Genomic DNA, 64731 nt, shown 5'->3' on the forward strand with positions numbered 1-64731 from the left:
CAGCCTCTCCTCATAAGGGAGATGTTCCACTCCCTTAATCATCTTCGTGGCTCTGCGCTGGACTCTCTCTAGCAGTTCCCTGTCCTTCTTGAACTGAGGGGCCCAGAACTGGACACAATACTCCAGATGCGGCCTCACCAGGGCAGAGTAGAGGGGGAGGAGAACCTCTCTCGACCTGCTGACCACACCCCTTCTAATACAGCCCAGGATGCCATTGGCCTTCTTGGCCACAAGGGCACACTGCTGGCTCATGGTCATCCTGTTGTCCACTAGGACCCCCAGGTCCCTTTCCCCTACGCTGGTCTCCAACAGCTCTGTCCCCAACTTGTACTGGTACATGGGGTTGTTCTTGCCCAGATGCAGGACTCTACACTTGCCCTTGTTATATTTCATTAAATTTCTCCCCGCCCAACTCTCCAGCCTGTCCAGGTCTCTCTGAATGGCTGCGCAGCCTTCCGGCATCTCAGCCACTCCTCCCAGTTTTGTGTCATCAGCAACTTGCTGACAGCGCACTCTAATCCCTCATCCAAGTCATTAATGAATATATTGAATAGAACTGGTCCCAGAACCGACCCTTGCGGAACTCCGCTAGACACAGACCTCCAACTGGACTCTGTCCCACTGACCACTACTCTCTGGCTTCTTTCCTTCAGCCAGTTCACAATCCACCTCACTACCCGATCATCCAGACCACACTTCCCCAGTTTAGCTGCGAGGATGCTGTGGGAGACCGTGTCAAACGCTTTACTGAAATCGAGATAGACCACATCCACAGCTTTACCATCATCTATCCACCGGGTAACATCCTCATAAAAGGCTATCAAGTTGGTTGAGCAAGACTTCCCGTTGGTGAAGCCATGCTGAGTGCCCTAATGATCCCCCTATCCTTGATGTGCCTAGAGACAGCACCAAGAACAAGTTGCTCCATCACCTTTCCAGGGATGGAGGTGAGGCTGACTGGTCTATAGTTACCCGGGTCCTCCTTCCTGCCCTTTTTGAAGACTGGAGTGACATTCGCTTTCCTCCAGTCCTCAGGCACCTCTCCCGTTGCCCACGACTTAGCAAAGATGATGGAGAGTGGCCTAGCAATGACTTCCGCCAGCTCCCTCAGCACCCGCGGGTGCATCCCATCAGGGCCCATGGATTTATGGACATCCAGGTTGCTTAATTGGTCCCTGACCCAGCCCTCATCAACCAAGACAGATTCCTCCTCTATCCTGACTTCTTCTGAGGCCTCAGGGGTCCAGGGCGCCTCAGGACAGCCTCCAACAGTATAGACAGAGGCAAAGAAGGCATTCAGTAACTCCGCCTTCTTTTTATCCTCTGTCTCCAGGACCCCCACCTCATTCATCAGTGGGCCTACATTGCCTCTAGTGTTGGCTTTACCTGCAATGTATTTGAAGAAGCCCTTTCTGTTGTCCTTGACCTCTCTTGCAAGGTTTAATTCCAAGGAGGCCTTAGCTTTCCTAGTTGCCTCCCTACATCCTCTGACAACAGGAGTACTGGAAATCTTCCAGTAACTTCTGCCAGTACCCATCCAGTAAAATCATAGAATCACAGAATGGTTTGGGTTGGAAGGGACCTTAAAGACCATCTAGTTCCAACCCCCCCTGCCACGGGCCAGGTTCCACTAGACCAGGTTGCTCCAAGCCCCATCCCACCTGGCCTTGAACACTGCCAGGGAGGGGGCAGCCACAGCTTCTCTGGGCAACCTGGGCCAGGGTCTCACCACCCTCACAGCAAAGAATTTCTTCCTAAGATCCTAAGAAGGATTGCTGCAACAAGGATGTTAGCAGTACCCCAGCAAACTCCAGCACTAACACGGCACCGTGACATTTTGAATTGAGTCACTGCACTGTCACACTGCTGTCACCCTCTCATTCTCATCCACTCCTTTTATCTGTGGACCAAAACAGGTCTATAACAAATTAGAGTGCAGGCTCCAGGGATCCGATCCTTTTGCTTCAAGACTTACCCAGCCTTATTTATAGCATGCTAAAGCTTATTTTGAATGCTATTGAACATGCAATAGGAAAGCACGATACAGAATCACAGAATCACAGAATCAATCAGGTTGGAAGAGACCTCTGGGATCATCGAGTCCAACCATTGCCCTGACACCACCATCTCAACTAGACCATGGCACTAAGTGCCAGGTCCAGTCTTTTCTTAAACACATCCAGAGATGGTGACTCCACCACCTCCCTGGGCAACCCGTTCCAGTGTCTAATGATCCTTTCTGAGAAGAAATGCTTCCTAATGTCCAACCTGAACCTCCCCTGGCCAAGCTTGAGGCTGTGTCCTCTTGTCCTAGCGCTAGTTGCCTGGGAGAAGAGGCCGACTCTCACTCCACTACAACCTCCCTTCAGGTAGTTATAGGCTGCAATAAGGTCACCTCTGAGCTTCCTCTTCTCCAGGCTAAACAACCCCAGCTCCCTCAGCCGTTCCTCGGAGGTCAGACCCTCTAGACCCTTCACCAGCTTGGTCGCCCTCCTCTGGACTCTCTCCAACACCTCAACATCTTCCTTGAAGTGCGGGGCCCAGAACTGGACACAGTATTCAAGGTGCGGCCTCACCAGTGCCGAGTACACAGGGACGATCACTTCCCCAGACCGGCTGGCTACACTATTCCTAATAGAGGCCAGGATGCCATTGGCCTTCTTGGCCACCTGGGCACACTGCTGGCTCATGTTTAGCCGGCTGTCGATCAGCACCCCCAGGTCTCTTTCCACCGGGCCGCTTTCTAACCACTCTTCCCCCAGCCTGTAGAGCTGCATGGGGTTGTTGTGGCCCAAGTGTAAGATCCGGCCCTTGTTCCTGTTGAACCTCATGCCGTTGGTCTCGGCCCATCTATCTAACCTGTCCAGATCCCTCTGTAGGGCCTTCCTACCCTCCAGCAGATCGACACTCCCACCCAGCTTGGTGTCATCTGCAAATTTACCGAGGGTGCACTCAATCCCTACGTCTAGATCATCTATAAAGATATTGAACAGCACCGGCCCCAGAACTGAGCCCTGGGGAACACCGCTAGTGACCGGCCGCCAGTTGGACTTTGCCCCATTCACCACCACTCTCTGGGCTCGGCCATCCAGCCAGTTTTTAACCCATTTAAGAGTCCACCCATCCAAGCCCCGGGCAGCCAGTTTGTCTAGGAGGATGCTGTGGGAGACAGTGTCGAATGCCTCACTGAAGTCTAGACAGACGACATCCACAGCCCTGCCCTCATCTACTAAGCGGGTCACTTTGTCATAGAAGGAGACCAGGTTGGTCTGACATCAAACAATGGATTCACCCCGTAGATGTGTCACAGAAAATATCCCAGAGAAAGCTTATTTCAAAAGGTGCAGCCAGCAGGTAAACATTTACTTTCAGCCAGATGAAAGCAAATGGAAATACTCTCATCATCGCCAGTCAGCGACAGCCCATAATAAACAAGAGATCAAGTATATATATAGTCCCTGAGGACTTTTGAAAACGATAAGAGGGAAAGCAGGCATTCTTCAGCATTGTCACTGGCGGGCAAGCGTTTCCATTCCCACAACAGCTCATTGAGAGAGAAAACAAGTAATAAAAAGCCCCCTGAAAGCCCAGACGTTGCGTGAACGCAGGTAACAGAACTGTTAGATTCTAAGAAAAATTACTGCAAGGTTATGTTTTCAGAATTCATGGTTTTATGAAGATGAAAATATGTCCACGCAAATGACACTATGCTTCAGAAGTTTACAGCTTCCAGCACTAAACATTTATTTCTCAACGAAATGGAAATCATGAAGTCACTGTGCCAGGTTACACTGTCTTGTGTCAGATCATTCCATGTGTAATATAGCTGAGAAAATAAAGGAGAAATGTAACTCCAAACCCCTATGTATATTTTTCTCCTGAAAGAAAGATTCTCAGGGGTCTGGGAATAAAAGGAAAACTTCTTGTGTGCCATTCTTTAAAAAAAAAAATTAATTCCAGTATTATTTTGATTTAACTGATGTGATTGTGCATAATTAAATGCCAGGTGACATGAGAGAAGGTGCTTCCCTTCCTTTCTAGTGCTGCCTGAAATCTTCCTTCTGCTGTTGTGCCCCGCCTCAAAGATGACAATACCTGTAACGCAGCTGCTGGGGCTTGAGGGATCTCTTATCATCTGTCTTGTCCACACCCGCCTGCTAAACCTTTGTATATAGGCATCTTTTGCCATTTTGGGGTATATACCTCTGGGGTAACAACCTGCCTGCAATCCCAGGAGGATGCTGAGCGCCTGGGGCATATCGACAGATGCTCAACAAGGGGTGGGTTATGCAGAAATCTACCCCAGGAGCTACCCAGCCTTGGATGCTGCTTTTTCCCCTTATAATTTGGTTGCAACTGGCAGATGGAATCCAGTGAATCTCACTATGGGGTTACTGGTTTTGCATCTCTCTCCAGGGCATCCAGTTTAGCTTCTTTTCCTTTAGGCTCTGCAACCCAGAGCAAAGAGGAGCAGCTGAGGGAACTGGGGGGGTTTAGTCTGGAGAAAAGGAGGCTGAGGGAAGACCTTCTCGCTCTCTACAACTGCCTGAAAGGAGGGTGTAGCGAGGTGGGGGTCGGTCTCTTCTCCCAGGTAACGAGTGATGGGATGAGAGGAAATGGCCTCAAGTTGTGCCAGGGGAGGTTTAGATTGGAGATCAGGAACAATTTATTCACTGAAAGGGTTGTCAAGCACTGGGACAGGCTGCCCAGGGCAGTGGTGGAGTCCCCATCCCTGGAGGGATTTAAAAGCCGTGTAGATGCGGTGCTGAGGGACATGGGTTAGTGGTGGGCTTGGTGATCTTAAAGGTCCTTTCCAACCAAAATGATTCTATGATTCTATGAAAGATCATTTCTGAACATCTTGACCTCTGTTGGAGATGGATCCTTGCAGAAAGAAATCCCTGCAAAAGTGCTTTTCTAGCTGCTCTTGAGGCACAAATGTTGCCTGTGTTTCCCTGTCTTTTTTTTTTTTAGAGGCTCCAGGCTTTCATGATTCAATGCACACCGCACATGTAAAACACAGAGGCAGCAAAAGACTCCTGGTAGCCCCTGGCAAAGGCCATGCATCAGTCCTGACCTCTGCCCACCTACCCAGGCGATGCAAGCTGCCTTCCCCCAGCTGTTCCCGCAGTCCAGGGCACTGTGTCAACCCCAACCACTCGCCCCTACAACCTACTCTGGGTCTACACCACCATCAGCAACTCACAGCCTTTCAGAGACTCTTAGAAATGTTCCAGATTTTTGGAAGCTCACCCTGCAAGGCAGGCAGACAGGGCAATATTTCAGGGAAAAAGGGGAGAAAAGAATTGATTCTTCCTCTGAAGTTTTCTGTACAGCTTTTAAAATGACCCCTGGAAACCTGCCGTGCTGGCCATCGAAGAAAGCGAGGTACTAGATTACACATGCCTTGAGTCTAATCCAGCCTGACAGTCCCTCATAATCCTCATTCTCCCATTTATCCACAGATTAGGTACAACATAGACAACTGCTCTGTTACTTTTCCCACCCTGCCCCATGAACACCAGCCAGGAGCACCACTTGCTGGAGAGAGAAGGCAATTCAGTCCAGACACATAACACAGGCAATGAATGCAGTACCAAACAGGACTGGTAACTCCTGATCCTGCTGGATCCCTACTAGTGCTTTGATTTTAAGGAGTTTTTAAATTTATTTTTAAATAAAGATACTCTGTCTTCTCCTGCTCTCCCCCAAGTTCCTCCAGCAATCTATCTGCATTAGCTCCAGGGAGATGCAAGTAGCCTTGCTGCTCTCAAGAGTTATCTGTGAGCTCCACGCAGTTCGAGTAGAAAAACAACTATTCCACGTCGCTGATGCAGCTTGCTTAGCTCTTGGTCAGCTGTCAGCAAGTAGCTGTGCAGATGGAGCAGTGTTATTTCAAAGCCAGATAAGGAGAATGCACACAGAATCACAGAATCCCAGAATCAATCAGGTTGGAAGAGACCTCTGGGATCATCCAGTCCAACCATTGCCCTGACACCACCATGGCAACTAGACCAGGGCACTAAGGGCCATGTCCAGGCTTTTCTTAAACACCTCCAGACATGGTGACTCCACCACCTCCCTGGGCAGCCCCTTCCAATGGCTAATGACCCTTGCTGAGAAGAAATGCTTCCTAATGTCCAACCTGAACCTCCCCTGGCCAAGCTTGAGGCTGTGTCCTCTTGTCCTATCGCTAGTTGCCTGGGAGAAGAGGTCGACTCCCACTTCACTGCAACCTCCCTTGAGGTAGTTATAGACTGCAATAAGGTCACCTCTGAGCCTCCTCTTCTCCAGGCACGCTGCATTCAAGCTGATCTCTCCTTGTACATGCAATTCCTTCCGTTTTTTTCATGGTCATTTGCAGAATTGCATAAAAATTTAGGCTGGGAGGTACCTTGTGCAGCTGAGTGTTGAATACCTCCAAGGAAAGCAATGCCCCCACCCCTCTGGGCTTGTGGTCCAGCGTTTCACCATCCTCACAGTGAAAACATTGTTCCTTGTGTCTCACTGGAATTTCTCTTGCTGCAGCTTCCACCCATTGCCTCTCGTCCTTTCATCGCACATGCCTGAGCACAGTCATGCTCTCCCTTCTCTACAACCTTAATTACGTAGCTGAAAAGAGCAATTAGATCTTGCTCAGCCTTCCCTCATCCAGGCTACACCAAGCCAGCTCCCTCAGCCTCTCCTCTTACGAGATGTGCTCCAGCCTCCCGAACACGTTCATCAGGACATTCATGTGACTCGTAAGACCTCATCTGGCCAAGTCGTTCATATTCAACACAGACAGACAGATGAAGAAGTGTGGAGAAGTCTGGCATCACTAGGGCAGGGAGCAAGAGGACCTGGGCTGCTTCAGCCTCACTGAAGTCTGAAAGGGAGATGAACTCAGGCAGATACAGTCCGCTCTTGGTTACACCACTATTTTATAATGCTGTTGTTCCACAGACATGTCTTTTGGTGATAAAAAGTTATCAGAAGCCAGGATCGGTTCCCTGGCCCATTCCAGCACGTGCTCATGAGCACAGAGGGAAGGCACAGGCGAAGGGATGCTGAGGATTGCAGGAAGAAGCCTTTAGAGGAGGGGAGGCTTTGCCCCAGGGACAAAGTCTGGGAGAACCACAGTTTAGCCTGCAGCCAAGACAAAGTAAAAATGCTTTCCTCTGTGTTGTGTCCAGAAAGAGACATGCAGGCCATGACTCAACCTGCTCATGCTGAAACCAAGATGTTAAATGGTGAGCAACATCCCCACTAAGTGGAGTTTGCAGTCCAGCTAAGCACGCTTGATTTGAGTAACTTGGCTGGAAACATGGACTTCCGCAGCTAAAGCCTTACCTCAAGCACAGATTACAGCTGCAAATCCCCATCAGTCCCTGGGGACAACCTAAGAGAGGTATCGCTGGGTTACAGCAGCTGCACCCGTTTTCTCTACATGCCCATGTGCAGCACAGAATCACAGAATCAATCAGGTTGGAAGAGACCTCAGGGATCATCGAGTCCAACCGTTGCCCTGACACCACCATGGCAACTAGATCATGGCACTAAATGCCATGTCCAGTCTTTTCTTAAACTCCTCCTGAGATGGTGACTCCACCACCTCCCTGGGCAGCCCCTTCCAATGGCTAATGACCCTTTCTGTGAAGAAATGCTTCCTAATGTCCAACCTGAACTTCCCCTGGCAAAGAAACCAAACTGCATTTCAACCTCTCTGGTTTTCTTTTCCCTTCATGCTGGTGGATACATGGACAGAGAAGAACAGTTCTTCGTTACTTTGTGCTGGAAAGAATGATCATCCAGGACTTGGTCACTACTCGTTTGTTGTCACCTGAGTCATGGACTTTGCAGGAGGTTTATTTCAAATGGAGATGACTGCCCCAAGAACCAGATAGCCTTTTTAATTAAATGGGTTTTAATGGAAACATGAAGGGACAGGTGAAATTAAACTGGGGCTGCGGTGATAGCCTTCTTACTAATGACTTCTAAATTGGTTACCATTTCTATTTTGAAAAGATACAGGAAACTCATTAAGGCTTTAGACAAACAGCTCAGCTCAGCAGGCCAGAGCTGCTGGAGCAGCACAGTATGAAAAAGATATCCAGAATGATAGCAACCACTGAACACGAACACCACCACTATTTATATCATGGCTGTCCTCCCCAGAACCAATATTTTTCTGATTTTCAGCTACAAAATGCCAGGCACAGAATAGTAACCTGCCTGGTGCTGGGACTAAGCTCAGGTGATCTGTGCAGAGTTAGTCAAGGACGATTTCCAGCAGAAAACGCAGGTCTGGAAAAACAGGTCTTTTCTGGGAACGTGTCCATTCCCAAGAAACGTTGGTTAGGAGCCATCTGGTATAATTTATAGCCAAAAGAGATGAAGAAAACAGTGCAGATGAATCATTGGAAAGCCATCCACACACACCAATGCAGTCACAGCCACCTGGTCTAAAGCAGGGGGTCAGGGCATTGCCTCTGCTTGAAATCAGGGACATCCAAACCCACACACCCTGCACAGCTTCACCATTCACCACAGACCCTTTGAAAGGTTTCGGTTTTGCTCCAGTGCACACCAGGACATTTTTGAGAACCACTTCTCACCCACGCTGCTCTGGCAGCTGAAGCCCTGTCTGCCGGGCTGAGTCACACCGAGAAGGTAAATCCCCACCTCTGTGGCCGTGCGGGAGGAGAGCATCTGAAGTTCAGTCTCAGGGATTTCACTTCACTGCTATTTTTTTCTTTAATCCCCCATTAGCCCAGCAGTCTTGATCTCCAAATATTTCTGAAGACCTGCTGAAGGAAATCCTTAGCCTCACTGGGTTTCTTTTCAATTTATATTTTTACTGGCATTAATTGGTTCAAATCTTCCCCCAGCTTTTAAGGACAAAGAGCCTTTATCTGATCATCAAGTCTCACTTGCTGCATCACTCAGCCAGTAACACCTGCCTAGATCTGACCTAGATCAGACACTCAAATTTCAGAGCAGAAACAAACCGCCACGAAACACAACGCAGTGGGACCAACCTCGCAATGGCTTCAAACCATAGAGCACCTTCTGATGTGTCGTGGACTCTAAAGCAGGAAGACAAAAACAAATGGCAACTGCCACACAGTGAGAACCGAGTTCATGGCACCTCATTTGCAAATGACAGTAGAGCTGATGACTGTGATGACCCAAACTCTGTAGAGAGAAGGAAAATAAGGGGAGAGAACCATGAGATCCCACCTAGGGGGGTCTTTCTCATACAATCTCCAACTAAGCTCTGTTAGCATTCTCCCAGCCTAACCAAGGCAGGACCACAAAGCTTCACTTGCATTCAGCAGCAGCCTGGGAACACACAGGAGACAAAAATCCAGGGCTGAGGTTCTGCTCTGGAGGCAGAGCCTGGACAAATTGTCCCCTTTGCTTAAAAATTTCAGTAACTCCAGAACAAGAGACCAACATAAGCAGAACTTAATCTTCCTCTGTCTTGTTATCATCTTGTTTTTGTGCAGGTCTTAATTTTGCAGTTTTGTTTTCAAGAACTAAGACTCTATTTTGATTACTTTATTTTAAATTTCTCAGTTTAAGGTTGTCTCCATTTAGCCCACACCCAGGGCTAAACAATAGCCAGTTGTTCTATCACCCAACATCCCTTCCCCAACCAAGAAAAGGAATGGGAAAAAGGAGGGAGACTCATGGGTTAAAATTTATACAGATTTAATAAATAAGGAAAACACTAACAATGCTAATGCAAAAGATACAAAATTATACTTAGCCCACAGAGTGGCTACAAGTTCACCCAGGAATCACAACTATGAAGAAGAGAACAGAGCAAATAGTCCCTTTGCTCCAAGCTTTCCCCTTTATAGTGAAGGTGAGGTTAATGTTATAGAACACACCTGTGGGCCAGCCTGGGGCAGCTGCCCTGGGTTTAACTGCTAATGGCCTTGATCACCATCCCACAGCTGGCCACAGACTGAAACAACATGGAACAGAAAAGTGATTTTATAAATTTTATCCCTGCAAAACCAGGACAAAGGTAAACTTAAAAGTTATCTCAAGTTACAACAAGCCATGATATTTCTCTTAAAACAAGCAATCCAAGTGGGGCAGTGAGAACAAAGCATCAGGGTCTCAGCAGACCAAGACAGGTCTCACAAGCTTCTTTAGAGGCTTTGGGGAGGTGCTGAGCTACCACACGGTGCATCCAGGTCGTGGGTGGAGTTCATCCCACAAGTAGGGTTACCAGTTCTTTGCCCTGCAACTATAAAATACACCTGCAGCTCTTTAACTCTGGCCCACTGATTCAGCCACCTCCCAGAGTCCAATCCTCCAGTCCACCAGGTGCTTTCTGGAAGGTGCTGAACACCTTTTGTGCCCACTGGTACAAAGGAGTGGATCCAGAAACGTTTTCATTCATTAATACATTTATAGGTGAGTATTTGGAAGAATACCAGAGGTCCATATCCAAGCGGGAGGCAGCAAGCAGGCAGCACTTGCGTTATTTCTCCCTGTAAATATATTCTGTTACACAAAGGTTCCATCCACGCTGTAAATTCAGGCATGCCCAGGCACTGGAAAGTAATCACCCACGTGAGAAAATTGTTCGGAAGTTCCCCAGCATAAATTTGGGTGCCAATTTGCATTTTCCTAGATAATTCCCAGGCACGGTTCAATGCACAGACCAGCCCAAGAACAACTCCCAGCAGGCAGTTTGCATCCAGCCACCCTCCCCTGGAAGGCACAAGTGTGGAAGAGGGCATTTTGTGCCAGTTGGCCGCAGGGCCCAGGATACATTTAGTTCCTGGATGCACTTAGTTTATTAGCAGGGACAAAGGCGAATTGCCTCTACTTAGAGTCTCATTACCGGACATCAATACATGATGCCACCGTCCACTTAATGAATCAAACCGTCTGGGCCTGCACTGCCAGCTGGGTTAATTCTCGTTGTTATTACAAAGAAGTGACGATCACTCACGTAAGTGTATATAATTCCTAAATACAATGAGGCATTTGAGGGAGGAATGTGCTATTTGACCTCGTGTCAAAATGAAGAATAATTCTTTGAAAAGCCACATATTTTCCCCCAAAACTGCCTGCATCAGGATCAGGCGCTGCTCCTGTGCTGGCTGAGGAAACTCTGGATTACTGTGATCCCACTGCAGTGTGATATTTGCAAGATGGAGTGGGACATGCTCCAGCGGGTGGTCCTTTAACTCGATTAACCCCCACCGCTCAGCACAGCCTTCACATTTATTTCCCTCGTGCCTTGGTCGGAAGTCAACCTCAACATCCTTTGAAAGCTACGTGGTTATTAAAGAAACTGGAGGGACATTTCCAGATCTAAACTAGGAAAAATATAAAAGGGCATCTAAGAAATATAGCTCAAGGGATGTAAAACATTCCTGAAGAAGACCCCAGTGTCATAACCAGACTGAACTGAGCATCCCACATGCTGTCGTTCATCTGTAGAGTTTAAGCTCTGTTTCTACGTGGCATCATGGTGACACCTACAGGAAAACCCTCCTCTGCTACCTCTGCAGCCCAGAGAGGAGCGGATGACATCACATCAACATTACCTCCTTCTTAAGGACTGTAGGGACCGTGCAAGCAAATAAAATCCCTATCACTCACACAAGTCAGTGCTGGCTGCAGGGCAAGGACATTAGATGGATGATCACGCAGAATCACACAGAATCAACCAGGTTGGAAGAGACCTCTGGGATCATTGAGTCCAACCGTTGCCCTGACACCACCCTGTCAACTAGACCATGGCACTAAGTGCCATGTCCAGTCTTTTCTTAAACCCCTCCAGAGATGGTGACTCCACCACATTCAAACGTCAGAGCACATAATACGTCTTAGGAAGTTTACTATGTTCTCTAATCAGAACGGATTTTAAGAAAGTGAAATATCCTGCAGATAAAATAGCTAAAAACTTTAGTTTTAACTCTCACTAAAGAGAGTTCAAATTTGCAGGCAAAGACATGGAAGAAAAACCCAAACATTTCTCATTCAGTTTTTATTTTTACAAGCAATCGTGACCATTACACATGATAGAAAACAACCAGCCTGAAGCATACCCTGAAGATAACCACCAGGAAAGCTTCAGTTCATAATTTATCTAATTGTGTATAGGTGCAATTCCCTTGGGCCTCAAAAGTTACCAGAGGACACGTCCTTGCTGACCACACAGTGAATATTAGACTCACCTGGTAAGACAGAAACAGACCACGGACACAGTTTGAGCAGAACATGAACAAAGGGGGATTGTCATTGATTTCCAAAATGAGATTTGAAAGATGTTTATTATAATAAAACTTTGTAATAAAACATCCAGTCTGTAGCTCAGTTCCTTTTTGAGAACTTCCCGCTGCGTCACTGGTTCAACATTGTTAAGACTTAGAAAGAAAAGACTAAATCAGTCAGAACTTCATAACCACAAAGCAAGTCAGAACAAGTCAAGACTAGAACACTTTCCTCCTCACTCAGAGGACTGGGGCAGAGCCCAACAAACCATTTCAGATTTAAAGGTGGGCGACCACCCAAAGCGGGAGAAGTTTGTTCTCCACCCCCAGCTGCAAGTTCCTGCAGCATCTTTTTGTGCTGATATGTTGTTCTGATCTGGCTAAGAACCAAATCCATTTAAAAAAAAAGAAAAACAATAAATTAGTTCCCTGCTCTGGCCCGTTGCACAGTCACGAAGCATCGCTACCAGTAAAAGGGAAGCGACAGGAGGCAGCTCCTCCATTTGGCCGGACACCAGCATTAGATCAGCCGCAAGCAATTACCAATCTACAGCCAAATCGCACCCACCTTGCACTGGCTCTGCACAGATCAATGCAAACCTGATTTTTAAACAAATCTACTTCCTCTGGGCAGCTTGGCTTCCTACATTTTTACCAACTTAAGCCAGCTTACTACGTGAGGCAGCTAGTTTTGGGCCAGTTCAGGGTCAGTCTCTCCGATGTTGTCAGGGGCAAACTTGCTTTGGTTCAGGCCATGTCTGAACATCATCTCATGAGGAGCGGCTGAGGGAACTGGGGTTCTTTAGCCTGGAGAGAAAGAGGCTGAGGGGAGACCTTATCGCTCTCTACAACTACCTGAAAGGAGGTTGTAGTGAGGCGGGTGTTGGTCTCTTCTCCCTAGTAACAAGTGATAGGACAAGAGGAAACAGCCTCAAGTTGTGCCAGGGGAGGTTTAGATTGGAGATCAGGAAAAATTTTTTCACCAAAATGGTTGTCAAGCATTGGAACAGGCTGTCCAGGGCAGTGGTGGAGTCACCACCCCTGGAAGTATTTAAAAGATGAGCAGATGTGGTGCTTAGGGACATGGGTTAGTGGTGGCCTTGGCAGTGCTGGGTTAACGCTTGGACTTGATAATCTTAAAGGTCCTTCCCAACCCAAACGATTCTATGATTCTATGATCATTTCTTCAGCTGCCTGATGTGCTGCCGAGCCAGGTAGCTTCAGCTTGACGATGCTTCAGCTTGATTCCATGCCTACATACCACTCACTTAAAGGCAGAAGGTATAGGTAACTCATAGGTGTAACTTAAGCTTCGTTGCCCTGACAGCCGGCATGCACAGCATGGCCTGCCTGGCGTGGACCTGGTGCATGTACTGAGGTGCAGAGTGAAGATATTGCAATGTGTGGGCCAACGTGCTGCACACACAGATGCTCACCCCGCCATGCTGCTGAGGGAAATGCCTCAGTGGCAGCCCCCAGCAGCCACACCTGACAGGCAGGCCCAGGCATCGTGCTCACAGGCAGTTTTGCCTCACAGATTTTAGAATCGTAGAATCACAGACTGGTTTGGGTTGGAAGGGACCTTAAAGACCATCTAGTCCAACCCCCTGCCACGGGCAGGGACACCTTCCACTAGACCAGGTTGCTCCCAGCCCCATCCAACCTGGCCTTGAACACTGCCAGGGAGGGGGCAGCCACAGCTTCTCTGGGCAACCTGGGCCAGTGTCTCACCACCCTCACAGCAAAGAATTTCTTCCTAAAATCTAATCTCAATCTCCCCTCTGTCAGTTTAAAACCATTCCCCCTCGTCCTGTCACTCCATGCCCTTGTAAAAAGCCCCTCTCCAGCTTTCCTGTAGCCCCTTCAGGTACTGGAAGGCTGCTCCAAGGTCTCCCCGGAGCCTTCTCTTCTCCAGGCTGAACAGCCCCAACTCTCTCAGCCTGTCTCCACAGCAGAGGTGCTCCAGCCCTCTGAGCATCTAATTCCCCCTCTCAAGGCCCTTCCCGGAGCCCGGCCCGGCCCCGCCGCCCTCAGGCCGCTGCTCCCTCACGGCCGCGCCTCGCCGCCAGGCCCCTTCCGCGCGCGCGGGCTGCCCTCCTCCGCGCCGGCCCAGCCCCGCCGCGCCCTCCTCAGCGCCTCCCCGTTGCAGGCATGAGTCGGGCAGCCCGCGCTCGGGGGGCCTTGCGGAGAGGACGGGTGGGACGTACCAAGTGCCGCCCGCCCCCCTCGCGGCCGGTGTGGGCGGGGCAGGGGCGGAGGATGGACGCGGCGCTGTTGGCTGCCGCCGCCGTGCTGCTCGCCGTCCTCCTCTTCTTCGCTACCCGCCTCCGTGGCCAGGCGAGGGCAGGTGGGTTACGGCCCGATTGGGCCTCGCCCCCCCGTACCCGGGGCTGCTCCCCCCCCGCCCCCGTTCCGGTGGGACGCGCTCAGCCGGGCCTGCCCCTGCTCTCAGCGGGCGCGCGGGGCAGGGGCCTCCTGGGGGGGGGGGGCGCCGCGCCTCAGGCCCTCCCTGAGGGGGAGCCGCCATGGCGGGGGTGCCCGGCGGTTCCCCCGGGATCCCCGCTGTCCTGCCGGGGTTCGCCCCTCCGGCCCCGGGTTGGTAGCCCAGGCGGCGGCGAGGCCTGCTGCAGGCCGGCGCCCGGTTCCCGGCCCGAGGCGGTCCCAGGGTGAGGGACGCCGGGTTCGCCGTGGGGTTGGCGGTCTGGCTGGGTTGCCGCTGTGGGGCTGGGCGGGCGGAGGGAAGGTGGCCCTAAGGCTCCTCCTGCAAACGGGGGAGTGAAATCAGCTGCGTGAGGTGACAGCCCAGCCCGGCTGACAGGCGGGGCGGCACCCCTGGTCCTCCCTGGCTGGTCCTGGGCAGCGGCCGGTTCACGTTCCTGTCAGAGGTGGGACGCGACAGGCAGGCCGGCCGCGCTCTGCCAGCCTGCTTTTCCTGCATTTCACAGAAATTACCCACTTCTGCACCTTTTCCACCTCGCCGCCCGCTGCGAGGGCTCACAAGCCACGCCAGTGTTGCACAGTCCCGTTCTGGGAGCGGGTAGATGATACAGCACTTCCAGCCCTCCCTCAAACGGCAAGTGTTTTATTGCTGACCAGCAGCTAGAATCGTTTAGGTTGGAAAAGACCTTTAAGATCATCGAGTCCAACCTTTAGCTAACGCTGCCAAGTCCGCTGCGGCAGCGTGAAGCCGTGATGGAAGCGACCTTGTGTGGGTGCGAGCTGAATGTTATGGGAAGAAGTCAGATGCGGCTGTGAGCTTATCAGCCTTGTTGTGTTTTTGAAGTGGAAGAAGGGAGGTTGTTTAGCTGCGAGGTCTCAAATTCAGACATTAGCCAGGGCAAACACTGAAGCTTTGTCAATGTAACACCACCCGTTCAAGTATTTGAGGTGTGTTGGGGTTCGTTTTTTTTTTGTGTTGTTTTTCTTTGGGGGTGGGGGCTAGCTTTGATAATTTTTTTCAGCCAAAAAAAAACCCCACTTCTAGTATAAACACAGGCATGCCAGTGGAAGAGTGTGTGCTGGTAAGGATTCTGTCTTAAAAGCAGGTTTTGATGATAATAATTACATTTTCTAGCACACTTCTCTCACACCTTTTCTTGTATAGACCTGGTCTGAATCTTTCTTTCTCAACAGCTTGGAAACGGATGAAATTGTTTCATCAGATTCCTAGTGACTTAGAGCCGAGCTTTTGGTACCAGTGAGTGAAGCATGTCCTAGAGAAACAAGACTGCTGGAAATAAATCATTTCCTGAACTTGACTTGTGCCATCACTTAGGTAATTCAGGGGCTGTGAGGCTTGGGAGGATTTCTTTTTCTTTTCTTTTCAAGCATACAAAGTTCTAACTAACTTGAAGCCCAAACATTTAGTTTAGATGGTCCGAATTCTCAAAAAGCTTTAATACTTGGTTAAAGTTAGGTTATGTTCAGGATAATTTGATCATTTTGAAGCCTCTTTTTCAGTGGCATCTTTTTGACACTTCCGCATTGGTCTTGCTTTTTTTTTATTGTGGTTTTAAGATAATTTCTACCTGAATATACTGATTTCTGCCGTTATAAAATCCTTTGCAGAGTTTCAGATTGTGGGGATGACGTTGTTCTCCTTACACAACAGATATTATTTTTCAAAACCGTTGGGGCTGGGGTGTATTTAATATCTGCAAAATTTGGTCTTAAACAGGAATTTGCTTTCCTGTTTGTCTTTCTTATGTGGAAAATAGAAGCTGCTACAATTCTGCTAGTAAATCTGTGTTGTCTCATGGGAAGGATTTGAAACCACAGACTCTTGACCTAGAGAACTTGTTGGTAGCTCTCACCTTTTTAATGTCTGGGGATAGAGACAGCAGGTTCTCTTTATGCTCTCTCTGGGGTGGTTGCCCTTGTTCAAGAGTTGCCTGCTTAGATAATGAAGGGATCACAAGAGGTAAATCCTGTAACTTTGTATTTCCTTTGAAAGGTCATTTGGAGCAGCGCTGTGTTTCCTGGCAAGATCCTGCCTGGACTTGTTGGGCTGAGAATAGAAAAAAAAACCATAGCATTACTGGTTTTTATTTATGGTTGGCATATCTAGTTGTGAACAAGCCCTAATGGGATAAGCTCTACTAAGCAAAAGCACCTCCCCAGGGAAGCCGAGCGTGCTTCCACCTGTTGATTCCACTTTGAATCACTTGTTGAATTTCACAGGTTAGCTTAGCACGAAGGTAGAAGATGCTGGATGCTGCAAGCGTGGTGGGAAGTACCACAAACGTGTGAGGGTGCAGCAGGTGGAGCTGTCTCCACGTCGGTGGAGAACAAGGGAGCTCACAAACTGGTAGCTGTGTCTTGCTGGACTGCCTCGAAACTTGCCAGCCCAGGTGTTACCCTGATGGACTTGCTTATCTGATATAACTGAAGATAATGTACTGCGATAGGCGAAGGTTTGCTTCCCAGGAGAAAATGTCTTTGCTCTGAGCGAGTGGAAGTTTGCAAAGCTTTGTAGAGGAGCAGCTTTCTGCCTGGTGGGTGTAAAATGAGATCCTAAGAAGTCTGGGGTCTGAAAGATTTCATAGTATTCTTTGTAATGATATAACAGTGGTGCTTCACATCCAGTTTAGGAAAGAGTTCTGCTTTTAAAGCAGAGTTCTGCTCTCTTTCCCTTTGGGAAGGAGCTCTGATAGTACAACCAGGGTCTCACAGTTGCTGCTGTGCGTTGGCTGACAAGTCAGGTGAAATAATCTTCGTTGCTGCCTCTGCACCGTGCTGGTGTTTCTGAAAAGGCAGAAGCAGAGCTGCTATCTCAGCACAGCAGTAAACCTGCTGTCCCCAGAAGAGAGGTATTGCCTGGTTTTTGAAAGGCTGAGTCAGAAACTGGAGAACATAAAGCTTAAAATACAAACTACCTGTGTCCATCTTCTGGACATCTGTTTAATTGTTTATATTGCCTGTTAACTTGAGAGCTTTATCTAATTAATTTCTTCTGGCCTGCCATTCTGCAAACCATTGAGCAACTCGTGGATTGCCTGTCTCACCTATATAATGTTGGTCATTAAGTTTCACTCAGATGGCTCTATATCAAGTCTAATTAGTCCTTGTGTGACTAATCTCTGCATGAACTGGCTAGCCTGGGGTGCCGCTTGTGTCTGAGACCTCTGCAGCTACAGGAAAATGAAGAGATGGATTCAGATAAGTGCTGTGGCCAAACCACGCCCTGTGCTGCAGGAGGAGGTGGAAAGAAAAAAAACACAGGGCCAAACCCCAGAGAAAATTATTCTCGACCTCAAATCTGACAGTCAATCCAGTTCCAAGAATAAGAGCAAGAGCGTTTTTAAGTGTATCCTCTGTATTCTTTGAAACCACCAGTCACACCCTCCGTGTGTGGTTCTAGTCAATCTGTGATCCTTCCAGTTCAGAGGGAGAGAGCAGATCTGACTTTCTGGATACTGGAATAAATGATGTATCCTGAGCCACGCAGACAAATGGTTGACCCCTGAAGAACCAGCCAGAAGTACGTGTGTTACAGGCAGAGTAAATGATTCTTTTCTCCTCCCTCTCATGAAGGATGGGAAGAAATGCAAGGACTTACATTCACGTTTTTAAATGTCCAGCTGAATGCCTTGCAAAGAGAGGCTATAGGGAAGGGGAGGGAGAAAAAAAGCTGCATTAAAGCATATCTTTTCCTACTAAATGATAATCCGTAGTGTTTAGGTGTCTTCTGTTTGTCTGAATGTTTTGGAGATCTGACAAGTATTGTCCAACAGCTGCCTTATGTGTTTGACCATGGGTTTGATGGGGTTTTTACTGCTTTCTGAGCCGTGTTAACACTGGTCAACTTTGAGGAGTTATAGTGTCTCCTGTAGAGAATTAAATTGAGAAAACAGGATAGCTTGGTTCACTGTCTCTGCGAGGGTTAAGCACCTCAGCTTGAAATGAATACGTGGCTTATAAATAGATTCCTCTTTCACAAAATGCAAAACAGTCTCTGTTTCACAGGACAACGGGAACCAAAACCAAGCCCCAGAATGAATGAGCGCTAGAAGTGCACAGCTGATAGCTGTGCAGGACACCTTTGGAAGCTGCTGAGAAAGGCACACTGAAGCTTTCAGGTGGAAGGATGCTAAGGGTTGAATTGCAGTGTATCTCAAGAACTTATTAATAGAAACACTGCATTTGTATAAAAAGTTTTTGCAGACTAAGTACTTCTGGCATTTAATAGTGTCCCAGTAAGTGATCTGCTGCTCTGCCTTTACGGTAGGTTCAACAAGAACAAGTGCCGGGTCTTGCACTTGGGCCACAACAACCCCACGCAGCTCTACAGGCTGGGGGAAGAGTGGTTAGAAAGCGGCCCGGTGGAAAGAGACCTGGGGGTGCTGATCAACAGCCGGCTGAACATGAGCCAGCAGTGTGCCCAGGTGGCCAAGAAGGCCAATGGCATCCTGGCCTCTGTTAGGAATAGTGTAGCCAGCCGGTCTAGGGAAGTGATTGTCCCTCTGTACTCGGCACTGGTGAGGCCGCACCTTGAATCCTGTGTCCAGTTCTGGGCCCCGCACTGCAAGAAAGATGTTGAGGTGTTGGAGCGAGTCCAGAGGAGGGCGACCAAGCTGGGGAAGGGTCTGGAGGGTCTGACCTACGAGGAACGGCTGAGGGAGCTGGGGTTGTTTAGCCTGGAGAAGAGGAGGCTCAGAGGTGACCTTAGTGCAGTCTATAACTACCTGAAGGGAGGTTGTAGTGAAGTGGGAGTTGGCCTCTTCTCCCAGGCAACCGGCGATAGGACAAGAGGACACAGCCTCAAGCTTCACCAGGGGAGGTTCAGGTTGGACATTAGGAAGCATTTCTTCTCAGCAAGGGTCATTAGCCATTGGAAGGGGCTGCCCAGGGAGGTGGTGGAGTCACCATCTCTGGATGTGTTTAAGAAAAGCCTGGACATGGCACTTAGTGCCCTGGTCTAGTTGCCATGGTGGTGTCAGGGCAATGGTTGGACTCGATGATCCCAGAGGGCTCTTCCAACCTGGTTGATTCTGTGATTCTGTATCGTGCTTTCCTATTGCATGTTCAAGAGCATTCAAAATAAGTGTTATCATGCTATAAATAAGGCTGGGCAAGTCTTGAAGCAAAATGGTCGGATCCCTGGAGCCTGTACTCTGTAATTTGTTATAGACCTGCTTTGGTCCACAGATAAAAGGAGTGGATGAGAACGAGAGGGTGACAGCAGTGTGACAGTGCAGTGACTCAATTCGAAATGTCACGGTGCCGTGTTAGTGCTGGGGACTGCTAACATCCTTGTTGCAGCAATCCTGAACTGCTAATGGCTTTGCTGGCCAAATACTGCCCCAGGTTACTCTGCTTTGCAGCCTGTGCTGAGCTCAGTGCTGCTGCAGCTATGTTGTTATCAGCACCCAAGTCAGCCGCTTTGAAGGTAGTTGAGATATACTGAGATGAGCTGCAAGCACACCTTTGATCGTCACGTAGATGTAGTCATAATGAATCTTATTTTCTGATCATAGATATGCTAATAGTAGGGGTTTTTTTAGGAAGGCATTGTTTGGATCAGGGCATGATGGAGACTTGGCAGAGTGTGGAAAGCATTTTATGCTCCTGCTGGGACACAATATAATGTGGCAAAGCACAAAAAAATGTGTCCTGAGTTGAAGTAAATGAGGAGTTCTGCAGCTTTCCACGAGACCATTGGAATATTTACCTGAATTAAGGCATAGTCCTTAATATGTTGCAGGATTGTGCAAGTAACAACATACACAAATATCAGTTACGCTTATCAACGGAATATGCAAAGCGGGTATCAAGGATGATGATATTTTACCATTATCTAATTGTTTCGGCATGACTACCATAGTTGATAGCAACAGGATCACGGAGGTCTCAGAGAAAAACCTGGGGGAGGGTTTTCTATGGAGAACTTCTGAAATGAGCCCACTGGTCTGTTGCTTGCTCCCATGCTGTCTCCCAGCTGCTCCTCTTACAATATTCCTCATTTGTCAGATCTTAATTAGTAACTGCTGCATATGCAGAGAGGATGGTGGAGAGAGCTGCAGTGACCTTTGGTGTTCTGTCTTCTCCTACACATGTTTGCTGGGAGACCTGCAGCTTAAATCAGCATGGTAGAGTGGAGTTACCCTGTATGTATTACGGCTGTAATTTGTAGTCCTTATTTGCTAGTCAAGTTGTGTTTCAGGTATAATGATTTACATATTCCACTCTGAAACATGCATGCTCCAAGGTTTGAATTCAGGTGAATCTAATTCTAAGTTAAACAAGTGCAAAATAAAAAATGAAAAAGAATCAGAATCCTTTAGAAGTCAGAAAAAGTAATTCTGGGTCCTTGCCGTATGGTAACTCAGAAATTATTAGACTGCTCATCCTGTCAGATAAAGGGGATTGTTTTCTGGCAGAATGGAAAAACGGATTATCAGTTTAGATTAAATAGGAACATTTTCTGAGCACTTGGCAGGGGGCCTTTGTTTTGTGGTGTGGTGATTTTGGGGGTTTTTATGAAGGGTGTGGGCTCTGTCAGATCAAATAACATTATCAGCACATAGCTACAGCTTTTCCTTTACGATGATCTATACACTATTGCAAAAGTGACTGCTGGTAGGATAAATTTTCTGTTGCACAGAGCACTGTGCACAAATAAGAAGTTTCCAGTGCATGATCCCACTTAATCATGGGAAAGCAACTTGCACCTATCTGCTTCCATGCAGGGAAAAAAACACATGAGAGTGGGGAGGCATCCTCTCATTTGGGAGACAGCACTGGCATTGCACTTCTGATTGCAAAAGGACGGCTGCAGCAAGCAGAGATGGCAGACCTCTCATCAGTTCTATTTCCCTTTTGCAGCTGATGAGGAGCACCAGCAAAATGTGGCGGCAGCAGCAGTGGCCAGGCCTCGGCCCCATGCTGAAGAGCGGGGAGATGGGATGCCAAGGCGCCGGAGGAACATGGGAAACCGGCTGATGGCCCAGAGGAGAGCGCAGCAGGCGGAAGACTGGGTGGAAGGTAACATTTCGTTCAGTTCATAGAATATAGAATAGTTTGGGTTGGAAGGGACCTTAAAGAACCTCTAATCCAACCCCCCTGCCATGGGCAGGAACACCTTCCACTAGACCAGGGTGCTCCAAGCCCCATCCAACCTGGCCTTGAACACTGCCAGGGAGGGGGCAGCCACAGCTTCTCTGGGCAACCTGGGCCAGTGTCTCACCACCCTCACAGAAAAGAATTTCTTCAGAAGATCTAATCTAAATCTCCCCTCTTTCAGTTTAAAACCGTTCCCCTCTTGTCCTGTCACTCCATGTCCTTGTAAAAAACTGCTCTTCTGCTTTCCTGTAGCCCCTTCAGGTACTGGAAGGCTGCTCTAAGGTCTCCCCGGAGCCTTCTCTTCTCCAGGCTGAACAGCCCCAACTCTCTCAGCCTGTCTCCAGAGCAGAGGTGCTCCAGCCCTCTGATCGTCTTCGTGTCCTCTGGACTCTCTCCACCAGCTCCATGTCCTCCTTATGTTGGGGGCATGGACCTATTGGAGTGAGTCCAGAGGACTCCAACAGTTCATCTTGCAAACACTGAAACGGACCTTAACAGCAGACGTTAAGGTTGGTGAAGGGCTGCGGTTGGCTCCTGAAGAAAAGTTTTCAGTTTTGCTGACTGAATCATTTACAGCTTGGCTGTGACCTGCCTCACTGTCCAACTTCTTTGCATACTTCATCACTTCTCTAGATACCACTTACCTTTAACCGAAGTGTATACCTCCTTCTGTGGTGAATTGTGCCAGTTTGTTGTGCCAACAGTGCCTCACAACATATTCTTCGCTCACTTCCTAGAAACTGCCTTTTGTATTTCCTGCTTGCCACGTGGGTTAAATTTGGGTAAACAGAATCTGCACCTTGCACTAGAATAACGAGCTGTAGTAAAGTATTGGTTTCTTGCACATCGGTGGGAAGCATTCATTCCCCAGTGAAATCTATGCAAAATCTGGAGTTTTCTGTCTGAGAAGCCATCCAGGTGGTGAACAGAATCAAGCCAATGAGCTGGAGATCACCACAGACTGCAGCATTTTGTCTTACTGCCAGCAGGCTGTTGACAACGAATCCTCTGTTCCTGTGCTGGATCTACAGTTAATAGCTTATACTCCTGTGGTGTGGTTGTAGACAAGAATATGGTCATAAATAACATCTTTCTACACCCTGCAAGCCTCGCTCCCTTCGCTGGTGAAACTTCGCACTTTGTTTTTGTTATCTTTATTACTAAAGAGATTATATCACCATGATTCACCTAACTGGATTCCTTCTACTTTCAGACTGTGGGCTAGTGTTCAGGGTTTCTGCTGAAGTATTGATAAAAGTGGGCTTTGCTTCACTTGAGTTTGCAGTGGAGATCAGGGTGTCTTTTTGGTCTGCAGTAGGTGAGAAACAGTGAGCACACGTCTGTGTGATGCCTTGATTAGGGGCTAGTTGCACTTTCTTGGGCTTGCCTTGCAGTTTGTAGAATGCACCTTGCACTCACGTTGGCAGGTAAACGTGCTGTTCGAGCTAATTGTGTTCAACGGTTTCACAAATGGAAAACTGACAGCTCTGAACTTTTCAACTTTAGTTATTGCTTTTCATGTGATAACATCCTGGAAAGAAAATGCAATCTAAAAATCTTCCGCCTTAAACTCCAGACATCAAAAGTTTGAATGCCGAAGGCCGACAGTGAAGCTGTCAAAGCAAACGACTTATCTTACTTTGTCATTTAGCCATAGAAGAATCTGTGTCATTGGGCTTTATAAATAATTCTTTTGCAGCTTACTGTACATCAGATGCAAGTGCCGAGGCTCTTGCATGAAGTTTTCTTTGAAATGACATCTCTGCTTTATTGGGGTTTTTTAATTTCTCTTTCAAATTAAAACAACTTATTGCCCTCTTCTTCTGTTTTGTTCTTCTCTGTGTGTTTTTATTCATGTTCTGGGACAGTCTTTCTGAGTGCCTAAGCACCGCTGCACAACAGTAATGCCAAAGCCCTTGGAGACTGAGTGTAGACTCCAGCCATATAGCTGTGGAGAGAAGCATCAGTCCCTGGTTCCCCTGTGTTGCAGCTGCTAATCTGCAAAGACAGAATCAATCAGGTTGGAAGAGACCTCAGGGATCATCGAGTCCAACCATTGCCCTGACACCACCCTGGCAACTAGACCATGGCACTAAGGGCCATGTCCAGGCTTTTCTTAAACCCCTCCAGAGATGGTGACTCCACCACCTCCCTGGGCAGCCCCTTCCAATGTCTAATGACCCTTGCTGAGAAGAAATGCTTCCTAATGTCCAACCTGAACCTCTCCTGGTGAAGCTTGAGGCTGTGTCCTCTTGTCCTATCGCTAATTGCCTGGGAGAAGAGGCCGACTCCCACTTTACTACAACCTCCCTTCAGGTAGTTGTAGACTGCACTAAGGTCACCTCTGAGCCTCCTCTTCTCCAGGCTAAACACCCCCAGCTCCCTCAGCCGTTCCTCGGAGGTCAGACCCTCCAGACCCTTCCCCAGCTTGCTCGCCCTCCTCTGGACTCGCTCCAACACCTCAACATCTTTCTTGAAGTGCGGGGCCCAGAAGTGGACACAGGATTCAAGGTGCAGCCTCACCAGTGCCGAGTACAGAGGGACAAACACTTCCCCAGACCGGCTGGCTACACTATTCCTAATAGAGGCCAGGATGCCATTGGCCTTCTTGGCCACCTGGGCACACTGCTGGCTCATGTTTAGCCAGCTGTTGATCAGCACCCCCAGGTCTCTTTCCACCGGGCCACTTTCTAACCACTCTTCCCCCAGCCTGTAGCGCTGCGTGGGGTTGTTGTGGCCCAAGTGTAAGACCCGGCACTTGCTCTTGTTGAACCTTGTTGAGGTGTGGAATGACTCATGGCCACGTTACTTGGGTTTAGCCCCTCTCTGTCATGGACTGGCTGTGTTGGTGCTGCAAAGCCCTTAGCCTGGCCCTGAGCTACCTGTGTTAGTGTGGGGTTTAGGGTTTTTTTTCCTCTTAGAGAGGAATGTGTTACATGTTTTGAAGCCCACTCTGTGGGCGTGTGGCACAGGCCTGGAATCACCTCTTGGGTTTGTCCCCTTTGTGCGGGGGCCATGTGCATTTTCTCTGTGTCATTGCAATATTGAGCAGTTCTATCTTTATTACTGCCTCCATTTGAACCTGTTGACATAGCAAGTTATCCCCACAGGAGAGTTTCGTGTTATAAAAATTAGTTGACTCACATGGAAAGAGAGCCCTGAGTGCACGCAGTGATGTACAGTGCCAGGCAATGCAGGACCAGTTGGGGCACCCGAGGCTGAAGAGCAAAGTTATTTCGCAGTGTAGACAGGAACACTGAACAAGCCAGTCTGGTTTCTTCAGTCTTGACTTGTAAATGTTCTTGTTGCTTTAGAAGGCTCCTGAACATCTGCAACTGAAGTGGATTTTTTTTTCGTTGTTAAAATATTGTTAAATTTGTTAAAACGTTTTACTAGTAAGTTTCTGTTCTGTGTGTGGAATTTCCACTCTGGGCCTGCGTTTAGCTTTGGGCAAAGCTACCTGATCCTGTTCTGCGTCACTGACTTCTGCCACAGGTGGGTGTGTGCATAACACCAACCCATCGCTGCAAGATTTTTAGCGCTGAACTCAGGAAGGGTGTGAGGATGCCCTGGCCGTATCTGTGTTACCATTACAGACGTAGAAGTGGAGTCAGGTAGGAACTGCTGTTATGACCAAAGTATTCTGCCTCTCGGGAGCCAGTTCTGCTGACCCTAGAAAATGGTCTCAAAGCAACACTTGCAGGCTTTGGAGCTGTAGTTAGCGTGAGGGTTTTCTGTTTTCCATCTAACAATCAGATTTCAACTCCAGAATGAGAAAGCTTCAAGGGTAAAGTAGTAGCCCACGGTTCCTCCTGCCTGTGCTAAGTTAGAATCACAGAATGGTTTGGGTTTGAAGGAACCTTAAAAACCATCTAGCTCCAACCCCCCCTGCCATGGGCAGGGACACCTTCCACTAGACCAGGCTGCTCCAAGCCCCATCCAACCTGGCCTTGAACACTGCCAGGGAGGGGGCAGCCACAGCTTCTCTGGGCAACCTGGGCCAGTGTCTCACTACCCTCACAAGAAAAAATTTCTTCCTGATATCTCATCTAAATCTCCCCTCTTTCAGTTTAAAACCGTTCCCCCTCGTCCTGTCACTCCATGCTCTTGTACAAAGCCCCTCTCCAGCTTTCCTGTAGCCCCTTCAGGTACTGGAAGGCTTCTCTAAGGTCTCCCCGGAGCCTTCTCTTCTCCAGGCTGAACAGCCCCAACTCTCTCAGCCTGTCTTCGTAGCAGAGGGGCTCCAGCCCTCTGAGCATCAAGGATGTTGTACTGTGTCAGAAATCTCTCACAGAGTAGTGGGAGGGAGGGCCAAAACAAATAGTGGCACTAGGATCAGAACCCTGATAACTTTTAATTATGCCTTCTGTAGTTGAAATCGTAATCTTATTTACTTGCACGTCTGGATAAGGAGTCATTTAATACAGACAGAGATAGTTGTTTTGAATACTCAAGTCTGTACCCATTGCCAGTAGAGTTAAGGCAGGTTATAATTTTCCTTTAGCTCAGTGGGGTGGGGTAGGACACCTAAACTACTTGCAGATTGGCACGGAGAGAAAATAAACGGTGAAGCACTAAATGCCTTGACTTTCCTACCAGAATTACAACCCACATGGCGTACGTGGGTTCCTTATTCAGGGGTTCCATGTGGGCTGCACTGTGCTGTGGGGGCGGGCCCCCTAGCCCGGTGCCTACGCTGGCTCGGTTTGCCTGAGTAATGTTTTTCGGTGGTTAGTTGAGTACTCAAAGGAGGTCATCTGTTATGAGAATATCAACATCTATTAATATCCTCTGATGACCAAAGATGGCTGGGGGAGATATTTTTCATTAGTGACAAAGTAATTCTCAAAATGACTGAGCCCCCTGAGCTGTGTTCCACCAGCGTGACTTCCAGACTGGCTTTAGAAAAATGGTTTTGGTTGGCTTATATTGCCCAGCTTAATTCTAGTCATAATGCTACTGGTTTTCATGCAGCCCCATGCAATCTAGGTGACTGTTGTTAAAGTCTGTGTGCCTCAGAGGACATCTGCTCTGCACATTGTAGCAGGGTGCCTATGCCTTTCCCCGTGGAAAATGAGTCTGGAAGGAGAGTTCTGTATTCATGTGGTTAGGTTGCTTCTGATAGTTCAGCTAGCAGACTTAATTAGCTCTGTTGTATCTTAATTTAAATTGAACCCAGACAGAAGTGGCTTTGTGGGGCTAGCTACAGCCAAGATGAAAATAAACTCACTGCAAGGCATAAATGTGTGTGGATTTCAGGCATTAATCATTTAGGGCAGGAGAGGCCAAGCTAAGCAGTGGAAGGAAGCAGGAGAAAGGGGATAAATTCGAGTCAGGTTGAGGGTTGTCTGGGGCATGGGGTAATGTGAATAAATCACAGAATCACAGAACAGCCAGGTTGGAAGAGCCCTCTGGGATCATCGAGTCCAACCATTGCCCTGACACCACCATGGCAACTAGACCAGGGCACTAAGTGCCGTGTCCAGTCTTTTCTTAAACACCTCCAGAGATGGTGACTCCACCACCTCCCTGGGCAGCCCCTTCCAATGGCTAATGACCCTTGCTGAGAAGAAATGCTTCCTAATGTCCAACCTGAACCTCCCCTGGCCAAGCTTGAGGCTGTGTCCTCTTGTCCTATCGCTACTTGCCTGGGAGAAGAGGCCGACTCCCACTTCGCTGCAACCTCCCTTCAGGTAGTTGTAGACTGCACTAAGGTCACCTCTGAGCCTCCTATTCTCCAGGCTTTTCCAGCGTTGTTCAGTCAGTCGGTGAGTAGGACACAGGGTTTGCATTCCCAGTTTTCTGTCATTTGAAGTGGTGTCTTGGACCAAAACTTGATGCTGTTGATTTGAGGGGGCAGCATTTTTGTTGGCTGAGACTGGTGAATGTCACCACACCATGATTTAGGGTAGTTACAAAGAAACAGACTTCTCTAAGAAACGATGGCAATCTCCAAACCACCAGGCAAAACCAAGACCACTGGGCAACCCTTTGGGTGGAAGGCTTTGGTGGGTGTTGTGGGTGAGGCTGAGCTAGAGAGAGAAAGAAATGAGGCAAAAGAGAAGGACATGCCAGGAGAGCCTGACTATCCCAGTACGTTTCTAGGGAATATTTTCAAGGGTTTAATTCTGAAAGGTGCTCACTTCCACATCCTAACAAACAAATGACCTCTCTGACTCGTTGCAAAAAGTGTTGCCAAAAAAAGGGACTTTGTGTGGATTATTATGTTTTGATTTTTTTTAACAGAAAGTAAGAACTGCATCAAAGAGATAATCTGGTTTTGTCAACGACCTTTATTCCTAACTGGCACAAACTGTAGGCTCTCTACTTTTGGCAGCAGCATATAACTCCAAAAGGTTAAATATCCTGACATCTACATGCGTTTTCTCTGAGCTTTTAGACCTCTACGTCTGAGATGTAGGAGCGTCCAGTACACGGAACATTGGGTTGAATTTGCCTTCACAGAACAGGTAACAATAAAGTCAACAGCTTTTGACAGTCTGAATGCTCTAGCTTGTAAAATAAAATATAATGAAAAGTTAATGATTCCAACATAAATTAAATCATAAATTCCTCACCTCTCTTATTTGGCAAGACTTGGAGATGGGAAGTGTTAATTGCCATTGAGGAAGAAAGCAAAAAAACCCAAAGTTTTTAGAAGTTTTAAAAAAATATAATAAGTGGTCATCTTAAAATGCCCATTATTGCTTTGTGTAGCATGTAAGTCCAGCATTCAGGTCTTGCATCTAAAAAAAAATCTTGCATGAGTGTTTTCTGCTAGTTTTTGGGGAAAAAATAATATAAAAATAATTACAATTTTTTTAATCCCCATTCGGTGCTGGATACTGTGCATAACTTAAAGTGAAGACTGTGTTTGTGCTGAAATTTGCACTTTTTCTGAACAGAATCTCTACCTTGCGAGTAATGTTGCATCTCCCCATACTCTGGTGTGCTGAAAGATCTGGAAAATTTATAAACGTAGGAACCCTGATGTGCTCCTATGTTGTTCTTGTGAAACAACTGGTAATAGAGCTATGTTAATTGATGTAGTAGTTGAAATTATTTTAATGCTTAATCAGTAGGAAAACCTTTCTAGTACAGTTAAACTTTGACTACTAATATCCTAACTAGTGAATCAAAAGTTAATTTTGACTTGCTACTATTCATATAGAAAGTGACTTTAGTGTTATCAAAGCATCCACAATGTGTGTCTGCCCTTGAGACATTTCGAGGGCAGATGGGGTGTGGAAGAGGTAGGTGTGTGGTTTCTCAGTTATGCCATATGGCTTTATGCGAGAAAAAACTTCCAGTCGTTTGACTTCTGCTCAAAAGGGCTACTGGCCTTTGTCTACTGTCCTTTTTCTGTCCTAAGTATAGGCTGATTTTCGCCTTCAGATTAATAAGCCAATGTCTTATTCGGTTCCTAAACTGGGTAGCTACCAAATTAAAAAAGAAATAAATACAAATTGTTATGACTGTGCCCCCGCAGGGCTGTGTTACTCACGAATGCCCACACCTTTCCTATGGTGGACTGGTTCCTTTCCAGTGGCTGGTGTCGTACATCTCTTCAATGTTAGTAACACCTATATGTCTCCTGCCGTCAGGATGAGCTGTTTGAGTACAAGTTGGGGACAGACCTGTTGGAGAGAAGCGTACGGGAAAGGGACCTGGGGGTCCTAGTGGACAGCAGGATGACCATGAGCCAGCAATGTGCCCTTGTGGCCAAGAAGGCCAATGGCATCCTGGGGTGTATTAGAAGGGGTGTGGTTAGCAGGTCAAGAGAGGTTCTCCTCCCCCTCTACTCTGCCCTGGTGAGGCCGCATCTGGAATATTGTGTCCAGTTCTGGGCCCCTCAGTTCAAGAAGGACAGGGAACTGCTAGAGAGAGTCCAGCGCAGAGCCACGAAGATGATTAAGGGGGTGGAACATCTCCCTTATGAGGAGAGGCTGAGGGAGCTGGGTCTCTTTAGCTTAGAGAAGAGGAGCCTGAGGGGTGACCTCATTAATGTTTATAAATATGTAAAGGGCAAGTGTCATGAGGATGGAGCCAGGCTCTTCTCAGTGCCATCCCTTGACAGGACAAGGGGCAATGGGTGCAAGCTGGAACACAGGAGGTTCCACATAAATATGAGGAAAAACTTCTTTACGGTGAGGGTGACTGAACACTGGCACAGGCTGCCCAGAGAGGTTGTGGAGTCTCCTTCTCTGGAGACATTCAAAACCTGCCTGGACGCGTTCCTGTGTGACATGATCTAGGTAATCCTGCTCTGGCAGGGGATTGGACTAGATGATCTTTCGAGGTCCCTTCCAATCCCTAACATTCTGTGATTCTGTGATTCTGTTTGTTTTGCCTGCATCTTCCCACCCCCTTTCTCTTACTCTTTTTGTTAGGTGCTGCATAAATAGTAAATAAAGCAGCTAGCCGTGCCTAAAGGACTTTTTTTGCGTAGCCACGTGTGCAGCTTGCATCCTTTCTCGTGGATGGGAATCCATTTGCTTCATGTCTGAAATTTAATAGGAGGCAGGACGGACCTTTTGACGTAGGTGACAAGGGTAACTAAAATATATGATGCGAGTTGTTCCATGTGGAGGTTTTGCATGTTCTGTACAGGGTAGCTGGTAAATTCCTGCCCTGATAGAGAACGTCAGCACACTTTGTAATGGTTTTGGGAGGTATTTTTAAAAAGTGCTCTGTAATTGCAAGAGATTCAAACACCTGTGTGACTATTAACTGTTTCCTGTTGTGCTGCTTCTCAATATGTTCAAAACATTAAGGAAAAGCTCAGGTTCCCCGAAACTACCTCTCAGCTGGCGAGTTGAGCAAAACCCATGTTTGTGTAAAGCAGAATATGTAAAGTGATGTGAAAACCTCACTGTGAGTCAGACTGTTTCTGCTTTCTGTCTCTTAGAGCTGGAAGCTGGTGGGAATGCTTCTCAAACTCTGGAAATGTTGATATAGAATCATAGAGTCACAGCGTGGTTTGGGTTGGAAGGGACCTTAAAGACCATCTAGTTCCAACCCCCCTGCCATGGGCAGGGACATCTTCCACCAGACCAGGTTGCTCCAAGCCCGATCCAGCCTGGCCTTGAACACTGCCAGGGAGGGGGCAGCCACAGCTTCTCTGGGCAACCTGGGCCAGTGTCTCACCACCCTCACAGTCAAGAATTACTTCCTAAGATCTCATCTAAATCTCCCCTCTTTCAGTTTAAAACCATTCCCCCATATAGTTATGCTGAACTCTGTAAAGATGGACCACAACATGTTGGTAGGGCTGTGACTATGGTTGAAAGCAGTCCCATCATGTCACATCCAAGCAGTTCAGGTGAAGAGGGTCCTGTGTGCCTTGAGGTTTGGTGTTCTTTATCAGCACCGTATTGTGAAGTGGGAACAGGACTTTCATGTCATGAGCCAGCAGTGTGCCCAGGTGGCCAAGAAGGCCAATGGCATCCTGGCCTCTATTAGGAATAGTGTAGCCAGCCGGTCTAGGGAAGTGATCGTCCCTCTGTACTCGGCACTGGTGAGGCCACACCTTGAATCCTGTGTCCAGTTCTGGGCCCTGCACTTCAAGAATGTTGAGGTGTTGGAGCAAGTCCAGAGGGCGACCAAGCTGGGGAAGGGTCTGGAGGGTCTGACCTCCGAGGAACGGCTGAGGGAGCTGGGGGTGTTTAGCCTGGAGAAGAGGAGGCTCCGAGGTGACCTTATTGCAGTCTACAACTACCTGAAGGGAGGTTGTAGTGGAGTGGGAGTCGGCCTCTTCTCCCAGGCAACTAGCGATAGCACAAGAGGACACAGCCTCAAGCTTCACCAGGGGAGGTTCAGGTTGGACATTAGGAAGCATTTCTTCTCAGCAGGGGTCATTAGCCATTGGAAGGGGCTGCCCAGGGAGGTGGTGGAGTCACCATCTCTGGAGGTGTTTAAGAAAAGACTGGACATGGCACTTAGTGCCATGGTCTAGTTGCCATGGTGGTGTCAGGGCAATGGTTGGACTTGATGATCCCTGAGGTCTCTTCCAACCTGATTGGTTCTGTGATTCTGTGTCCTGTGGTACTGTGAGCAGTTAGGGAGAGTCACTGCTGAAAAACTGCTTGTGTCAAGTTTGGAGCACTAAACTTCTCTCCCTTTCATGCCACAACCCTACATACATCCCAGAACTGCCACGTTTTAAAACATCAGATAAACTGTCCAGAGCACTGTAGATGATGAGCCTTCAAACAAAAATACATTTTCAGCTTCAACTATACAATGACGTCTGATGTTGTTAGGTTTCCCAACCGAGTACATACGCAGGCTGGTCAGCCCTAGTGCTTTGGGTGATGATAAACTGCTTCCACAACAAGTGAGCACGATTAACTGAACGTCTTGCATCCCATCTGAAGCACAGGGGCAGATGGAGTGCATGTTCCCATGGACCGACCCCCCATCAGGTCTACTAGTGTTGGCAACTATGAGTATGTGAAAAGTGATTGTTAAAAGCTGCTGAAACGATCTCTTCTTTATGTAAAGAATAAAGTCTCGCTGCCTGTGTGCAGCATCCACTCTGCTTTTGGTGCAGCTGTTCTGCTGTAATAACCAATTGATTCAGCAGATCCTTTTACCATGTGCTTATATTCTTGTCAGCGTGTTCAGGTTTATTTAGCACATACTAATTGCACCCAGGTTTAGTGCACTGGTGACCTTTAATGCTCTGCTGAATCACGGGCTGCGTCTGCATCGCTGTCTGTCTTTTGTTGGCTGGAACTCCACGCACTAGGAAAAGCTTGGAGGAAGTGGTACTTGAGGGATCACATCAGATGCTTCAAACAGGAGGAAAGCAAATGCTACTGAACAAAGACATGTTTGATCCGGGACTGGAAAAAGGCTTTAAAAGCCTTTCTAAACTTCTGCCTGACCTCTGGCTTAGGTACTCTTAATATAGATGAAATCAGAGAAGCACTCAGAGCCCCAGGTTGAATAGTGTCATAGATGGTGTTTTATACTTGTGGTATTCTCCAGGAATAATTTTCTAAAGAATACTACCAGTATTGAACTGTTAATTTTGGAGTAATAACTGCTAACGTTGGGTTGCTCACCCGTTGTGTTTGGAACTCCCCTTGGCCCGGTATTTAAAATATAAATAAAATTATTTTAAGCTTCAGCAAAATTGTAGAAGCAACTGTGTCAAGTCTGAGTGTCCCCTGTTGCTCTCTTTGTGGTGTAGGAAGCGGGAACCCTTTTGATCATCTCAGTAGTCAGATACCAGTAATTTTCTGAAGCCCAATTCAGCAAGCCTGCCTCATGTTAGCTTCCATACCCTGAAAACAGTGAAGTTATCTGAGAGCCACCTACACAGCTCTCAATTGCATTTGTTTCTGATGATGTGTCTCGGTGGCTTAACCATTGTACCATACTGTGTATTGGAATTAGTAAAACAAGAGTGTTTCAAACCTAATTCTACATATAAAAGAAGGGTGAGTCTCGTTCATCCATATGTTCCTTTAACAGCAGCTTTTTTGGGGTCCCAAAAAAAGGGATCAGGCTCTCTGGAGAGGGCTCCCTACAGAAAACACGCTGCTGCCAGCCCTACCAAACCAGTTCTGGTGATTGACCCAGTACGGTCAGCTCCAGGTACAACTGCTGCAGGCTCTCGTGACACTGGGTCTCAAACATGATGGGCTTTTTCTTCTTGTTAGCCCGGTCTTAGAAACCAAAGGCTCAGGGGTTGTGTGAGTGGGGAATTTTTTTTCCCCCCAATGATGAGAGCTAAAACTTAACTGAGGAAGAACTTCCCCTGCACACTCTTCTCCCTCCCTAAATAAACACTGCATGTCAGGAAAATCACAGGAGCTGTTCTTCAGATTACCCAGCGGGCTTCAAGTGGATCTGAAGGTCAGCATCAAGCGTACGAGCACTGTGGATGCTGAAAGTGTAAATTACTTTACCCAGAAAAAGGGATCCATGCACAGAATCAATCAATGACGTTGGAAGAGCCCTCTGGGATCATCGAGTCCAACCATTGCCCTGACACCACCATGTTGACTAGACCATGGCACTAAGTGCCACGTCCAGTCTTTTCTTAAACACCTCCAGAGATGGTGACTCCACCACCTCCCTGGGCAGCCCCTTCCAGTGTCTAATGACCCTTGCTGAGAAGAAATGCTTCCTAATATCCAACCTGAACCTCCCCTGGTGAAGCTTGAGGCTGTGTCCTCTTGTCCTGTCACTAGTTGCCTGGGAGAAGAGGCCGACTCCCACTGCGCTACAACCTCCCTTCAGGTAGTTGTAGACTGCAATAAGGTCACCTCTGAGCCTCCTCTTCTCCAGGCTAAACAACCCCAGCTCCCTCAGCCGTTCCTCATAGGTCAGACCCTCCAGACCCTTCACCAGCTTGGTCGCCCTCCTCTGGACTTGCTCCAACACCTCAACATCTTTCTTGAAGATGCAATAAAGATCTTCCATTTTGATTCTGCCATCTATATATTGTGTAGTGTTTCATGAAGTGAGCTAATGATTTCTCTTTGAGTGTTGACGTCACTCCACAGTACTTATGTTGTAGGGTCAAGGACTAAGGAAGTGGCCAAATGTTCATGAGATATTGGGTGGGGAGGGGGAGGAAATGGCAGTCTTTAAAAGTTCTTTAATCTCATGTAGCCCCTGGGTGAGCAGGAATATAATGCATTTGTACACCATGAGCATGACGCTTTCATATTCCACGCTTGCAGAAATCATCTTTATAAAGAGCCAGTTGTCGTACAACAGGGAACTATTTATGTGTAGTTTTGTTGCAATCGAGCCCAAGATTTGCATTGCAGGGGTTTCTTTTTCTTTTCCCCCATCCTCAAAGGTTAGTTATATCAGGCTAGAACTAGTGGATGGGTGGCATGCCTCTGAATCCCACTTCTTGAATGGATGTCTGTTGTGCTAAGCTTAAAGGTAGCTGGGAAGAAAGTCTCTGCAGGTGAGTGTTAGGCAGTTCTATAATGACAACCATTAGCACATTTTGTGTGTAAGAGAAAGTAAAGTATATATTTTAATTGTGGAAAGGAGGAAATGTTTATGGAAAGTCTTCCTTCAAAAGATCAAGTACATTTTTACTCCTGACTTCACTTGAGTGTGTGTTTGCCTTGTTACTTCCACTCTGTGGCTTTGGCAGTCTCGTGTGATTTTTTTTTTTTGCCTTTTTCCATCTAATAGGGCTGGTCTGAAATGTATGTGTGTCTCCTTTTCATCTGCTGCTGCTTTCCTAGGAAGCAGTGAAGTTTCTCAAAGGGACTTTTTACAGACGATTTGAAATTTGTCATTTCCGCAATGTTGCAGAGGAAGATGATGCTGAAGACGTGCCAGAAGTTCAGGTGTCTGGGAAAATCGGAGCAAAGAAGCAGAGGAAATTAGAAGAGAAACAAGCCAGAAAAGCACAGAGAGAGGTAAGCGTTTCCTGCCACGTATAGAGCCCGGAGCAGAGCCTGAATAGCAGCACTCAGCAAAGAACTGGTGATGACAGACACCCCAGAAAGGCAAAGCAGTGTCATCACTACAACAGTTGTGTTTTTGTTTTAAAAATGTAAATTCAGCTTTTTCTGTCATATCCCAAGAGGAAAACGGTGTCTTGTTTTCTTTCCATTAGGTTCTCTGGTATTCTCGTGGGGAGGAGAGAGGGGTTAAACTCTTGAATGCTCTTTATTGAATGTTTCCACTGGCTTGCAGCTTAATGTCAGTAATGTCTCCCCTTAAAAACACACTCAAGCCCACATCACATTGTTGTAACACTGGGTCTGTGACCAAAACTGTGGGCAGTTCTGAGCAGTGCTTCATGTTCTCTCAGTGCAAAAACTTTGTAGGGATTTATCTATGTTTAGCCGTGTTTATTGTTTTTATGGATTGGGGAGGTGAAAAGCAGACCCTGTAATCCACTGAAATCTATGATGCAGTCAGATTTTGGTTGAAGTTTGGCCCTTAAACAGAGACCAAGTATGCAGAGCGACCACACTGTAGCTTTGCAGTTGTTCTTTCTGCAGTCTCTGTGCAAAAGTACTTATTTAAACTGTTGCATTTTTTCAGTTTTGCCCAGCATGTTGCTGTTAATTCCAGGGAAGCAACAAGCTCTTTGAAACTTACTTTCTGAGGTGTGCTGGTGGATGCAGCAGGTTAGGCATTAGTTCTTTTTAGTTGTTCTATATTTTTTTTTGCAAGCTCTGTATTGTTCTGGAACTTGGAACGTGGAGTTGCAAAAAGTAGATAGAACTTAAACAGCGTTTGCATAATAGAACCTGGAGTGCACGCTGGACTGCACACACTTTACAAAAGGTTTATGAAACTCCTAATATTTCTAATGTGTAGAGGGTCCAAACAAAGCCAGTGAAATCCCATGTTGAGAACTTCAGCTTCACCAGAGGTTTCAATCCACTTTCTGCTTTACACTGTAGTGGTTTGCCCTGCAGATAGGGCAGTTGGTAATAAACTTGCTTATTATGTTATATATATACTTCCATTACGATCCTTTTCTCACTCTCTGCTTTAACCATTTTGTCATTACTTTCCATATTCGTTCTATTTAATTAGCTTCTTTTTTTGTGGAAAAATTGAGCAAAGTTGAATGAAGCTAGATAAGCATTGGTTGGTGGAGTGAGGAATCTTTTGTTTCACTTTAAAACATGCTGATTTTTATTTTCCCATGTAGACAGATAAATTCCTCGGTTAGGTCTTTTTCGCTGAAACATGCAAAGCCACAAATCCTCTGTTTGAATGTCTTCTCTTTGTTGTCTTAATGTATTTTCAAATTTAAGTATACTGAAGAGGCTGAAGAACAACTTAAAATAAATCTCTAAACAATACACTAAATGCCTTTTCCCCCCATTTTGCAACAATCTCTCTGCTAGGTTTGTTTTAAAAACAAATAATAAAATGATTTGAAGAGACCAGTACAGCTTTTTCTTTAAGAGATTCTGCCCAGATTAATGATAAATTTGAATGTACTTGGTTTATATTCCCCTCTCCTTTTTTTCCTCTCCTCAGAGTCCATTTTAACTAAATTTTAAGTGAGGAGAAATGGAATGCCGTGACACAATATTACTTAATATCACTGTAGTCATAAGCTCATATGCATTTACCAGGCTTAAACCCTTATTGAGATACAGATAATGCAAGTGAGAAGGGTAATTTCTAAACTTATCACAATGTTAAGTATGCTAATAATTGGGGAGGGAGTTAAATGATAATGACTTTTTTCCTTATTCTCTTTACTGTTTCTTTCTGAACATGCATCTAGGAAGACAGTAAGGAAACCCCCCATAGTATCACAATATGAAATTAAAAAAAATGTATATTCAGGAAGAGTAAGGCTTGGCTTGCATAATGTTTTCTTTAGGCTGAAGAAGCAGAACGAGAAGAACGGAAAAAACTTGAGTCAAAAAGAGAGGAGGAAAGGCGGAAAGAAGAGGAGAGAATACGTCTCGAGGAAGAACGACAGGTGGGATTGGTTGTATTTATAGATGGAAATTTTGAACCAAGTTTGACTTTGAGATTGCTTCTGTGTGAGCTCTGTGATCAGCAGAACTCCGTTTGGCTTTCGTTGCTATAGCACACATTTTTAATTTGGTTTTGTGTTGCTCCATTTTGTTTGAATTACAGAAATACTCACTTATTTCAACTGTAGATCCCAGCTTTGTTCCCCCAAGTGCGCAGCAGAAGTGAAAACTGCTCCAAACATCAATACATGCACGTAGCAGCGAGCACCCGCCCACGGTCGAATCTAGGGCGAAATGAAACCCAGTCTCCTGGTAGTGGAGGTGCTGCTGCCGTATGCCACAGCGACAGATTGTTTGGTCAATTTGTATGTTGACAAACATAGCTGATAAAGTTGGCCATTAGTCTGTCTGGGAGCTGTTTAAGTGCAGGTGTATGAAGGAAGGAGTTGTACCTAGTTGCAAGAGAAATTTGGGGGATTACTTGCTTGGTGTCCGGCAGGAGAAGTCTGATTATCACAGAATCATAGAATAATGTAGGTTGGAAGGGAGTTTCAGAGACTGTCTGGTCTGTCCTCCTCCAACCATGTCCGTTTAGAGCAGGTTGCTGAGGACCTCGACCCTCCAAGCTTTGAGTGTCTCATGAAGCAGATTTCTCAACCTTACCCGGCCCCTGTTCCATTATGCTTGTTAGGGCTGCCTGCCTGACAGCTGTAACCAGCAGGGCAGAAAGTGAGAGACATCAGCAACTGTTGTGTAAAAATGATACGATTTTATTCTAATTATACAAATTTACATGTGCTTCACAATTAAAGATTTCTAAACTATGCCTATGAAGGTGTGTGTTAGCAGGAGTGACCCAGAAAAACAGGTACTGTGCGATTGAAATGCTTTTGTTGAATACTTTCATCAGTGGGGGAGGCAAACTGATTTCAAAGCTGGTTTGTGTATTCTGGGCATCAGTGCTACTGGCTAAGAACTAGGAACGAGCTTCGTGCTCTCTGGTGCTTGAGCAAGTTGTGTGGTAGCTTTGCAACGTGCTTCTGGAGGCAGGGACCGAGGTGTTCTGTGCAATCCTGTGCTGAATAATTGCTCTCCCAGGGGAGCACAGCCCCCAGCTTTCAGTGTGAACTTTCTGGGGTACTTAAATATGCACGGAGATTTGTGTCTGTGTTTTGTAGTGAGCAGATTTATTTTAATTTGTTCTAAGCACAGGTTGTGTACGTGGAATGTGTTGCTGGTAACATTTTAAAAGAGGAAAAGACAATTTTTCCCTTCCTCTGTTGGGGGCATGAAGGCAGGATAAAGCAGGGTTTTTTTTCCATATGTTATGCACGCAGAGTGTATCCATGAGATCTTTTGTAGAATGTACATTTACCTCTGGGGTTATCCCCCTGAAAAATCCTTTATCTTCTGAACTCTCTGTCATTTCCTTTCATCAATAGAAGGCTCCTGAATTTCAGAAATTGAAACGGATGAGGAGAATGTCAGTAATACAACATGAGGATACGTAGCGTGGTCTGAGATTTTGACTTGTAGAGCAACTTGAACAAACTTCCAGGGGACCAGTTATTCCACAGCTGCCCTTCTGAGAAAGGTGTACCAATTTAGAAGTACCTGGTAGTGGTCAAAGCATGAACCCTGAGGTTGGGTAGCTGATCTCAGCTAGTCTGAGCCACTCCTGTGCAAGGTGTTTTGTAACAGCAGAACTGTCAGACCTCTGGGCCCCACACTTCAAGAAAGATGTTGAGATGTTGGAGCAAGCCCAGAGGAGGGCGACCAAGCTGGGGAAGAGTCTGCAGGGTCTGACATATGAGGAACCGCTGAGGGAGCTGGGGTTGTTCAGCCTGGAGAAGAGGAGGCTCAGAGGTGACCTTATTGCAGTCTACAACTACCTGAAGGGAGGTTGTAGCGGGGTGGGAGTGGGCCTCTTCTCCCAGGCAACTAGTGATAGGACAAGAGGACACAGCCTCAAGCTTCGCCAGGGGAGGTTCAGGTTGGCCATTAGGAAGCATTTCTTCTCAGCAAGGGTCATTAGACATTGGAAGGGGCTGCCCAGGGAGGTGGTGGAGTCACCATCTCTGGAGGGGTTTAAGAAAAGACTGGACATGGCACTTAGTGCCATGGTCTAGTCGACATGGTGGTGTCAGGGCAATGGTTGGACTCGATGATCCCAGAGGTCTCTTCCAACCTGGTTGATTCTGTGATTCTGTGACCTGGCTTCCTGTGGATCCATGTCTACTGCTTTTCCCCTGCCCACACACTTCAGTAGCACCAGCTTCTGCCCCGTAGTCCCTGTGACCACTCTGCTTTCCTCCTAAGTATTGCCAATTTCTCCCTCTCATACTTCCAGCTTGGAAAGAGGCAAGATGAGCTCTGGCTGCCTCTAAAGCACGTCTATTGCCCATGCTGCTTGCCGTGAGTCTTGGCATAACAGATAACTCAGATGGCAAGTTTCCTTCCATTGGTGTGTTCTTTTAAGTGTTTTGTCTCCACCCAGTTCCCTGTTTTTTTTTTTCCCCCTAAGGTTCTGGGAGTTTAATATCGTTGAAACCCTGAAGAGTTGGTTGAAATGAACCAAATGACTCCAATAGTTTGGAGGAATTAGGAGGGCACGCTGGCTGGACGCTAGCATTGTTTAGGTGTCAGTTCCTTCAGAGGAGGCCAACGAACAGAATTTCAGTTCCTTCCAGAGTGGTAGCCAGCACGGCAGGTGAATTGCTAAGCAAATTGCAGTTGAGCTTGGCCAACCTGCTCAAAAGAAGCTGTAGCCCAGGGCAAAGGTGTTATCCTGTTGATTGCCAACGAGTTTGACCTGGGGTTTAGCCCTGCGGCTGGCTAATCAGGACCAGTCAGGCATGGTTGAAAAGCTGAGTGGAAAGTAAGGGTGAAATTCTAACTAGAGGTCTCTTCACACAGAAAGTGCTTATTAACAGATTTAACTTTTTTTTAATCCACTTCTGTTCAATTTAGGACTGAGTAATTCATTTTGGTTGAATGAGGAATATCTTATTTGTTTTTATTTTAATCTTCAGTATTCCTAGTGAAGATTCTTCCACCTCCATTTCGCAAGGCTCAGTGAAAAAGAAGAACATAAACTAAGGGTTTGGGTTTTTTACTTTATTTTTTAAATTTCATGCTCAACAGTCCAAAGCAGTACTTACTTACTAGAATTTTGAAAATGGTTCAGATGCCTGAATCTAGCTTGCTGTTCACTTTAGGCAATAACTTCCTTGGCTACTTAAATTCTACAATTTTAACCTCTTTTTGTTTGGTTCGTTTGTTAGTTGTTCCCAGTGGTCTTTATCAGGGCAGCAAGCCAACCCACCAGGCTCCATCACCAACATTATTCTGCTACTGAGGGGAAAGTGTTTTCAGTATTTTATTTTTTGCTTGAGTACAAGACAGGTTGATAGTCCAGTAACCGCTGAACACTTTGAGCATGGATCGAAGTAAATATGTCTGACAATATTTAATGTTCATCCTCAAGTGTTTTTTAGTATTTTTAAGTCTCTGCTTTCATCAGAGAAAGATGTTGAGGTGTTGGAGCGAGTCCAGAGGAGGGCGACCAAGCTGGTGAAGGGTCTGGAGGGTCTGACCTACGAGGAACGGCTGAGGGAGCTGGGGTTGTTTAGCCTGGAGAAGAGGAGGCTCAGAGGTGACCTTAGTGCAGTCTACAACTACCTGAAGGGAGGTTGTAGTGAAGTGGGAGTCGGCCTCTTCTCCCAGGCAACTAGTGATAGGACAAGAGGACACAGCCTCAAGCTTCGCCAGGAGAGGTTCAGGTTGGACATTAGGAAGAATTTCTTCTCAGCAAGGGTCATTAGCCATTGGCAGGGGCTGCCCAGGGAGGTGGTGGAGTCACCATCTCTGGAGGTGTTTAAGAAACGACTGGACATGGCCCTTAGTGCCATGGTCTGGTTGCCATGGTCTGGTTGCCATGGTCTGGTTGCCATGGTGATGTCAGGGCAACGGTTGGACTCGATGATCCCTGAGGTCTCTTCCAACCTGGTTGATTCTGTGAAGACTTGTTATATGTTTAGGCTGTGTTGCTCGAGGTCCTGCTTCAGTCAGCGAAGAAAGCAGAATTACAGGGAGCGTGGTAATAAGACTTCAGTGTTCTAGGCTTGACTGGGTGATGGGAAACAAATTGAATGGCTACATGATTGCTGTGCATGTAAGTATAGCCTGTCTTTATGATCATAACATCGTATCTTTCAAATCTTGTTACAGACTGATTGTATGATGTAAAAGATACTGCCTCTCTCTTCTAGACCCCTATAAGTATAAAGGGATCATTGGATTTATTGTGTTTTTATAGAATACGTAGGATAAAATGTCATTTATTATTCTTCTAGAGAAAGGATTCTTCATTTCCACAAGTAATGTTTTGTCACAAGTAAGCCCTTGTGGACTACACGTGATAACAGTAATTCCCCCATATAAGTCAGGAGATGGAAAGGCAAAATTATGAAAGGTAGCTCAGGTAGTGATTGATAGTTGTGAGATAAAAACCAGAGGATAGCTGGTTGTATGCTTTTTGAAGGCAGTTTGATTACTGATGTTTCTGGAGTTTATATAATCCCGCAAGGCACAAGAAATTTAGAGTTTATCACTAAAGTTTGTCTGAGAAATGTTACGGTTGTCAGACAACTTCATTTTTTTCCCTTCCTTTCCCAGTACATCAGAGTATTTCTGCAGGAATAGTGGTAGTGGCAACTCTCCAAACAAGCACAACCATCTTTGGTAGCTAAATTTCAGCTGAACCTTTTTTTTCCAATCTCTCTCCCAAGAAGTGCTACCAAAATTGTGCTGACTTCTGTGAACATTGAGGTTGGCTTTGTGGAAAGGAGATTTTCCTTTCAGTGTTTCAGCTCCAGCCTTTAACAGCTGAATCCCAGTCAGCAGCAACAGGCGATTCCTGCGCCATTAAATACCATCTAAAAGTTTGTCAAATGATGAGGGAAGCGAAATACCTCAGGAGGATGTAAAATCATGTTGCAGCGTGCAGAGCTTCTAGAAATTCCCCAGCGCTGATCTTTGATAAAGTCACCGGGACTGTTAACCCTTTCACACACAGCCCCACTCAAGATTTGGAGTCTAGTGGAAATAATGAATTCTTGAGTCAGATGAAAACCCACTTTGTTTTATAGGCAAATGGATCTCTCCAGTTATTTTTAGGCAACTTTACGCAGTGCTGTACCTTCAAGGGAGTTATGGGGGCTAAAATCTTGCATATTCTTGAGAAAAATAACATCCTGGTTCTATTTAACTATATTTGTATGCACGTATAAATAAAATGTGGTTGCCCCTTGGCTCCAGTGTTGCAAACCAGCTAATATATTTTTAAATTCAAGTTTCCTTTCCAGTGTTCTGATGACCTGATTGGCTACGCATGTGAGGAAGCTCCTTTATAATTGGCATTTGCTTCAGCTCTGCTTTACCCTGGGGATTTCCCTTTCACTCTTGGAGTTTTTTAGTGGTGAGATGGTTTACCAACCGACACCTTATCAATGAGAGCGAACTTCCTCTGATGTTGCAAAACAGTGTCTTCATACAAAGCCTTGCAGATTGCCCTCACAAGAGCTTTTTTCCCTGTGCACAGGGATTTTTGTAGGTTTTACTCCCCCTGCCTAGCTTTGCCGTGCTAAGGAAACTGCTTGTGCAGATGCAGGGCTCCCAGCAATCACTCTTCTTTACTAAAATGCAGTGTTGAACAGGGCGTGTTGCCTGTAAATCCGTGGCAGAGTGGACTGCTCTCAAAACATTGTTACAGTAAAGAAGCTACCAGTCTTCCAACCAGCAAGCTTTTAACTGTTGTGAAATAAAAGGCCACAGGAGGAGTGGGGACTGGGGGCTGTTCGCTGTTACATTAAAACCAGATCGGTATTGCTCAAGCACAGCTGTGCCCAAAGTTTCTAAACTAGGGCAAATTTCATTTAGGCTTTCAGTTTTGCATTTAAGTGCCTAAATAAAAACGGTCTGGATCTTCAGAGCTATAGCCATGGAGGAGCAGCTAGTGATCCCAAGGGTCCTGTTGAAGCTTTTGAGAACTAAGACCCTAAAGTTTTGGCTCTTTGATTTGATATTTGATCGGGTAAGAATAGGCACTAAGTTTTAAAATGTTGATTGTTGAGTTATTTTGTGTATCAAGCTTCACCAGGGGGAGGTTCAGGTTGGACATTAGGAAGAATTTCTTCTCAGCAAGGGTCATTAGACATTGGAAGGGGCTGCCCAGGGAGGTGGTGGAGTCACCATCTCTGGAGGGGTTTAAGAAAAGACTGGACATGGCACTTAGTGCCATGGTCTAGTTGACATGGTGGTGTCAGGGCAATGGTTGGACTCGATGATCCCAGAGGTCTCTTCCAACCTGGTTGATTCTGTGATTCTGTGAACATGGCGATTCAAGTGCTTCTCAGCAGAGCTTTTCATTCTCTGTTTGCGTTTATAGCCACTATTCATACACAAATGGTGCCTTTCTGGAGGCTGATGGAGACTACGACACAGTTTCAGCTTAAGCATCAGTTTTCAAGTGTGTACACTTTCCTGAAAATTAATTTCTCCTAAGGAAGTACAACTTGAAAAGCTTGCAGAAAACTCATTCTACTCTAATTTTGAGGGGATGAGGACTGGTAAGAACACTTACTCTGCCTTTCTAAAGGTATTTTTTTATTTTGTGTCTAAACAGTGGGGAGGAATCCTAGAGATGCATCTGCTCTATGCCAAATTATTTACTGTAAAGTCCCTTTTCACTTCCTGCAGAACCTGCACTAACAGCACAAAAACTCAGTGTTACACAAGAAGAGTTTTTTGGCCCGTGAACCTCAAAGCTCTGGTGTAGGAACCAGTATGCTTTACCTCATTCTGCATGTTAAGGAGACAGCCACAAACAAAGAATGACTGGTAGCAGGTGGTGGTTGAAGGGAGTCCAGTGCTTGCTCTACCTTCCTCCCTAGCAATGAGATCTCTTCCACTTAGCAGTCGAATAAGCTGCCTATAAATGATTTGTTTGTCAGCATGTTGGTCCTTTATCTGATTTGGAGGAGAGTTGGCACAGCGCACAACTAGCAGTTTCCTCTCCAGGAAAGCTGCTTAGGCAAAGCTCTCAGAAAAGCTACTTACTCTGTAGTCCAATATCGCTTAGCCTCAGTGTCACCTTAAATGGGTTACTGCATCCAAAGCTAGAAACGGTGGTTCAATATCTTCTTGCTGGACAGTACAGTAAAGGTCCTCACCCTTTGCTAAAAATAGTAATGCATGATAAACCTTCAAAGGCTGTAATCTGTCAACCAGCCAGAACAGCGCAGCTACTCAAGCAGCATCCCAGGGATCCAGAGGGATTTGTGATCCCAAGAGTAAAGGTCTGCTGCCAGCTGTAAGTCTGAAAGAGTTTTCAAGACGCTGTGGGTTTCACCTGGTAAAAGATTGAGCTTTTGTTCAGCTGGCACAATTAATGTTTTTGATGTCATGGAAATAATCATTGCGATCAAGGTAGAAGGCAAACAGAAGGTAATGATCTGAAAGGAGCCTCACAGCAAATGCAGGTCCTCAGTGGGACAGAGGGAGCCTGGAGAGCAGTGGAAGGACTGGGGCTGGGTGCAGTGGGAAGTCGGTGCTGACCAGATCCAGTATAGATAGGGGTAAGGGTGTTGGAAAGTGTCTCCCGGAGTGGTGGAGATCCCCAGACTGCATGGAGATCTGGGAGCTCTTGGGTCTCAAGCCCCCAGTTTTGGGTCTCAAGCCCCCAGTTTGGGTAACATTTAGATGGGTGAGGAGAGAAGCAAACCTGCTTTAAAAAAAAAAAAAAATCAAGCAGCTGAAGGTGAGCATCTGCAGTTACCAAATTTCCATGATGCTGGGATTTCCCCACCACCCCACCCATGGTTGAAGGGAGGTGGCACAGCTATTATCTCTCCTCTGAGCCACATGCTTTACCACTTAACTCCACAGCAGTTAATGAGATCAGAATGGGGAGGGGCAAGGAAACCTGACTAACAAAGATGTGGGGTTTTTAAATTTATATTTGAGCCGAGTGCCCCCTGTATGACTTGCATGAAGCAAGTCCTGGGCTCTCTTTCATTAGTAGACCCTGGGGTGCTGAGAGTGTTCCTGTGTGTGGGTTATGCATATAGAAGACTGGTTTTTGTGGGAATGCAACCTGCCTAAATTTAACCCTGCACCTTCCACACAACTGCTGCATGACTTGGGCACGTGAAAGAAGAGTGCTGGCATGGTGGTGGAAAAAAATAGCTGAGAATAAGTGTTAATGGACAGCCTGACTTCTCTAGGGTTCCCCCTGCTCAGCTTCCACTGCTGTTGCTGGTTGCTTCTCCCAGTGCAGTTATGCAAAGTCATCTCTCCTCTTGGCTTTGAACCAGTTTACAGTTTGGTTAAGTCTTTCTAGATTGAATCGTAGGTGAATTTAGGTGGTAAAGCACGTAAGACCGTGCAGAAAGTGGCTGGGATTTTTAGTTATTAGATGAAAAAGCTTCTGGAAATACTTAGTGTTGTGGAGGAGGCTGCAACCACCAGGAAACACGAGGCTTTGAGGGCTTGACATACTTTAGCTACCAAAGCAGTGGCTCAGATCACCTGGAAATGCTCTGCTGATTGTAGCATCAAAATTCAGGATCTGGAAAACAAACTCATGTTGGCTTTTAGAGAGACCTCAAAAAAAGGGACTGGTAGCTGAGTGCTTTGCCAGTCTCACAGCAGAGATGCTATTCTGCCTGTGCTGGAAATGAAAGTACTGATATTAACATGCTGGTGTGCTTGAATAACACTGAAGGTACCGTTCTTCAAGTACGTGAGAAGACAGGAATGAGTCCTGTTCATTTGTTGTTAGATCTTCCAGAAACAGGAAAGTATTCCTTAGTTATTGTTGCTCTCAGCTGTAAATGGGACACTTGTCTTCTGATATATTTTTTTAAAGAACCATCTAGAAATTATATGCCAAAGCAATTCTTAGTTTTTGTGATTTTTATTTTTTTTTTCTCATTTCAAGTCCTGTTGAATTACAACCGCTGTAATAGACCAGGAGAAGAACCTTATTCTTGGATTTCCAGGGTTAAATTAAGATTAAATTTAATGCACTTACAAGAAAAGAACAATTGCTGTCACTTCCAAATGAAATACGGTTGTGCTGGTCTTGGCACCTGTAGTGCTTATAAGGAAAAATTCTACTGTTGGGCTTTTGCTAATAATCGTTACAGTGATTAATGACCCAGAAAGTGGTCTTGTTTTGTCTCAAGAGCTTCCTCCGATCTGTAGTTTTTTCATGAGATAACGGTTAAAGAAATGGTTTTGACTTTGCACGTACAGTAAGATCTTTTCAGTCGTTTTTCTCATTCTTTATGTCGGCAGCGTTCCTTCTCGTGACTTTCTGGGAGTTTGGTTAAACACAATTGGGACCAAATACACTTTCTCTTCAGTTTTTGTTGAAGGACAACCCTCCCATCCCCATTTCTGGTATCTTGCTGCTTTTGGCCTTACATGGTATCTTTTTTAATATGGACATTTTTCAATATACTATATTGAATGATAAATTACCTGCTCCTGTCTTTTCCTGCTTAATGGAACAAGTGTTTGCTTTCCAACCATGTAAGGAAGTAATTACCGTATTAGTGTCAAAGATGTAGCAGGCAAGCATTTAGAAATCAATATAATTGTTCTTTAAGAGATCAGTTCCTGTGCTAATAGTAAAGGAATGCCGAGAAATTGTCACTGAAATTTGAAGAACTCATCTTTTTAAGTTTTAATCAAGCTTTTGCAATGTGATAGCAACCAGAGGCCAGTCCAATTGGAATCTCATTGCACCAGGTGCTGTACAGACAAATTTCTCTGCAATATAAACAGTTGTGTAAGGAAACATTTTTCTTCTGTGTGAAGTTACATGTGTGAAGTCTTTTGGAGAAGAGCAAAAGAAATTTTAAAAGAAGATCATGGAAAGCTGCACATTTCTGAGCTCTCAGTAAAAACCTGTTCTTACTTGAAATATTTTTTAAGTAATTTATCACATTGCAAAACTTTTAATCACAGTTTTGCTGTGTGAATGTGAGACTATTCTACATTACCTAGTATGCATCACCATTTCACTGATGTCAGGCTTGGAGTTTTCTGAGTTGGCATTATTATTTTTTTTTAAGATTTTAACATTTCTTTCAGGGTAGGTAACAGAAAGTATTTTTTATTGCAAATAACTAAAAGCAGAGCCTGTAGGTTTTGGTTAACAATCAAACATGTAAAAAAAACCCTTTTTTAATACAATCACACCTTGTCTCCTGTGCCTAAAATACTTTATACAGTTCTTTACATTCCATATAGACATAGTTTGCTTGTGTGTCAAAAGAGATTTTACTTGAGACTCTTTTACAGGCCAGCTCCTTCTCACACACAGATGGACACCCACGTAACTCCACTATTTGTGATCACTCCCAGTGTACACCAGTGCGTGTCAGAGCAGAACTGGGGCCAGTGACTGAAAATGTGGATGTTGCATCAAAGTACAGTTAAGGGCAGGGACTTCCTGTCACGGGATCTGCAGAAGAAACATATTCATGCAAATTAAGAAAGCAGGTTGCTATATAAGAGTGGGTTTCTCCTCTGTGTCCAATCTGTTAAGAGCCAGCCTAGGTGTATTGAGTGCAAGCTTACGCTACCATGTGAGATGGTTACTACCTTAAGGGTGGCTTCTGAAATTAATGATGCCATCAAGGGAGAACTCGTTTTAGAAACTTTTTGTCTGCTGTCTGTCCTCGTAAAACCAGACTGCAGATAAAGATGCTACTTCACTTAAAACTAAACCTGATTTGGGGAGGAGCAAACTGACCACTTGTCATCTTTTCTGTTCAGGAAGAGGAAAAAAGGAAGGCAAAGGAAGAAAAGGAGAAGAGAGAGTATGAAGAGTACCTGAAGCTGAAGGAGAGTTTTGTAGTTGAAGAGGAAGGGGTTGAAGAATCAATGACAGAGGAAGAGGTATGTATGTTAGGCTGTTACTGCAGTTTCCTTTACCTTTGTTAGACTTAGGTTGCCCTTACTGCATTCTGTCTTGTGTAAAATGAACTTGAACATAGGAGTCAGACAAATGTTTTTGCTTGTAAAAGCTAAATTGTGTATGTGGCACCTGAAGTATTTCCTGGGGAATGCTACAGTCCCTCAGTCCAGACTCCTACAAGTTAGTTTAGAGTTCTAAGGCAAATGCATATAGCTGGAAATTAGTTCTGTCCTCACTTAATGTAAGGACAGAAATAAGATTCATCCTGGAAGCCGGCTACTCTTTTACTGTCGTCAGCTTTGCTCTACCCATATACAGTGGGCCAGATGAAAGCAAGGCTAAATACGGAGCTTGCTAGTGCCCACATATCTGAGGAGGAATTGCTTGGTTTTGGTTTTATTTTCTAGACCAACGGAGCTGCTGTGAAATCAAATGAAAAACCAAGCTCTTGTCTTAAGAGGCTTCTGTTAAGAGAATTCACAGGGCGCAGCCTAGGTGCTTGTGGAAAACTGTACAGTCAGTGTTGCAAATGATTGCTGGGGTTGATAGTCTTTCAAACTCTGCATAACGTTCCAGCGTGCTCCTCCTGGGGCTGCCTGCAGCCGCGCTGCTGGGGACGGTGGTTGAAGTGTGATACTTGACATAATATCACAGCAAACTTGAAAAAGTTCCCCTGTTGTGGGAGGCAGTGTTCTTATTGTCTGCTGAAAACCTCATAGACTCATTTAATTGCTCTCAAATGCAGCTGCCGAATTTGAGCTGTCCAGTGCATTTCATGATAAGTATTTTTTTTCACGGCTGTGTGTGCGTTTGCTCCCCCGCTAAAGCGACCCTGTTGAATTGAATGGGTTTGCCCTTAGCGTGACTGAGAGTGCCTTTGGGCTGAGGAGCTTGTGTGAGTCAATCCCTCTTGACATTAGTCACAAGTTCTCACTCTAGACCCCTTCCCATTGAGATAATTCCTCCATCATGCCGGGCTTAACACCAAGAGAAGTTGTATCTGGTGATGGGGAATTTCCTAAGATGCAGAGAACAGCGAAATGTATACTTTCTGTTGAAAGGTCCTTCAAAAATGTGTGCCTATCTTGTTAGAAGACCAGATTATACCTAAATATTAAATTGTTCCACTTTAGATACCCTTTAATGCTAGAATGTGTTTAATCTTTCTATGTGTGGGAACAGAGGAGGGTGTTCCTCACTCAAAAGAGCTTGGCAGGCTGTTGATGATGCCTGGATCTCAACATAAGATATCTTTGGTAGGAGTGGGGAGATAGAACTTTCATAGTAGGCGATTTAAAAGTCATCTTCAGAAATGATCACAGGTACTTAGTTGTTTGAAGACACCAGCCTTGCAGAAATGCCAAGCCACCCTTCTGCCTTGTGGTGGATAACGTACTGAAGCATTTTAGTATCCTGTTACAATAGCTGACTCTGCCTTGTGGTGTTGAGGCTAGCGTGCTGAAACTCGTGCTGAAAATTAAGGTCCAGAGTCCAGAGCGAAGCAGTTAATTAAGGCTGATTGATTCCCAGCGTTGCAGAGTAACTTGATCTCCTGTTAACTTAAATACACATTGTTTGGGTTGCCTTTGAAAATTGAGCCTCTTACATTAAAATGCCAGATTTCAGGTGCGTAGCTTTGAAAAGGGCTTGAGCTTCCACATGTGTTATGCAGCTGTGTGCTACACTTGACCATCTGCACGAGCTGTCTCCTGAGTCACTCTGTTCTTTACCTCTGTACAAAATGTCCTCACTGTGTGTACGTAACTTAATACACGATGCACAACCTCACCCAGATGTGCTTATTTCAGGGGATGTATGATATGACGAATAAAAGATTTGAAGATTTCCTCTCAGAAAAAAACTTACTTAAACACAAATTGTACTCGAGCCATATTCTCTTAGAAAATACCTATCGTAAATTCCTAGTTAAGATTAAATCTAGCTATATATTTTTTTCCCAGTTCAAAATCTCTGTCAGTGGGTAGGTTTAAAACTTGGGAAGTATGCAAGCTAAACACTTTTATATTTGTACTCAGCAGGTTTGTGATGCGTTTAGTGTTCGTGAGTGTAAAATAACAATTGTTTTCCTTGCTGTATCCAGTCTCGCAGCTTTCTAACGGAGTTTCTCGACTACGTGAAGGTAAGCTGCCATTGATCTTTCTCCTCCATCCATACTTGTTAGATCGTGTAAAATACCTTTGTCAAAGAGCTCACTTTCAGAAAGAAGGGAAATCTTTACTTCCAGTCTGATTTACTTAAATATTCAACAAAAGTGATACCTTAGATGAAGTCTGCTTTATTTACTTAACTGTGCATGAGCATGTCCATCATCGTTAAAATGGTTTGTAATTATAGCTGGGTCTTGGCTTTTGGGGGCAGGATTGTAGCTCTTCCCTTCTTTCACAAGGACAGACGTTATAAACTCTGCACCTGGTGGCTCACCCTCGGAGTTTGTGAACAGCAATGTTTGCTGTTGGTGGGGTTTTGAGACATTCAGGATTTTTGTTTGTGGACATCAGCTACTGATTTAGAAAACAAGTCTCTACATCTCAGCCCAGCATGAATTGAGAATTGCTGTACCAGCATGTGGCCTGCATGCAGGATGTGTTTGTGCCTGAAACACTGGCGTTGTAAAGGTCGATCCAACTTTTCATGTGTTTTCTTTTCTTGTTTTTATCCGTGCAACTTGCAATGTTGTCTTAATGTTTGGAAGGGACATCTAAGGAGAAGATCACTTGTTTTTAACAGGGTGTGTTACTCTCCCTTTCATTATATTGTATGGTTGGTTATTTAAAACCTGGGGTGTGTTCATGAGGATTTCCACTTTTGATCTGCCAGGACAAGTGCTTCTTTCTCCACTATTGGTATATCAAAGGTCAAATGCATTTTTCTACTCTAACAATGTTATGCAAATCTTTTGTCCTAATTAATCCCTTTCCTTCTTTATGGGGAAATGAGACTCTCATCTGACAATGATGGCATGTGTGTGTAAGTCTTCATTAGTAAGCAAATCTCTTGTATGCTTAGTGACCTCCTAATCATTTTGTTAATCCAGAACCTCACTTTCTGAGCCAGTTCTGCATGTCCATTACCCCAGCAAACACCCGGAGTTACAACCAGATTTGTCTCATGGGTAACTCTCCAAAAGGAGTCAATTTGAGTGACTGCCATGCAAGTCAGAGCAATGGCTTGTTTGTTCTAGAGTCACTGCAAAGCGCTTTTTGCTGTGCTGCTCTCTGCCTCCTGTGTCACTGGGACTTCGGTGGTGTATCCCATTGCCATCAGGCCACAGTGAGAGAGGCTGCTTCAGTCTACAACTACCTGAAGGGAGGTTGTAGTGGAGTGGGAGTCGGCCTCTTCTCCCAGGCAACTAGTGATAGGACAAGAGGACACAGCCTCAAGCTTCGCCAGGGGAGGTTCAGGTTGGACATTAGGAAGCATTTCTTCTCAGCAAGGGTCATTAGCCATTGGAAGGGGCTGCCCAGAGAGGTGGTGGAGTCACCATGTCTGGATGTGTTTAAGAAAAGACTGGACATGGCACTTAGTGCCATGGTCTAGTTGACAGGGTGGTGTCAGGGCAATGGTTGGACTCGATGATCCCAGAGGTCTCTTCCAACCTGGTTGGTTGATTCTGTTTGCATCTGCCAAGTGCTTTCTGAGCAACATGATCTCTGGAGGTAATTTGAAAATATGTAAGCTAGTAGCACTCAGAGTTAGGACTTACCTTCATTGCTGCACCTCAAATGAAAATAGCCCCTGTTCAGAAACCAAGTCCCCAGCATACACCACTCAACGCTGATCAGAAGCACCACCAAAAGCAGCTGAGAATAGATTGGAAAAGCTATGGGTGACATGTTTAAAGAGCATAAGTAAAACCACAGAGCGACAATGAACCGTAGGATGGCACATTTCATTTTGTGGCCATGCAACGATTTCAATATTGTGTTCTCCACAGAAGCCAGAGAGATTTCTTTAAAAGGGAGGGGAACTTTGAAATGGCCATGTCTGTTAAGACCACCCTCTCTTTCAGTTACTATCTGTGGAAATGGACTACATGGTACGGTGTGATCCCAGTTCACCCCTTCCCATCTAAGGCTTTCAAGATACCGCCAAGCTGTGGATTAAGGAAAATGCGCTGTTCTTTATCCTAGGGCAGCTTGTTTATCAAAACGAGGAGGTAGAACAATAGGATATTTCAATGACCCTTAGGATCTTCCACTAAAATTGGGAGAGTTTCCAAGGGATAACGCAGTAGGGTCTGATTCTGCACGTTGCCCTGGTGGTTGTGATGGATGGAACAGATTAGTCACAAACTCTCAGTTCAGTGTTTAAGCATTTATGTATAGTTTTATATTAGTCACTTCTACTTGACGTCAGAAAAATTAAGCACGGGCTGAAAACCTAATTCAGAAGCGCTTCAACACCTGATTTCCTATGTAGAGATGAGTTGCAGAAGTGGGGCATTGCTTTCTTTTACAAGTTTTAGGTTTTTTTTTTTAATCTTGAAAGCACGCTTAATACATAGATTAAGTATTGCCCTCGTCTTCTGTTCTATTCACAGAAACCATTGACTTATATCAAGAAGCAGTGCTAAGCTGCTAGTAGCTGTCTGAAAAATGTATAAATTAAAAGAGCAATTGGCATTTTTTAAAAATAAAATTTAATTTAGCTTTTCTGTTGAATAACTTTACTGGTATAACTGACTGGAGATAGCTCACCCCATGCATCATTCCTAAGGGTGTTTGAAATAAAACTCAGTCTCTTTGCTCCAGCTCTGCCTTGTGGGATTGTTTTAAATGGGATTTTTCTCAAAGGCACCAGAAGGATTGACGCCCTCCAATTCTGCTTTTCTGAAAGCTGGGCACCTCCCTTCCTTTGGGGCTTTCCTAGTAGCCCCTCGACCTCAATGTCACCACCTCAAACCTCAGGCTGGGGCATTGTCTCTGCTGCAGTCACTGTCCTGTGTGTTTGCTTCTTACAGTGACCAGTCCTCGGGTTACAGACTGACTGCTCTGCTCTCAGAGGACAATAACCAGTTCTTAATGGGAGCCTTATGGTTTTACTCAGTGGCGCTGTAGCTGCACGACACACCTTACAAACCAGCAATATTTGGAGAAGAGGAGGCTCAGAGGTGACCTTATTGCAGTCTACAACTACCTGAAGGGAAGGGAGGTTGTAGCGGAGTGGGAGTCGGCCTCTTCTCCCAGGCAACCAGCGATAGGACAAGAGGACACAGCCTCAAGCTTCGCCAGGAGAGGTTCAGGTTGGACATTAGGAAGCATTTCTTCTCAGCAAGGGTCATTAGCCATTGGAAGGGGCTGCCCAGGGAGGTGGTGGAGTCACCATCTCTGGATGTGTTTAAGAAAAGACTGGACATGGCACTTAGTGCCGTGGTCTAGTTGCCATGGTGGTGTCAGGGCAATGGTTGGACTCGATGATCCCAGAGGGCTCTTCCAACCTAATTGATTCTGTGATTCTGTAATATGGGCTCTCTGAGCACTTCGAAAAATTAATAATGAAGTGGGCAGAGGTTAAAGAGTGGCTGAGCAGTTCGCTTGCTGTGGAGCACTAGATCTGTTGGCCCGGGGAAATAGGAGCCTGCACTTTGTCCATCAAACTGTTCTCACCCAGCTTGACAGTGTATCATCCAATGCATCTGAATTACAGCCAGTGAACTGAAACAGCAAACTGCATTTTCACTACTTTTGAAAGGGACAGCAAAGGACTCAAAGGCTTTAACCCCTTCCTGGTTTTACTTTGAGAAAAATGACGCTTACAAGATAAGGAAAAAAAATCCTACTCATCTTAATCCTGGGAGCTCTTGCTCTGTTTCATCCCTTGGTGACAACAGCAGCAGAATCATACCTAAAATCAGATTAATTTGGTAAAGTGTAGATGTGTATATGTTACTCTATGAAAGTTAAGCTTGTCTCTAAAACATGAAGCACGTGAACTGTTTTGCTGGCTTGGGACCTCACAGTGTCATCATATTTCAGTGTGTGGGGGGAGTGCATCCTAATTCCACCCCACCACCTTGGGCTCTTATTCACAGCAGGATCTATCTTGGAAAGCTTCCAGTAAACTTGGTCATTGAGGGGGAATATCTTTAAGTGAAGGTTTAAATCCTGTTTGTCTTGTTTCTGTGGCTTTGCACCCCCGCCACACACACACACCCCGATGCTTTTAAAAGAAGATGTGACGAATCTTGGCAGTTCCCAGCTCTGAGAACTGAATTCCATGGACTGGTTCCAGTTCCATGCGTTCAGTCCATGGTATTCAGTTCTCTAGCTTGGCTGCATCGAACTTCACAACTACTAAGTCTGCGTGTGGCTTTTTATTTGTCTGATTTTTTAATGAAAAAGATTCATCTATTTCAGCCTCTGTTTGTGTCCTTCCAGTGTACTCTCACGATCAGAAACAAATGCATTTATTGTTTGAAGTGATGCATCTGATAATGTAAATTAGCTCATGTGGCCGTACACATATGGCTCTTAGGGATGTAGTCCAGAATGTTAACTGACAGTTTTCAAAAGTTTTATATTTTCCAGCAGTACACTTCCAGCACTGACAATTTTAATAAGGTTTTAACTTGCTTAGGAAGATGATTAGGGCATTAATACACATGACATTAGTAAAACAGACTGAAGCACTTAATGCTGGATTTTTATGTATGTGCTGATATATCCCACTGCTTATTTAAAAATGTACTTTGAAACATCTCTCAAACAAAAAGGGATCTTGCTAAAGCACACTGGAAAGCAAAGGTAGCAGATGAGAAACTCAGGTGGCAAGGAGAACAGAGCTGTGGCTGCTTCTTGTGCTCGTGCTCATCCTGTCCTCCGAACGTAAGGAGAGGTTCAGGATGAACACTGGGAAAATGTATTTGAGTCTTCACTTAAGTGGGTCAGAGCATCCAGTTTTTCCACAGAGCAGAGTGGTTTAACTTAAGTTAGAGTTTTTCGTCAGAGAAGAGTGCTTACTAGCAAGAGTTAGTTAGAATGGCAGGTTCTACTTTGTCTATTAAATGCATTTTTTTATTTGAAAGAAAAAGAAATGCTAACCCTGTAATTCATCTGCTGCGTTTAACTCTTGTTTGTTTCCATAGAAAACAAAAGTAATCCAGCTGGAGGACTTGGCTTCACATTTCGGTTTAAGAACACAGGTGAGTGCTGCCTTTTGAGGTGCTACTACAAGCAATGAGTTTAAAAGGACAGGAGAGAAAGTGGGTAAATAAGGGTAACATCTATGTAAGTGTCTCAGCATTACTGGAAACGCTTGGATTTTGGTGAAGTTCAACAAAATCAGCCCTAAAAATGTGGCTGTTCATCAAAGTACCGGCCAGCCAGTGTAGGATTGTTGCCTTACAAGGTTGTTTCAGTGAAAAGTGCTCAGTCTGCCTCTTGCAGAGCTGCCTGTTGGCCAATGGATCCACAGTGTTTGCAAATCTAGTAACAGAGCAATTCAGGGTACTTGGGAGTCAAAAGCAGAGCGAGAAGCAAATTCAGACACTGCCTGCATGATTGGACAATGTTATGTTTGCAGGCAGTTGGTAGATGAGGTGTTTTGCTCCAATTGCTTGTGTATTCTTAGAATTACAGAATAGCCTATTTCAGTTGGAAGGGACCTACAACGATCATCTAGTCCAACTGCCTGACCACCTCAGGGCTGACCAGAAGTTAAAGCATGTTATCAAGGGCATTGTCCAAATGCCTCTTAAATACTGACAGGCTTGGGGCATCGACCACCTCTTTAGGAAGCCTGTCCCAGTGTTTGACCACCCTAATTTGTATCTTCTGGTGCCTTATTTGAGAATATTGTCCCTCTCAGCACCACATAAGCCTATCAAAGTGAGCTCATAGTGCGATGCCTTTTTTTTAGTACTTTTATTTTTTTCCCCTCTGTCCTTTTTCTGTTCTCTAAACATTTTATGTTTTGACTCTGAAAACTTGTGGCTTGGTTTATTTAAATTTGAGCACGTTTGACATATATTTCTAAGTGACCAATGTTTTCTGTTGTTCTGTACCTCGTCTAATCTTGGGGTGCCCCTTCACAGCAGCTTACACTGCTGTAAGTCCAGGCTGCTGTGCCCCTGCCTCTCTCTTAAACCAGAACTTCATTTAAGCATGCAGTGAGCCAATTAAGGGAATTTATCTGGTTGAAATCTAAACTGTAACTTGCTTCTGCTGTCATATAAAGGGAAGAAAGGGAGAGAGGCAGAACTGTGGAAAACAGGGCTTAGATGCTAGCTTAAGGCATAGTGGAACTGCATGCTTGGAGTAACTATAGTGTTAACCCAGCAATAAATTCAACAAGTTGTTCTTTGGATTGGTAAAAGAGGTTTCCTATTAAATGGAGCAGGAAAAAAATATAAAAAGCTCTGGAATATATTCACTGAGTGCCAAGAAAAGACTGGACATGGCACTCAGTGCCATGGTCTAGTTGCCATGGTGGTGTCAGGGCAATGGTTGGACTCGATGATCCCAGAGGGCTCTTCCAACCTGATTGATTCTGTGATTGATATTGAGCGTAGCCAAGTTCTTGGAGAAGTACCTCAGAGTACTTCTTGGAACTTGCGTGCTGCATTGGCACTATACAGCCTTTCCCTGGGAAGATGCATATAACCACCCCCCTTCCATAAAACTGACAGCTAACTTAGCAATTAAAGTCTCTTTTGGGGACAGGGAAGTTATTTGAACACCCCAAAATGCAGAAGCTCACTTCATCCTTCTAAGACCAAAGGGCTTACTCTGTCTGTCTGTGTGGGAATGCTGATGTGGATCCTTCACTGAAGTCTTTAGCACTGAGGAATTAAATGTAAGCCTCGATCTGTGGTTTATCTGAACACGTGAAATGTTTTTTTGCCTTCCTCTTGATCAGTTTGTTATTCCTTTTTCCCTTCCAAACAGGATGCAATTAACAGAATCCAGGACCTGATGGCAGATGGCACTCTAACAGGTGACAGCCAAAACACAGAGGGGTCTTTATTTGAGCTGGTGAATAGTGGTGCAGAAAATACCTTCACTATGGTAGAGAGAGACTGCCAGTGTCATGTCTGTTTTAAACTGTAGAGGACCCTAGTAGGACTTCATCAATAGATATGTTTGTTATCCCTGCTTCAGCTGTCGTGAAACTACTGTTTAAAGCACTATGGGATGTGATTGCTCCCATGGTACATTATATGGAGGTGGAGGGTGAATGTCCCCAACAGTTCAGGAACGAGCACAAGGCTTCTGCATGTTGATTGAGCCCTGCTGAAGGCCTTCAGGGGTTGCTGAGCAGCCAGCTGCAAATGATGTCTTCTGAAATCTGCATTTGAAATAATCACTTGGACGTTTTGGGGTGGTTTGCAAGCCTGTTTTAAAAGTGCTGTGGCTAATGCCAGGACTGGGGTACAGCACGCTGTGGGAGAAGCAAACATCCCAGAGCACTCCAGGATGCTGTAGTAAGTGAAGTGCTTGTTCCTAGCCAGGTACCCACGCAATCAAAGGTGGAATGTAAGCAGAGACTGAGCGTGTGGGCAGCTCCCTGTCTGAACGGGTCTGGTTTATTGCTGGGCAGTCTTTATCTTTCCGAGGATGAAGTAGGGAAAGGTGCCAGTGCGAACTTTTATGGACCTGATACTGTGGTCATGGCAGGGAAACAACTATCATGGTGGATATATGTAGATACACATTCAAGTGACCTAAAAGTAGTCTGAATCAAAGCGTAAGGATGTGTACTGTCCTGGCTGTGTCTGAGGCCTAAAAGGCCAGCGAGGCTCTCTGCCTTGCGATTGATCCTGTAATGCGTTAACAACAGAGAGGTCTGGTCTCGCTTTTGATGGAGCAACTGAAATATGGAAATTAAGCTTCATTCCCTTTTAGAGGGTAAATTGGAGTGGCTGAGCTGGGCCCCAGAGGGGCTCTGAATCACCTCCTGGGCCCTCCTGCTGCTCTACCTTTCTCCACCAGCTGCCTGGGCCCAGAACATCAGCATTGAAACTATAGACCTGAAGTAGCTGCTGTGATGCTCCCAGCTAGCTGTGTACAATGAAAAGAACGTGCTACTCTGCTGAACAAAATTAGTCTTACCATGGCTATTGTCATAGCCCTGCTCAAAGACCCAACAGCAGAGATAAAAGCCTGACTGCTCGCACGTTGTTCTGCCTGCCCTAGATATGAAACGCACCCTCAGCAGTTTGAACATCCCTTCCAAAAGAAGTGACTGATGTTGGTCGGGAAGTGAGAGCAGCCAAAGTGCTGACTTCAAGGTCCTTTCTTTCCCCCTGTAGGTGTGATTGATGACAGAGGAAAGTTCATCTACATCACTCCAGAGGAGATGGCTGCCGTGGCTCAGTATATCAAACAGAGGGGACGAGTCTCCATCACAGAGCTGGCCCAAGTGAGCAATTCCCTCATCAGCCTCCAGCCTGACAGCTGAGCTGTTGCTCCAACTGTGGCGTGAGAAAATACAGCAGGGGTTTAACCTCTTAATGAATAAGCCACGTAATAAAAGACGAACCCCTCTAGTCCGTTCACGGTTCTTGAAGATAGGATGCTCTTTTCAAGTAATAGCTGTAGGACTTGATCAAAAGTTTTGCTTCTCATTCTGTTAGAGCTGGTATAAAATAGGACAGTCGTTTGTACAACAGAGGCTAGCCAAGAACTTGGAGCTAAAACACTCTGGTGCACCTGTACCCCAGGAAGAGCAGTAATTGTTAGTAACTATCAAGATAAAGTAACTATCTTGGCAGTCAGTCTCGTGACTATACCCAAACTTTTTATTGTTTCCAGATTCTGATGTCTGTATCAAATATATTTGGTTTTGACTGCATTCAGAATTCTCCACGCTTGCTCTGCACTTACGGAGCCGTGTAACTTTGTGGTAATGACACATACAGCTCAGAATAACAGGTGTATAGGGGTGAGCCTTGCAGATTGTGTCTTCTGTATCAACATTGGAAGGATAGAGTAAAAAGAAAATACTGCAAGTGTGTCTCTGTTCTTACCGAAACTCTAGAAATGAGAACTTCCAGAGGTTATTTCAGAAAACTTTTGCTATGTAAATATGTTTTGCTTGGTTTATATAATGTAAAAAGTTTGCTCGCAGCTAAGCTGCGTTATTTTTCTGTAGCCAAGAGACAGAAACACCTCTAGGGAAAGGCTAACTCGCCTCATTTATTGTGCAGGCCAATTCTGCTGATCCCAACCAGATCCTGATGATTCACCCTTTGAAGTAAGAGCTAGTTCAGTGTGTCTGAAGGTCTCAGACATCCCCACCCCGTGGCCTTTGTGGTTTTGGTTGTTTTTTTTTAAATAATAAAAACATTCAGGCACTATGAATCACGCAATTAATGTTACAAGTAAACGATTGTTAATATATTAATTTTAGGGGTCAGTATATTTCCTGCATAACAATATTTTTTTACTCGCCTAATTGATGCTTTGTTAATTCTCCTTTCTGAAATCAACAGGATCTTTGTGGATATGCAGTAATTGGGGAGGGCAAGAGGGGCTGGTTTTGTCTCTGCCAAACTGAGAGGTAACCTAAAGCTGCGTTATCAGTGAGAGGGGATAGCAATAAAACAAGGGAAGGAAGCACATTTCCTTTTCAATCTCAGCACTGCTGCTGGATGGGACACTGCAGGAGTGCTGAGTTACAGGGCAGCACCCCGTGTTGGTGTGAAAGATTGGTACGTCATTACTATTACAACGATAACCAGCAGAGAGATTACTTGAGATTTGAGGTTTCTAAAGTCTCTTAATTGTTCAAAATTCGATTTTGCCATGATTTTTGTGTTTTGTCCTAAACTATTCTTTTAATAAAATAAACAATATTGAAAGAATTGCAGATATTTGTATTTGAGAGATCTTTTTTTAATGTGTCAAAGGATTTTATGAGATGAAGGGGCCAGCCAGCAATGCCATAGACTCCGGCGTACCAGTCAAAGAGCAGAGGTATTCCATTAAATCCACTGAAATCACTCCAAAGTGCACTCAATTTCGGTGAAGGTAACCAAGAGCGCCACGTCTGCTGTGCAGTGCAAGCTTGCTTCTGCTCTGCCAGTACCACTGCACCAGCGAAACTGCCCTGCCACTGTAGCACGGGCCAGTTCTCTGCCAAGAATGGCGTGTGCAGTCTCCTTTTACACACTTCTGTATCTTAGCTCAGACAAGATTGGTGTCTTGAAATGGTCTGAATTATTTTTGTGTCACATTATCGGTGTTTCACGGGGCTGTGCCGAAGCCAAAGGGCTTGTTTGTGACTTGTTGGCAGGTCAAAGAAAGACTGATTAAAAGCTGCAGTTTAAGGGAGGTGCTGGGCAGAGGAACGTGATAGTGAAGTGTTTATTAGGAGCCAAATTTATGGTCTTAGGGGGCTCTATCAATAAGGGGCGTCTCAGAAGTGCCACTTGCCCGAGCTCTGAGGGAGTGTTTCCATAGTAAGCGCAGCATGTGAAGCCAGTAAGGTCACCAGAGCAAGCCCTTTCACGTGGGGTGTGGGTCACCAAACAGGTTGTGTAGATCTTTCTGCGTGTTGTCTGTCATTGTGGGAGACTAGAGGTAACCTGTGGGTCCCTCCTGGAACCGAGCTCATACCTCATGCTGGGGTTGGGCGGTCTGCGCCTGCCTTTACCCGTGGTTCCCTACTAGGGATTCCCAATACCGCATTTTGGACCTGACCCTGGCCATGCTGTTCCTGAGGTTGTGGAGTTATTGTGTGGAAACTGGAGCTGGTCTTCGGAAGCACTAATGTCATCTGACCTTGACCGTGTTGTAGTCTCGGATGAAATATAAGCCAGGATAAGTGTGACCGTGTAGCTGTCTGGTGTAATCCTCTTCCCCCATTTCCTTTCCTTTTCCTTGCACCCAATTGCAATCAGGAAAACTTGTTTCACTCTCATCGTTTCAGGGTGCTTTGTGATCTTCATGGCATGTGAACTGAGAGGCCAGCCACTCCTGCGAGCCAGGAAAAAAACCCTAGGTAACAAAAAGCGTGCATAGGCTTCTTAGGAAAACTCAGAATCACAGAATCAACCAGGTTGGAAGAGACCTCTGGGATCATCAAGTCCAACCGTTGCCCTGACACCACCATGTCAACTAGACCATGGCACTAAGTGCCATGGCCAGGCTTTTCTTAAACACCTCCAGAGATGGTGACTCCACCACCTCCCTGGGCAGCCCCTTCCAATGGCTAATGACCCTTGCTGAGAAGAAATGCTTCCTAATGTCCAACCTGAACCTCCCCTGGCGAAGCTTGAGGCTGTGTCCTCTTGTCCTATCGCTGGTTGACTGGGAGAAGAGGCCGACTCCCACTCTGCTACAACCTCTCTTCAGGTAGTTGTAGACCACCTCCTGCAGAAGGAAACTGCCCTGCCTCGAAGAAATTGTTTCCCTTGCCCAGGATTTCTCGATCGCTGCAGAGCCTGAGCCTGCAGGAGGTAAGGACCAAGGGGTGTCGGTGCTCTGCCCCACAGGTCCCGTTCAGCCCTGTGCCTTGGGGAACAGCCACCACTATTAAATTGTGACTGATTTTTCTATTAAAGAACATTATTATATTTTCAGGGGATCCACTTACGGAGTACAAGACAACAGTTTAAAACCTTGGATACAATTACTTCAGGCCCTTTGTTTGGGTGGTTTCTAAATGAAGCCATTCAAACCTACACTGCTCCTCGAATCTGTGTTTGTGTCTTTTCTGTGGAAGTGGAGGGGGAAGAAATTAAGGGCTATGCTCCAAAATTATTTCGCTGACAGAATTCCTGAATCATGTTATAAACTCACTTTTCATACATCCCATGAACCTAAGGGGAAGGCAGTTCTCCCCGCTGGCACTAAATTAGGGGACACCCCCAGGTGTCCTGGCCATGGCCAAGATGGGAGATGTCCCCAGGGTCCTGGATGTCCTGGAAAATTTTATGGGGTCAAGCACAAAACCCAGCCACCACCTTCATTGGTGTCAGCCTGCTCCCAGCCATCACGCCTGGCACAGTTAGCAGTAAAATAGTAAATAAAGACAGTAAAATACTGTGATGCACTGTACATCCCCTATTATTTGGATTTTTTTAAAAATCCCTATTTTCTGTTAAACTTCACCCATGCATTATGCAACATCTATCACTGTGTTTTTCCTCTAAACTAGCACAAGAGCTCCCAGGTACTCTGCTTGTACATGGAAGGAATAATAATAATAATAATTACTAGCTCATCTGAGCGAGCTTGTCCTAATTTTGCTGTTCCACCCGAAGGCAAAGGCCAAAAAAATTAGATTGAAAACCTTGTCTTCATATCACAGAAGGTGAGATCTAATCAAGGAAAACCCCAGCTTCTGTTTCCATGAAAAAACACTGTCTATGTGAAGAGTTTACAGGTTATAAGAATGTAAAAGCAACAAATGTCACAACTTTACATTTTATTTGTTTGTGATATGAGTTTTAGAGCCCATCAGCCTCATAGTTTCCAGCTGTTCTCTGTAACTATGGATGCTAGGGACAGATTTGGGGTTTTATTTTGTTGTTATTTGGGTTTTTTTTTTAATTGATGTTGATGATCCTTTTAGGAGAACGCTAAATATCACAAGACAGCAGGGAATCATGAAGCTGCAATATTCCCCTCTGCACAGGAACAGCCACATTCTGGATTCACAGATTTACTGGGGATGGGACCTGATTCACAGAATCACAGAATCAACCAGACTGGAAGAGCCTTCTGGGATCATCGAGTCCACCCATTGCCCTGACACCACCATGTCAACTAGACCATGGCACTAAGTGCCATGTCCAGTCTTTTCTTAAACACCTCCAGAGATGGTGACTCCACCACCTCCCTGGGCAGCCCCTTCCAAACCCAATTCGTTTCCTTTTTGAGTCAAAGGTCTGCAGTTCCCTTTCTGATGCCCGATAAACCCTCCTGATGTAGCTTATCTCCTCCTGAAAGTGCCTGCACAGCTGTTTGATGTTCTCAAAAGTGCTGAGCTTGCACATAACATCAGGACAAACAAGCTTCTGCTGACTGCATCCAAAATCATTGAACGACTGGCCTGGCCTGCCCCGTCAACAGGAGACGCTGTGAAGAAAAAGAGCCCCTGAGAAGAGGAGCTCCAGGGAAGAGTCTGTTTTGGAGACAGATCCTTACTTGGAAGCCAGCTAAGCTGTGCTCAGGGCTGCTCAGCTGAGGATCTGGCCCAGAAACCTAATCAGATTGTTAATTGGGTCCAGCAGGAATGTGTCTTCTTCAAGTCAATGGATTTTGCTGTGCAGCTGGGCAGAGGAGCTAAAACTGTGAGATTTAAGTGTGAAGTTATGATGTACACATTGGTCCTGTGGGTGACCAGCACTGTCCTGCCGCAGATGGGATCTCATGCAGGTCTTGGATGGCAGCATTCACATTGCAGTAAATCTCTTCAGTGTAAAACCCACAAGGGCAAAACCCTCCTTAAGAGAGAAAATGCCCTGTGATAAAAGAAAACACCTTAGGGGTGGGTGTCAAGGGGATGGGGCCAGACTCTTCTCAGTGGTGCCCAGAGACAGGACAAGGGGCAATGGGCACAAGCTGAAACATGGGAAGTGCCATCTGAATATGAGGAGGAACTTCTTTATTGTGAGGGTGGCAGAGCCCTGGCACAGGCTGCCCAGGGAGGGGGGGAGTCTCCTTCTCTGGAGACATTCAAACCTGCCTGGACGCGACCCCGTGCAACGTGCTCTGGGTGACCCTGCTTTGGCAGGGGGTTGGACTGGATGATCTCCAGAGGTCCCTTCCAACCCCAACCACTCTGTGACTCTGCAATTCTGTCTCTTCCTAAAACACCCCACACGACCCAGCCTCCTCCAGGAGATGGCAGCAGCAGCTCTCACATCCCCCCCCAGTGCAGCATCCCTATGGCAATGGGAGCGAAGCATCCCCCAGAGCTTGGAAGGCGACCACAAGGTTAGGGAAAGCCACTGCTTCCCAGCAAACAGCCCAGCTCCCAGCTCCCCTGGGCTGGGGAGAGGTGGGAAGGGGCTGCCTGCCGCTTTGCTCCTCACCCAGCACTGCAGCGAGATCATTGAGGTGACACCCAGAGCATCGCAGCTGAACTAGCCAAGGTCACTGAGCTTTTCTTTTACTCTCTTCTTTTAGCAGGAGGGAAAAAGGTACTCCAAAACTCGCACAGCTCCTGGGTGTACGGAGGAGGGAAAATGGCATCATTGACAACTGGTCAATGCATGGACTTGGTCAATGGTCAATGCTCAGACATTGCATGGACTGAGCAGCATCAGCTCTGTCCAAGGGCTGCTGGCAGGGAGCAGCCAGAGCAGGGACCTGTTCGTGGGCTGAGATCCCTTCCTGCTGCTTGGGGACAGCTGATCAGCAGCCAGAAAGCTGCCTGCTCCCTCTCAGCTCCCTTCTTTCCAGCGCGCTCCCACCCAAACTAAGCTGCTTAGCACGTGTGGCCTAATCCATCTTCAGGCTTGTGGCAGGAGCAGCGGTGGGAGCTAATTAGCATGCGCTAATATGCGTGTTAACAAAATCTAGCTCCTACAGCAGGACAATCG

The 64731-nt window shown here is 45.9% G+C and overlaps 1 protein-coding gene across 1 annotated transcript; it reads left to right on the forward strand.

Moving 5' to 3' along the window:
* The first annotated feature begins 14463 nt into the window (after positions 1–14463).
* Positions 14464–60047, forward strand: DDRGK1 (DDRGK domain containing 1). Its single transcript, XM_068403194.1, has 9 exons — positions 14464–14574; positions 21552–21710; positions 35082–35188; positions 37129–37230; positions 48077–48199; positions 50320–50358; positions 55324–55380; positions 57125–57173; positions 58489–60047. Exons 1-9 carry the CDS (start codon positions 14487–14489, stop codon positions 58635–58637), a joined length of 873 nt encoding a protein of 290 aa, XP_068259295.1. The 5' UTR covers positions 14464–14486; the 3' UTR covers positions 58638–60047.
* Positions 60048–64731: the final 4684 nt, after the last annotated feature.

This window comes from Nyctibius grandis, chromosome 6, assembly GCF_013368605.1.
Source record: "Nyctibius grandis isolate bNycGra1 chromosome 6, bNycGra1.pri, whole genome shotgun sequence".
NCBI classification, from domain to species: Eukaryota; Metazoa; Chordata; class Aves; order Nyctibiiformes; family Nyctibiidae; genus Nyctibius; species Nyctibius grandis.

Coding starts and splice junctions, on each gene's coding strand:
- DDRGK1 (XM_068403194.1), top strand. CDS start 14,487: ATGGACGCGGCGCTGTTGGCTGCCGCCGCCGTGCTGCTCGCCGTCCTC. Junction 50,359..55,323: donor AGTTTCTCGACTACGTGAAG/GTAAGCTGCCAT, acceptor TTGTTTCCATAG/AAAACAAAAGTAATCCAGCT. Junction 57,174..58,488: donor GGCAGATGGCACTCTAACAG/GTGACAGCCAAA, acceptor TTCCCCCTGTAG/GTGTGATTGATGACAGAGGA.